At 35.6% G+C, this 72,089-nt stretch overlaps 1 protein-coding gene across 1 annotated transcript; it reads left to right on the forward strand.

The window, feature by feature from the left end:
- Positions 1–11,949: 11,949 nt before the first annotated feature.
- On the forward strand, positions 11,950–56,461 carry LOC131070426 (aspartic proteinase nepenthesin-1). Its single transcript, XM_058005945.2, has 12 exons — positions 11,950–12,439; positions 13,956–14,076; positions 20,720–21,150; positions 21,274–21,430; positions 24,601–24,683; positions 24,806–24,902; positions 25,110–25,182; positions 25,640–25,864; positions 46,522–46,649; positions 46,809–46,910; positions 47,102–47,199; positions 55,989–56,461. The coding sequence occupies exons 1-12, from the start codon at positions 12,213–12,215 to the stop codon at positions 56,158–56,160; spliced, it is 1,914 nt and encodes a 637-aa protein (XP_057861928.2). The 5' UTR covers positions 11,950–12,212; the 3' UTR covers positions 56,161–56,461.
- Positions 56,462–72,089: the final 15,628 nt, after the last annotated feature.

Consider the following 72,089-nt stretch of genomic DNA (forward strand, 5'->3'; position numbering starts at 1 on the left):
ATGATCATGGCGGCCAAGGCCATGTGAACATGGATTTTCTTTGATTTGGATGGGTTTTATTATGCATTGTTCATGGATACCTAACCCTTTGCCTTGACAGTGCATTGCTTGACAAATCCTCTTGCCAATGGAATAGTTGCTCTTTGGGAAGAAATACATGAGTCCATTCTAAGAGGCTACAAAGTGGAAGGAATTATAGGTTCTTGGAGGAAACTAGATTGGATAAAGATGGATTAACCAATTCGATATGTGTATGCTTATGAGTGTGTTGGATCAAGTTGATGAGATCTTGAGGAGGATTAAGATCATGAGTGGGGTTGTGGGGATGCTTGAAAGAGGTCATGATATGAAAAGGAGGGGGTTATTTGATATTGATATGGAAGGGGATCATGTGATAGAGTGGAAGGAGTGTTTTGATCTTCATTTAGAGAGAAACTTATAGTAGCATTATTTGGAGCAAGGGATTGGCATAGTTTGATATGTCTAGCGGAAATAAGGAAAGATGGAGGTTTGACATGGATATCAAGGAGTGCATGGATGAATTCTAGGAGTGGTGCACATGGATGAGAAAAAGGATTTTAGATATTTATGGATGGAGGATTTTATGTATTTAAAATATTGGAGGAATTTGGTGGATATGGGAGACGGAGGTGAGGGGATGAATTTGGATACATGACATGACAAGATTTCACAAACTTTATTTATGCGTGGAGGCTTAGTCTTCTTTACTAATAGTCCTTGGAGGCAATCATTGAAGATATGGAATGAAGTGGATATGTTAGATTGGGGTGATGTGAATTGTAAGGAGGTGGTAGATAAGCAAGTGGAATAAGAAGTAGAAATTTCAATAGATTTATGGATTGAGGATGAGTGTGTGGATCTTGAAAATGAGTTGGAGATGGGGATTTCATATGTGGATTGGTTGGGAGGAGAAATTTGGATAGGGGGATGGTTTCCATTGCAAAAGGAAGGGGATGGATGAGAAATAAGAGATGAATTAGAATTCATGGAGATGGGGAGGATGAAAGTTTGGTGCCACTACTGATGAGGTATTTAGCCATTGCATCTCTATCATCGTTGAAGTAGGAAGTAATTTAAGAGGTCATGAGAATTGAAAGTGTGAGTAATGGATGCATGGGTTTGAAGGTCGATGGATGATGAGAGATCTTCTTGATCAATGAGACTCCCATTATCATCCTAGGGATTATACACATCTTGGTCAAAAAGACCAACCTCATCATCATCGATGATTGGTGGGGAAGAGTAAAATGAATCCACAAGGTTGGATTGGATTAGGATGTAAGAAACGGGGATAAAAGACTTTGAATTGGATGGAGGATATATTAGATGGTTGAACATGGTTAAGAATTTATTGAAAAAAGGAAGGTTTGATTGAATGGTTCGATTGGTTGGTTAAAGATCAAATTTTAGATTTGAGTTAAGATGGCTAGAATGGATGAAGAGTAGGGGTGATTTGAGGAGTGAAATAGAATATGATTGATGTGTGATTAGAAGACGAAGGTTGATTAAATTTAGAATGAGATTTAGTATAACTTAGAGTAGATGACTAGGGATGGATGGGTAATTGATTAATATTTAGATTAAGTTTTACGTAAAGTTGAAATGGAATAAAGGTTTGATAAAGAGATGGTTTGAGGATAGAAGCTAGGGATGTTGGATTTGATTATGGGATAAAATTTAGAAGATGATATTTTAGAATTGATTGTTGGATGAGGATTGAGATTAAAAATAGGTGATAGATGAAATAATGACTGAGAAAGATAGATTTAGATGTTGGAGGAGGATGAAAATTGAGATGATGGATTGGAGATGGATTAAGGATTATAAGAATGAATATTTAAGGATAAATCTGAAAGGTGAAACTTGATTTAAAATTGAAAGATTATAGTTTGGATTAGGATATGGGTAAATAAAAGAATCTGAAGAAGAAGGTCATCAAAATGTAAAAGCACTAAAATATGAAAGTTTTTATCCACAAAAGCACTAATCTATGAAAGCATCGATTGGTGAAAGTGTCGAATAGCACCGAGAAAGTGCTAAATTGAAACGATGAAGGGGAAATTTGGATTTTAGATTGTTTCGATGGTTTTATTTTGGGATGGAGGGATTTGTTTGAGGATATTTTGATTGATGAGGCAATAGATTAGAAAAATGGATGAGGTATTTAGAGGGAAAGATTGGATGATTGATTTTTATGTGCGAAAGTTTTTCTTCAAAGAGGTGGTTAAATTACATGACTTGTATAAGAATGTTATGGATGATAAAGAGATGATATAATTTGCAATATACTTTGGACAAAGTTGCATAATTTAACCAGTACATGATCTAGAATTTATGTGTGGTATAGTATGACTCAACAAATCAACACAAATATTCTCGAGAATCCTAATTTGTATTTATTGAGGACAATAAATCTTGGGAGGAGAGGATTTCTCACATCCCCTTCACTTAATTTGTATAAAATATTAGTCCATTTCTATTTTTCTTTAGACTGATATATTTGATTAGGTGGAATATTTATATATATTTTTGTAAGTAACCCCAATTTTCCATCTATAATTTAAATATATTTTATTTCATGAAGATTTAATTATTATATAGTATTTTGAATTTGAATTGAAGTAATTTGTTTAAAAACCGAGGTTACATTGGTAATGAAATGAATCATTTTCTAATGACCCTCATTTTAGAGGAATGATTTTTAAATTTAAGAGAAGTTATAGGATATGGTACCATATTTTTTGTTTTTCAAAAAAGGAATGGAACACAAGGAAGAGAGGAATTATACCATAAGGGAATTCGTAAATCCAAGGGTAACCATTCTTTGTTGTACATAAAACATTGATAGAGTGGAAGAATTTAACCTCAACAACATCTTTGACAAAAAGCTAGCGAACAAGGTAAGTTCTCCATGAACTTTTGTATAACTAATGTTATTATGATCTCTCAATTATTGGGATCATATTTTATGTCCAAGAATCCTATTTGAGACAATCTTCTCTTATGTTTTCTTTATTAGGAACCTCTTTATTTGTGTAAGATCCATGATCAATAAAGTTCATGCATAGAAAAAATAGTTGCTAGTATGTACAATATTATTTTAGAGGATACTCATTGTCAAGAATTTAACCCCTCTTTTATAAAATCCTTAAATATTGATAACTTTTTGATTTGGAAGGTGGGTTCATCCTTTGACTCCTTGATAACATTGTCATTGTGTTTAGCCAAAATGTTTCCTTAGCGAGATAATGCTTGTAATACATTATTAGACACCTACCTAGCTTAAATGATAGAGATGAGGATATATAGGTATACAACCTTCTCATATTTTTATCTATTCCTTTCTATGTTTTTCTTGCACTGGCACTATGTAGTTATAAGCCTCATGTCTTGCATACACATCATAATTTTTATATAATTTTCTTCTAAGTGTTCACTATGTTTTGTTGTTCCATTGTTTAATCTAATCCTTTCAAACGAATGGGAATCATCGTTAGTTTCGAGTGCAAGTTAATAGTGTTTTTGCAACCTTGGATTGACATATAGATTTTGGGAAGACGTTGATTATTGTAACCAGTCTATGTCTAGGAAGAATGTAAATTGAATTATAGTCCTTATTCTTCAGCTTTAACCAATATAGTCTTTGATAGATTCGTAGTAGATATTTACTCCTTATTTGGAATGTGCATTTGAGTGACTACATATAACTATAGAGTGGAATAATTTAACCTCAACAACATATTTGACAAAAATCTAGCATACAAGGTAAGTTCTCCATGAACTTTTGTATAACTAATGTTACTATGAACTCCCAATTATTGGGATCACATTTTATGTCCAAGAGTCCTATTTGAGAATCTCCTCTTATGTTTTCTTTATTAGGAACCTCTTTATTTGTATAAGATCCATGATCAATAAAGTTCATGCATAGAAAAAATAGTTGCTAGTATGTATGATATTATTTTAGAGGACACTCATTGTCAAGAATTTAACACCTCTTTTATAAAATCCTTAAATATTAATAACTTTGTGATTTGGAAGGTGGGTTCATCCTTTGACTCCTCGATAACATTGTCACTGTGTTTAGCCAAAATGTTTCCTTAGCGAGATAATGCTTGTAATACATTATTAGACACCCACCTAGCTTAAATGCTAGAGATGATGACATATAGGTATACAACCTTCCCATATTGTTATCTATTCCTTTCTATGATTTTATTTCACTATAACTATGTAGTTATAAGCCTCATGTCTTGCATACACATCATAAATTTTATATAATTTTTCCAAGTGTTCACCATGTTTTATTGTTCCATTGTTTAATCCAATCCTTTCAAATGAATGGGAATCATTGTTAGTTTCTAGTGCAAGTTAATTGTGTTTTAGCAACCTTGGATTGACATATAGATTTTAGGAAGATGTTGATTACTATAATCACTCTATGTCTAGGAAGAATGTAAATTGAAATTTAGTCCTTATTCTTCATCTTTAACCAATATAGTCTTTGATAGATTTGTAGTAAATATTTCCTCCTTATTTGGAAAGTGCATTTGAGTGACTATATATATCTATTTAACATAATGACAAAAATAACATACAACATTTAATTCTATAATCAATACCTTGCAAACTTAAATAATATTCTCACACACACGAGCACACACACGCACACGCACACGCATATGCACACGCACACTCAAAGACAAATTTTGCTATAATACATATTACTTTTGAACTTGAGAAAGAACAAAGCCATGCATCAATGTTAATACTTATTATTATTAAAATAAGACACATTATAGAGATCTTAAGGAACAATGTTGAGAATCATAATGAATGTTAAAAGGAACACAAGGTTAAATAAGTATTGAGTTTACCTAAATGCATTGATATCGAAATAGGGAATCTTCCTTGGATCGACACAATATAAAATTGAAAATAGTAGTATTTTGTACAATGAGTTATAAATATGCTTCAACATAACAAAGTACTAAAAAAGGAATAGTAAATTGATTTAGAATTCTTTGCAAAGCATAATTGTCATTTGAGATAAAAATAATAATTGAAAGGCCATTTTTATTAATATAGTACACTATAATGATCTTGGGAATTGGAATGGTCCCTTATTTTATGAAATGGGTTGGTATCGAGTCAAAGAATCATATTATCCTCTTATAATTGTTTTTAGTATATATGCTATTTAGTCTCATAGAATTGTCTTTAAAGAAAAAACTAAGATGAGCTTGTGTTCAAAATGGGAAGCCTTATGTTTATGAAGTATAACTTTAATATTTTTTGTTGTTTACAAAGTATGAAAGAATAAGCAGGTTTTATGGAAAGTATACAAGTTAAAATTTAAATATTAGAAAGAGATATCAATAAGAATATAGATTATACCTACGAAGATCAGTCTTGACCTTAAACATATTAATGAATATTATTGTCCTACATTCCTTCCCCCTCAAGCCAAAATGGTGGAAGCGATATGTGGATGAAACAAATATGTGTTGGCCCCATGGCCTTGATAAGTTGGAAAACTTCCATGATCAACTCAACAACATTGCTCCATGCATTTCCTTCACCGAGGAGCTTGAATATGAGCACCAACTTCCTTTTCTTGACGTCTTGCTCATCAAGAAATCGGATGGCTCCCTTAGCCGTTGGGTGTATTGCAAGGTTACCCATACCGACCTTTACCTTTATTCTTCTTTCGACCACCACTCAAGCCAAAAGTTAGGGATCCTCAATTTGTGACGAGGATAACCTAAACCTTGAGCTTTTGCATCTTTAGAAGGTCTTCAAATTTAAGGTTATTCCAACAACAAAATCTCTAGAGCTTTCAACCAAGCTAAATCTTGGTCCCTCTCCAACTCTAACCCCCTCCCTCCCTTCATCTCGCCATGTAGATCCCTTCCCTATATTGAAGGAATCTCCCACAAGCTCAACAAGATCCTTCATAAGAAAGGCCTTCGTTGTGCATTCAAGCCCCTCATCATTGTGAAAAATATTACTCCCTCACTCAAAGACCCTAGGAACATCCTTTCAAAAGCGGGAGTCTACAATATTGTGTGCTCGTGTGGGTTGCCTTATATAGGTGAAACGGGTTGCTCCTTCAATGCTTAAATCAAGCAAACACGGTGTTGATATTAAACATGATCAAGTTTCAAAGTCTGTGCTGGTTGATCAATGCTCATCTACCAAGCACCACATTTGCTTGTAAAACATGCAAATCTTATCTACTAAAGATAATTTCTTCAAACACAAACTCAAGGAAGCCATTGCCATCAATAATCATCATTTCAACCATGACTGAGATAATGGGTGGGGTCTTAGTCTTTCCTAGAAGCCTTTTCTTTCTAACCTTAAAGACTGACGTTGCTCCCCCAATCCTTGACTTGTCATCCCTTAGTTCTTGTGTGTGGGCGTCTTCCTTTCTCTCTTGCTCTCTTGCCACTCCCCTTGTCTCTTTCCTTTCCTTTCTTTTCTTTCTCTAGAGAAAGTTATTTGATGTTTTGCTTGCTCCTATTTTTGTGTTATTTAGTTCTTCCCCTAATCTTCTCCCCACTTTGAACTTGCTATGTCTTTTGTTCTTCTTCGTTGGGGTTAGTCTCTCTTTGCGTTTTTTTTCCCCTTTATCCTTGCTCTTTCTTTTGGTTTTCACTTGGTTTAGTCCTCTTCCTTTTTAGTTTTCTTTCAAGTTTATTTTGTTCTTATTTTTTCTTTGTTTCTTCTTTTCCCTTTTTCTTTTTATTCTTTAGCTATTTGCTTGCTTGTTTTATTTTTCTCCTTGGCTTTTGTTTGGTTTATTTCCTCTTATTTATTTATTTATATTTTTTTGCACTTTTGTTTTTTACTCTTTAGTTTTCGTAGTGTCTTTATTTTTGAGTATTAATATTAGCTCTTGCTTATTAATACTCATAAGTATTAATATTCACTTATGTATATTGATATATCAATATATTCATATATTAATAAATATTCTAGTGAATATTAATGCTTAGGAGTATAGATACAAGCTAATATTAATGCTTAGGAGTATTAGTATTGGTGAGAGTCAAGTGTATAATTTAATATATTAATAGAGTCTTTTCTTATTGTCAATTCCTTTTTTAGTGTTTTTAGGACCTTAATCCATTGAATTCAATTCCCCCTTTTATCTATTTTACCTTATGTCTTAATTTTGGAAAGTTCCTTTCCTATTTTATTTTAATATTTTATGTTTCTTTTGACTTTTTGTGCTTCCTTTTCATTTCTTTTTTCTTTTGTTTATTGGGGTTTCCCCTTGACTTTGAACTTTGTGTCAACTCTCCTCCCCCTCTTCTTTTTAACCCATGTCTTATTTGTAACTAGTCATTTTACTCCCAACTCTCTATCATCCTAACAATGGATCACAAAGTGTGATCTGAAATGTTGATGTAAAAAACTTACAAACAATCTAATCTAGAAAACTCAGCTTGTTAATGTATAAATATTTAAGTACATTTTTTGTTATCTTATTTGTAAGTATGAGAATGATGTTGTTATACATAAAATCTTAACATTTCATTTTAGGAAGTAAAGTCTATCAACTGAGATATTGTAGGATAGAAGAACCTTCATTAGGTCATGAAGTGATTAAATAAAGTCACACACTCTTTCTTTAAGGGCATTAGTTCCTAGTGAATAAATAGAATAATCTTAGTATGAAAAACATAGGGTTATTTCGAGAGAATTTAACGTGCATAGTTGATCAAATTTTCAAGTAATACAAAATTATCATTTCATGTAAAACCCTATTTTTTGTTTTATACATTTTTGTAAGGAGCTACTCAAGTTAGAATTATCTCCTATATATATTTAATATGTATTGTCGAGATATACAAAACATATGCTTTTCTTGGATCAACAAATGAAGTAAATCTTATGATAGGGAATTAAAGATGAAATATTGTGGCTTTTATTCAAAATGATTGAAGATTGATCAATAAATTGAATAAGTAGCATAACTTAAGTATTTGGATGTATTTTACGAGGTGTTGGTTATCATTTGTCTTTTATCATATCATGTTGACATGTTCTTAAACGAGTCTTGACTAATTGATATGAATATCATTTATAATAACTATGATTTCAAAGTTGTTTTTAGTTCTTCATAAGTAGGCAAGTGGATATGAATAGATCAATGCACTTGAATGATCTTGTATGTATTTGTATGTTCTTATTTACTTCTATAATCACCAATGTGTTCATGTATGCCTTTATATGGTCATGTATGCTTTCACATTCTTTATATGCAGTGTTGTTTTTTCAATGTGTATTATTTGTGCCTTAGATGAGTGCCGAATATGGAGTAAAGAGAAGACTAGGTTTTCAGAGAAGGTAGTCTTTGCTTTAACTTATTTGTTGATAGTCGGGTCAAAAAGGTGTTTTGGCCAAAGATGATTTGATCTCTTAGTAAACGCTTTCTATTTGAATCATTGTGTTTCACAATCTTTTCCATATCATGATATGGTTACATTGGCATCTTAAAATATAGATATATCTTGCTGCATCTGATTCCATTACTCCTGCTAGTTTTGGATTTCTAGGCATCCTCGTGCAAAATCAGGTATTCTTAATGTTAAGAAAAATTATAGGGAAGCACAGTGCTTTGCAACTTGGTGAAAAAATGTTCTAACATTGTTCTCGCCTGTGGTGTGCTCAAGGGAGATAAATGTCGAGTGTTCTTGTTAAGATTATCATCAAATCTGTACTCATGTACTCACTATATTCGAACTAATGGTCTCTTATAAAGTAAATAGTTTCCTTATGTTTTGCTCAATCTTTGGGCTTATGAACTTAGACGTTATGTTGAAATGCAATTCCATGTATCAATTCAAATATACTTGAGCAAGTTGTTTTAAATGATTGTATATTTGATCATGTGACTTTAATATATGATTGATAATGTGTATTTTATGTATTATGTTAATTCAAATATTATGGAGGTTTCTACAATTTTCAAGAATCATGGACATGATATTTAATTAGAAATAATTAAATATTAAATATTATATTTATTGGCATAAGGAGGGGTCATGAATTTTAGATAAGATGCTTTTGTAACTTCTAGGAGCTATTTTAAAAAGATTTATGATAGGTCGTGCTTGCAACTAACAATTGTAAGTGATGTATCAATTTGGTATGCAAGTTGAGTGAGATTAATTCACATATATTTTTATTTAATATTTTCCTTTCAAAATAAGATGTTGAGGTTTGAAGTTTTTTAATATAGTGTTTGCAACTTTTATCTAGGAACCATTTTACTATTTTATTCAATTTCATTGTATGAGCAATTTTTTTTATACAATTTCTTTAGTAGATGAAAACTCATAAAAGATTGTGATGTGTGGACAAAAAACCATGGGTTACAAACATCAAACAATGAAACCCTTTGATTAAATAGGGAATTATTATCTAGGGAGTGCAATGGAGGTTTAAGGATTGATGTAGTTCAACTAGTTTTCGTGTGGTTTGTTTGTGTGTAGGTTTAGATCTGCAGGTTGCATTTCTAGTTTGTTGTCAGTGTTGTTGTGTTAGAACATAATGTTATTAGGGGTCACATCCTAATAACATTTATATATAATGTTCTAATATAAGTCCATTAAACCTTATATATTATATGCTTTATAAGCATATCCCATTCATAAATAATCTAATATTTATTAAATTATAATTATTTCAAATGTGATATGCTTATAAAGCATATAATATATAAGGTTTAATAGCCTTATATTAGAATATTATATATAAATGTTATTAGGATGTGACCCCTAATAACATTATGTTCTACCATGTTGCTATTATGTGGGAACTTTTTTCTCGTTCCAACATTATATATGAGTTCTATTTGCTATAGCTTTCATTTTTGCTTCATGGACAAAGTTTGACAATGCATTGTTCAAATACTTGATATGTATTTCACCTGATTTGTGTAAAAAAAATTGTTTATGTTTTACATCTTAGATTACCATATTTGTTGTTGTTTTGGCTATTTTCATATAATATATATAAGCTAGAGTTCATATTTTCATGTGAAATTGATTGTTTCATCTGTAAATTGGCGTTTTGATTAAAATCTAGTAAATTTTTGATATATAATAACATAATGTCGTATCATTACTAATATTCTTTGTTATTTTATAGTATTTTAAGCATACATAATATTTCCTTTCTTTGTTTGTTAAAATTGCCAATTCTGAGATCAATCAATCTAGGGAAAAACTAGATGTTTTAAAAGATAGATTTCTAGATTTGATTGTTGGTTGCAAATATATTTTTTGGATATTACATTAACTTGAATCGACAATGCAAGTGGGGCTATCAATACATTTATGTTGTGGTTTTTATTATATAAATATGTTCACTTTGCCATGTGTTGTAACATTGGGGTTTCTTAGGAGAACTTGTCTTGCTTCCTTTGAAAAGTTTCATGAGTTGCTAGATTAAATATATCTCGTAACAACATATGACACACGTTTGATGAGATCTATTTTTTTTAAGATTGTGTCAACTCATAATTGGTGAAACCAAGAGATATTGAGGATGCCCATAAGTGTTGCAAGACACCCTTAGTAGTTGAAATCGAATACAAGATGGATCCGCTACATTTATTAAAGGATTCACTATAGTAATCACTAATAAATTTGAATATTATCATACTAATTCATATAGTATAAACAATAATATGTTTTGAAATCATTCATTAACTCAAAAGTAGTACTTTCATTTAATTCACATAGTTGTTCAATAATGACAAAATGCTACAAATTAACTAAATGAAATGTGTTTGTTTATACCCACACTAAACATAGTTCTTATTTTTATCTAAAAAAAATTAAATTGTATAGAAATAACAATAAGCTCAAGATCTTATTAGCCCCCAATCATTCATGTCTATCTAAATAAGATTATTGTAGGAAATACAATAAATGTAAGGTCAAGATCCTTTTTCATACGTTACAAATATAGATTTAGTGTCACATAATAAGGTTCCATGTCACAATTATATATTTATTATAAATTGTATGGTCAAAATTTGTTTAATGCTAATTCTTTTAATTTCCATCATAGATGTATGCATTTTATCTACCGCTCCTCATTAAGAAAACGCTTTATTTATTGAAAGTTATTATATTGATAAGTGTTTTCTTAATGAGGAGCGGTAGATAAAATGCATACATCTATGATGTAGATTAAAAGAATTACCATTAAACAAATTTTGATCATACAATTTACAATAAAATGGTTCTTGAATAAATAAAAATGAAATAGTTCTTTATTAAAATAAAATACCTATACTCATAACCAATAAAATAAATTTTAAGTAAATAAAATTATTTAATTCTTATATTTTTCAACTCAAAATTAATATTTTCCAATATTTTTAAATAAATCTATTAAAAATGTTTATATATTAATTAAAATAGTATATTATAATGACATTTGGAATATTTTGGAAGAATAATCTCTTTGTTATATGAGACAATGGGAGCTAGCCCCAAGATAGCAATTTACATTTAAAAAACATAATAAATCATAACAATAATTTAAAAATTAAACTTCTATTAAAAATGTTTTTATATTATTTAAAATAGTATATTATAATGACATTTGAAATATTTTGGAAAAATAATCTCTTTGTTATATGAGACAATGGGAGCTAGCCCCAAGATAGCAATTTACAATATAACAATGGGAGCTAGCCCCAAGATAGCAATTTACATTTAAAAAAACATAGTAAATTATAACAATAAATTAAAAATTAAATTATTAGGACATTAAAAAATAATTTTTTTATTTTACAATATTTCCAATAAAGTACTATGCAACTACGTGGGACTTGTTTAGGGCACGAAATAATGCTTGCAAACGGTTGAGAGTTGTTACAAATTGTAGGATTATCTATGTACTACGTTAGAAAGTGGCACATGTGAGAGTTTTAAATTTAATATAACGCCGATGCTTAACTGCTTCAAAGAGAATCATGCGAGCAGAGAAAAAGTCAATAGGGGAAGGAGAGGAAGAATAGGAAGTTGCAGGGCAGGCGTCACTTTCTGGCCCTGTTAATCAACAATTCTGTTACGTGAAGTAACAGAAAAGGTTTCTCTCACTAGTTGGTAACAGGCCTAGAAAGATCGAAGATGAAGTGAGGATCGGAAGAAATATTGGCAATGGCGATGTGCTGGGAGGGCCTACTCGTAGCCACTGCAATTTTGCTATTTGTGAGTGATTGCAGTTGCCTCAATATAAATGTGGAAAATGGATCGGCTGCTATGGTTCTTCCGCTCATATTGTCACCGCCGAGGGCAAATTCCTCCGTCATTCGTCGTCTCGCTGCTGGAAAACCTGAGTTGCCCAGCGCTCGAATGAAGCTTTATGATGATCTGCTCACTAACGGGTACGATCGTCCTTTTTAGCGGATTTCTTCTGCTTTTCGACCTCAAAACCTTTTTTTTTACGTACAGAATAAGGCAAACATTCGATTTTTGTCATTTTGTTCGTTGTTGCTTCATTCTGTGTCTAGGATTTTAACTTGCAACGACTTTTTAACAATTTTTTGTAAAAAATGATGCGTTTTAAGAGTAGCGGTCAATTTTCGGAAATCGTGGTAGATTATAATATTTTGGTTGGTGAATGAGGGTTTACTGGTGTCTTGCTCTGGTATAAGGATTAGATTTGATAGTTGATCCTGTCTGTCAGGTAAAATTTTCATCTAGTATCCGGTCAACGTTGCCCTTCGAATTCTAGAGTGGCCTATGGTTAAAGGAGGAAACATCATAGAGTAAATAGAGTCGTCTTCGGAAATGTATATCCTTAGGAAGGAACCATCAAGAGTAGATAGGTTTGTTCAAAGAATGAATTAAGTACGGCCATTTGGCCATCAAATTTATTAAATCCTTGGTCTGCGCGATCACATAAGTTGCACTTTTTGACTGATGATTGGGGTTCTACTCCTGACAATCAGTTGTGGTTCCACCCTCAAATTAGAAGTTAATGATTCCTCTTGAGCATCGACGTCATCCCCAAACATGATGTCATCCAATTGAACTCCTCTTGCTTTTGATTTTGCTGCATCCTCCTCAATTTGCTCTCAAAATCAACAGTATTGCCTTTTGTAAACATCAGGTCCTCATCTTGGATAGTCTAGTTGCTATATGGATTAATGGCATCCAATTCAATTGTGTCATGTCTCTTAACTTTTTTCGAGAGAAGATAAATGTTGTATTACACGAAGATGAGGATTGAGATGCTTTTGTGTCAAGTGCATTGCATCAACCAAACTCTAATTGCGCCTACTTCTAGAAGCGCTACAAGGTTGAATCTTCCTCCCTGTAAGATTAACAAAATTGTGATCAATATCAAACTTCATGACTTTTTTTAAGGCCTTTGTTTTGTCCATATTGTTCGTTCTATCACATAAGTCATTGGCATAGAAGATTTTGATGTGGCTACGCTCGTCGTAGATAACCAAATCCCATTGGAATTCAACTAAATGGCCGAGGCTCAAATTTGTTTAGATATCCTATGCACATCTGCTCCTTTTTTTTGGGAAAATGCAAGAATTCTGAGTCTCTTATGTGACCTAATTGACTCATATCTATCCGTTGTAATCTTGATATTGTTCATTTCCAATTTGTTTCTTTTAGTGATTTGACATAGCATTTTCGTTCTTCGATATACTCTAATGAGATATATAAACTTGATATGTATTAATTATTTTCCTTCTTAGACAGTTTTGAGTGTCCCTTGCTGTTGATTAATGTCATTATTTTTTCAAATTGTGGTAGTTTTACTACAGTTCATATTTATTTTTTCTAGCAGGTTCTTACATATAAATTTATTTTTAATTGTCCATGATTTCTGAATTTCATTATTTGAATTGTTAATTAATTTTTTTTATGAAATAACTACAGGTACTATACAACAAGACTGCGAATTGGAACACCTCCACAAGAATTTGCGCTGATAGTGGATTCAGGCAGTACTGTTACATATGTTCCCTGTTCAACCTGTACACAATGTGGCAACCACCAGGCAAGTATATGTTGAGCACACATGATTGAACTGAAATTTGCCTGGTTTTGATAGCTGTTAGACTAACCTGCTTTTTATTGTGGGTTTGGTTTGACCCCATAGTTACTTGGACCACAAGGATGGTTAAATTTGCGCCATTTTTTCAAGAAAATTACACCATTTTTTCAAAAATAAGGATATAGGTGTTTTAGGAAATAATGAACTATAAAATAAATAATATAGGTATTATATATTCCAAGGATATAAAATTATGACAAGAATTAGAAATGAAAATTCAAAAAATTGAATAATTTACGAACTTTCAACAATATATGTTGATTAAGTAAAAATTTGGAAGAAAATGTGTAAGTTTTACATCAATGTCTGGAATCACACTCTGCGATCTATCATCTGGATGAGAAAAATAATATTAGAATTGCAGTTATAGCTCGATAAATAGTGCTTGTGATGCCAAGGCAAGGTCAACCAGAGAAACATGGAAATCTAAAAATTAAGGTACAGTTGTAGATAATAATGGATAAAAAGATTGTCTAGAAAGGATGATAATGCAAAAATTTAATTTATCAAAAAGCTGCAGGAAAGAAGCCTAAACCGAAAAGCTGCTAGTAGGATAGGCTTGAAATAAGAATAAATAGATGCCTGAGGGAACAAGTAATCAGGAAAGCAGAGATCCTCAGAAGTTTAAGACTTATAAGTCCTAGCTGATTACTACAAAAATTAACAGAAAAGAAGCTCAAGAGTATTCAGAAAAAAAGCTCAAAAGAATATTTACAAAGCAGTAAACCACATTATTGTTCTATTTTATGTTTTAGTGCATTCATGTCATTTGATTGGTTGCATCGAGTAGGTCAAACCCTACCCATCATCTCTGTGAATTATTATGATTGCTTCTGAATTCATTGTGTGTATCTCTTCAGCTGATATTTCAAATCACACTCTGTGATGGATGACTGAGTGTGATATGAACCGTCAAGTAAAAAAATATACACAGTGAATCCAGTAGCAATCTTAATAATTTCTCTTGCAATATTTTTTTTTTTCTTCTTTCCTTAGGACTTTGGTGGCTGATAACTAAGTACATAGCATGAAGGGGTGGGAGATGACAAAAAACAAGTTGATTCAAGAGCTCTCAAACAAGACCGAATCAGAAGCCCTTAGTCTCCACAAGGTTCCTAGAAAATAATTCTATATCATAGTGTTAGATAACATACCTGCAAATGTCCTAAATAATTATTCCTCTTTTGCTTCATTATATGTGACAGTTCATTTTACATATATTGGCAGCAATGGGTGAATAATTTTTAAGGGAAAATTATAAAGAATTTCTTCATGTATTTTTCATAGTTACATGAAAATTACAAATGCGAATATTCCCTGAATATGTGAAGGGAGTCATCAATTTAGCCTTAGAATTCCCTTTAGTATTTAAATTTAATGTTGAATATGACTGTTGTTTCTAGACGTGTTTACCAAAGTGTTTGTTTGTGGAAAGTGCATAGGTTGTGCTCGCTGTTTAAATTTGTGAGATGGTCTTCTGGATTCAACTGCATGGTAGTTTTCATATCTAACGGTTTGAGCCTCATCAATGTTCTCTTCATCAAGGAAGAAGCCATTGGAGCCTCATCAGTGGAGGACAATAAGAGAACACGTTATCTATCTAGGATAATTATTTCAATTAAATGTATAATTTTTAAAATTCAATAGATTGACCACTAAATGGTATTCAAAAATAGCTGTTTCCTTTTATGGGGCTGCTTGAAACTTGATTCTTGGGCCTGGCCCAATTTGCATGACATTGAGGTGTGATTACATTCTGTCCACATTTTGTTTTGGTGAATAGTCTGCTCATTATTTGTGTGATAATATATAGATCAATTTCTTAAAAAAATCAATAAATTGAGGGTTAAAATTTTAAGATTGACTGAATATCAACTCAGTTTCCATACATCATTTGTATTGAAGTTCCTGCAATGGTTTTCTATTTCAATGGCTTCTCTAATCTTTCTATCGATCAAATGATTTTCAAGCATAAAACTTCTGTATTTCCTATGTTGATTGTGTGATTGGTTTTCTTGTAAGATTTTCATGGGCTCCCTTTCAGATTTTGTATGTTCTACATCTGCACGATGGTCTTTGATTCTAGTATAAAGTGAGTGTCCTCTTTCTCCAATTATGTATTCACCATTTTTGTTCATCAAATTCACTATGCCTTTGGGGTTCCTAAACTTAGTCCTAAGGATGTTGCATGGTTTAAAACAACTTTCTATGTTAATAATCCCAGTCATGTTCTTGATGTAAGGTAGGAAAGTTATTTTGTCGTTCTCCTTTGATTTGTTTGTTATGTGTGGACCTTTTTGTTGCTTTACATAAGGGTTTCTTTATTGCCTAGCTTGATAGACATTTTTTTTAAAAGACTTTTCCAAATGTTTATCTTTTGTTCGATTTAAGATGATCTACATCTGATATTCTTATTGCTTCATGGCTTTGGTAGATGGCGTGTTGAGTAGTCTTTGTGAGCCATCTTCATTCCCAATATTAGCACATTTAGAAAAGGGAGCAATAAGCCTTCTTTGGCTTCGATTGTGAAATTGATAATGTTTGGATCTATGTTACACCAAGTTATTGAGATGAGATAGTAGGGGATGTTATTTGGAGAAAGATTTTTTGGATGCCATTTTAAGGGACAATAGGGGATGACCATTACAAAAATAGGGAAATTTTAAATATTCATATGATAACATTGATAAGGCATTCATCATATACATTATAGATTCATAATACGTAACATTCGAGTTGAATTGATAGTTCACAGGAGAGTCGACAAGCAAATTAACAAAATTTAATTGCTTTCATTATCAATGTGCATATATATTATATAAAATAAAAAATATGCTGCTAGCCCTAATCAAAATCTGCTAACATTGCATCAAGATTTGATTATAAGTTTGAGTGACTGCCACATTGAAGGGCTACCTCATCCAATCAAACCCCAACCAATCCCTTTGTGTGGCTCCGCATCTTTAGGATCAACATCCCATTGTAAAATTGGAGTTTGACAAGCTTGAAGTCATAAGGCACTATGCACAACCACCAACTTTTGCACTCATCTAGAGTTAATCCTATTCCTCTTGATAGAGTGGATGAAGTTATATGAGAACTAGTTATTCTCTACAAGAGAGTAACTGACAACTTGTAAAAGGAGGTGAATGGAAAGCATCCTTAATGCTGGTTTGTTGTCATGCCCCTATTAAACATACTGTTGGCCATTTTATTTGCTGGCTGACCTTAAATATAACCCTAGGTGACATAATTTATGGGAAATTCAAAAGACCGACCAAGAGATTCAATAATAAATATTAGAAATTATTTAATAGGGCCAACCTGATTAAGAAGAGGTCAACGACTACTTAGTTGCATTATTTGTCAAGGCCGACTAGTGCTAAGAATATAATTATTTACCATCATTTAAGGCTTTCAAAAGTGGGCCATCAACAAGGAAGAAATGTGTCCCTTGATAAAGGCTATAATGCTAGTGAAAAGATGTGGCTTTCACCCACTAAAATGTAGATATAATAAGGGGAATCATTTCATTGTAGAGGGCATCTGGGGATCTGATCAAACAATAAAAATCTGGAATTAGAAAACAGCAGACTGATAATCCAGCAGGGAATAAGGACTAATCAGGTCTGATTATGAATATATTACAGAAGAAATTAGTCTATAATATTTATCAAGCAGATCAATCAATCAAGGAAAACAATTTAAAACAGCAATCAATGCTCAGAAAGAGCAGATAAGTTCAGGAGATATCAGCGATCAGGCAATGAAGGAGATCAGGTAATCGAACCATCAAGCAGTCATCTCAAGAAACATCAATCCTTATACAAAGAACAACAATTTGGATCTTATATAAGGATCTATCAAGGGAGAGAAAGACAAGTCGATATTAAGGAAAAATTCTGAAATCAGTAATGACATAGCAGAAAACCATGATTATCATTCTGAGTGGAATTATCGTTTAGGGCAAAAATCAGAAATGTCCCAAAATGGAGATATAACATTTATCCTTGCCATGCCATGCCTACCATCAAATAGGATTGGTTTGATCTAATGTATCTCTATCTATCTTTGCCTTTGGTCTGTTGAATTTTATATTGCAAAGATTAGTAAAGGCAAGCCACCATGTGTGAAGTAAAGTTGTTCATTAACCCTTCCTTCACCTCTTCATCATCACAAGGATGCAGCCTTCATGTCTTTGGTGCATACCATTTGAGATTTAGAGCACAAGCTGCCATATGAAGTGGGGTGTTTATATTGTTCCACCACTGCATCACAATGGGCTTGATACATTGCTCATAGAATCCTGAAGTAGGATCCCTATTACAAATTGCTAGCTCCATTTGCCCACACATGTTGTCAATTGTCTCATAAATCTTTTCAAGTCTAGGAAAGTTCATATTAGCATATCTAATGACATCTAAAATAGGTGAGATGAAGGAGCAAACATATTTACAAATGATAGTTTCAAAATGATAAGATTCAAATGCCAAAGTGCGAATGCTAATACAAAAATGAGTTGACTTCTCAAGATTTTTTATGGCCTCATCTTGGGGAATTTTGGCAAAAAGAGAGGCTACGTTGGAACTAAGAGGATTTTTTGCTCATCTAATTTTGAATCTTTTATCTTGTTTATGAAAGCAGTGGAGTATTTGATACTCAATGAAGTTTTTGCTCTGACTGGTCCAAGTTTCTTTGCTAGACAACTAGCTAAACTGTTTGTGAATGGATTTGGTCATATTTACAATGGGTCTCAAAGGTACACGATGTTTACGAACTTTAGGAAACCCATATATTCTTGACATAATGGGGGCTGTAGGTTTTAAAACCTACGTATTGCTCAATGATGACTCATCTGTAATTTTGTTCATTTTTCTTATCATTTTATATGGTGGGTTCTTATGCACCTTCATAGCTGCAGTTATTGGCAGATGACTTTTCATCTTCTCTATATGGCCTTCAAAGTTAAAAACTATGTAGCATATTCCTTTTTGTCCTTTATGTTAATGACTAGTGAGTTGTTTTTTTAATTTTTTTTTTGGTGGTATTCTGCCCTTGTGTTTTTAAGTAATGTCAAGGTGACCTCTATGAATTTTTTATTATCGTACAGAGCTTTGAGTACTAAGTTCTTTTCCTTGGTGATGCTGCTCTTTGGTGCATTGGCCTTTCACATGAATGTAGAGCAGTCTTAGTTGATTTAATTGGAAGATTTTGTATGATACTTTCAATACTAACAATTGAGAGTACCATGTGGAAGATATTTCTCGATGTTAAGTCCATTATTGAGGCTTCAAATATTGGATAAGAAACGTACCATGCAATTAAATCCAGAAAATCATTTCACAAGATCTAATTTTTTTTGAACTCTTCTTCTACTATTTGATGAAGTGTCTGACAGCCCAGAGAAGGAACATCATTGTATAAGGAGATCTTTCCATTGATTGAAAGATAGAAATCACATGAATGCTTTGTTTTATTCCAACCTCATATTGGTTGTTGTTGGCTTGCCGGCTAGTTTCAAGATTGCATATGAAAACTTTTTACGTAGGGGCCTTTATTTTCTTATTTACTTTCACAATCATTGATGTTTTGGGCTTGTCTATAATTTTTGGTTATACGTCACCAATAATTGTGTTCTTTATAGTTATAAAAATTTTAAAAACCAAGGATGAATTAAACCCAGACCAACTTGAGCATGACAATTGCAAATATGACTAATACAAAGTGCTACATTAAGTGCTATGTTCAGTTACATAAAAGGCAGAAGAAGCCACAATATGGAGAGCACTTATGAATATTTATACCAAAAATGGTATTCAGCAAGGGAGATGAAGTGGGGACCATTGGAGAAGAATTTGGAGTTTCATACTAAATCATTGACTTCTTAAAGACGTGTTGCATGTTTTATGCTAATCATTTGTATTTTTATTAGAAGCGGTTAGATTTCTTGCATTCAAATTATCATTTTTTTAGTTCTATCACAGAATCTGTATATGCTTGTTATTTTCCATAACATTTTACCTTACCACAAGGATTTTGGGTAGCTTCAATCAGGACTTGACCAAAGGTCATTTGATCTTTTGCTTTGCTTGATAATTTTTAAGAACGTCTAGTTATATCTTATGCTTGAGAAGTGTGAGATCATCTTGGATTCAATCTTCTCTTAGAGATTCATATAAAGGTGAACTTACATATGATTTGTGTTTCCATTTGGTAAGGTACATGTCATGTATGGAGAGATTGCTTGCTAACTATATTGTTTTAAGGGATTATTAATACGTGTACAGCGACTTGCATGCTATTATCATAAAATGCAAGTCATTGTCATGGATCATCGTTTTTCTTTTGTAGTTAGATTAGGGCAAATTGTTAGAAGTGGATATATTTTCTTGTAATTTAATTTAGACAAGAAAATATTTATCTGTGGATAACTTATTTAATTTATAAGCATCATCACCTCTTTGTTTCCTTCCCATGAATTAAAATATTCATGCATTCAATTGTTTTTTCTGCCCTTCAAAATAATTATATGATTATGGTTGTCAGATCTAGAAATAAATTATTTTCTTACTTTATGTCTGTTCAGGATCCAAGATTTCAACCAGACTTATCAAGCACCTACCAGCCTGTAAAATGTGGAATTGATTGTAGTAATTGTGATATAGAGAAAAACCAATGCAAGTATGAAAGACAATATGCAGAGATGAGCAGTAGCAGCGGTGTACTTGGAGAGGATATTGTGTCTTTTGGTGATGAAAGTGCACTTAAGCCCCAGCGTGCAGTGTTTGGCTGTGAAAATTCAGAGACTGGCGACATATATCATCAACATGCAGATGGAATCATGGGTCTTGGCAGGGGAACACTTAGTGTCATGGATCAACTTGTTCAAACTGGTGTTATAGCTAATTCCTTTTCTTTATGCTATGGTGGTATGGGCATAGGTGGAGGTGCTATGATTTTGGGTGCAATTCCTCCTCCACCAGAAATGGTGTTCACAAAATCAAATCCAAATCGGAGGTATGCAGTTTCTTTCTCTTTCATTAGAAAATCAAATCATAGAATAGATTCCCCTTTTTTGAAAAATATAATGTGTATATGACACATCTGACACGTCTTTTGTTAGTGGGGGGATGTGAACAGTCCATATTACAATATTCAGTTGAAGGGAATGCGAGTTGCTGGCACTTCTCTACCCCTGAATCCTCAAGTGTTTGATGGTAAATATGGAACTGTAGTCGACAGTGGAACAACATATGCATACCTTCCAGAAGCAGCATTTGTAGCCTTTAGAGATGCTGTAAGTTGAAAGATCTTTAAATGCCTAAGTTAAGAGCAGTTACTGTTTAAAATTTATCCTTATACTGGCCCTTTGTAACTATTTTACTCATTTTGTTAATGATAATATGAAATAGCTGGAATGAATTTTATTATGTTGAAAGTATTATATTATATAATGGACTTAGAAAGACAATAAAGTTTCCATTAGTTAATTTCTATATCAATTGAGGAATATGTTAGTTGGATTAAATCTTAAGTTTGTGAAAATCTTAAAGAAACTCTGCAAAGTTTACTTTTCTTCTTGACCTGCCTGTGCAGCTATCTTTTGATGGCAATTGTACTGTACACCACTAATAAAATCAGTCTGAATGCTATGTATGTTTGGATGTTAATGCGATTTTCATTTGTGCTATTTAAATGAATTAAGCATTTGATTCTAAGTTGAAATAGAAATAACTCCGCCTTATCATTTTAATTGCATGAGAATCTAACACTAAAAGGTGGTTCCATAAAAAATTGAGGTAATCACTTTTTATCCGCAATGCAACTGATTCCTGGGATGTTTGGGAATTAGAAATGAGATGTTCAAGCACCGAACAAACATTTGAAGACATCAATGCTACATGGCAACTCACAACAGAAGACAAGAATATAGACTAAACAAATCCAAATCTGCATCAGCACCTTGAAGGACATAAATCAATCACATCAAGTTGATCAGGAGACCCTCAGGTAGTGTTCCATCTGTTGGGAGTTGGGAAGAATGAACAGCAGGATGGATTTGCCAGCTCTTGAATTCATCACAATACAAATGTCACACATGGCAGGTCTTTCAATAATGTAATTTGAAGGAAATTTAGCAGAATAGATTTTCCTTAAAATTTCAATCGAGGATTACCATATGAAATTTTGCAGAATAGACTTGCCTTAAAGAATCTGTCCTGGATTACCATACGATTCACAAACTTGGGCAATAGGGAACAAGTATTACAATCAGCTGCTATGCTCCCCCAAGATTGGTGGATGGGGATGGTAGGGGATGGTGGGACGTGTTTCCGGGATGGGGTACCTTTTGGCTATTTCTTAGGGGATGGCAAGGGATGGCTGCTAAAAAATTGGAAATTTTTAAAAAATATAGAGAAAATTTCAAATATTCATATCATGACATTGATAAAGCATTCATCATAGACATTATAGAAGCTTAATATATAATATTAGACTTGAATTGAGATTTCACATGAGAATTGACAAACAAATTAACAAAATCTAAATGTTTCATTGTCAATGTGCATATATATTATATAAGAATTATAATAAAATGCCCAAAGGCTGTAAGTTTCAACTATAAAACGACAAAAACATAGAAAAACAAATGAAAGCGAGCTCTTGTGCTATCTATACCATTTGAAACACTAAAATGAACTCGTTTTACCTTATTATTTTGAAGGCCCATATGATACCGATTGCTGATTTTATTATTTTAATATTGAACAGTGAATATATATCATGACATTCGAGTTTGACAAGTTGACATTGAAGTAGTATTTTTTTTATTCTTATGGTGGTTTTGTTGATTATATGATACTATGTGGTATTTTTTAACTTATTACTGTTCTTAGCCTGCAATACACATTTATTATTATTATTTTTTTTTAATACAGATGAACGCAAACACCATTAATTTTCTATTCAAACCCAAACCAATAACTTGGGTCATTATTATTCAGGAAATGTCAAGTGTTATACATATTGTGTTCTGGAATAGAATGAAATCAGACAGAGACTGTTACAATAACTATTCATATTCACATAAGAACTGGGTCATAGATCCCAGAATTCTAAGTAATGACGAAGACCATAGTATCTGATTTATAGTTGTACTTAGCACTTGAGCTAGGCAGTACTCTTTTCCATTTAAATTTGAATCTTCAGGGCAAATTTTGTAAGAGATAAAGTGAGCTGATGCTCTCAAGAGGAGCCACTCGACCTAATCTTGTCCAAAATGAAAACACACATCTAAGAAACTAAATCTACGGCAATAAAAATCCACTCTTTATATAATATCCTTGTCCTCTCAGTGAAACAAATTATTAATTGGCGTAGATCTGTTGTATCTTTATAAATCATTCATGATCTGTAAGGTGGGTTGTAATATTTGGATTCTTTTTGTTCTTGCGCTGAAAATAGATTGCTATTTAACATTTTGGATTGATATTGACTGAACAATTATTAGCCATTATTATTGTTTGAAGCTACAGACTTTATACTCCATCAATCTGCTAAGCTATCATACATGGGTTATATCAAACTTTAATTAAAATTTAAGACAACTTTTTTTATTTCGAAAAGTCAACTTAAAATATGCTAGGATACGGAATGGCTAGCTGTCCCTGGACATCCCCTGCACATTCAGGTACATTTCGGAAATGTTCCCTTTTTTTGTATTGAAAGGGGACTGGGAGGGGAGGTTTCCTAGGTGTCCCTGAGTCCCCAACATGTCCCCTGCAGGACATGGGGGTACCAGGTCAGGGGACGTGTCCCTGGGGAGCACTGGTTGTTTACCATCTGCAGTTAGGCATTTCAATGTCAACCCAATACTGATTTGTTGCTATTGGCAAATAAAACTTTATCTTTCTATTTCGTATGGATTCCATATGGTAGTTCTAGATAGAGTTTGGTAGCATTGGAGGTTGTATGATTCAAAATGATATAGAAAATGGTGTGTGATTCTTGTAGGAGCTTTACTTGTCGAGCCATGTTGGATACCTCTTTAAGGGATTCAAATAGAGTTAACTACTTGAACTAATATGGAAAACATGATCATTGCATGAACATGAGAAGTATTTGGCTTGTCACAATGATCTTAAGTTACTTCATTATTAAAATACTGTTACAAACAATGCTTATCATCATGGTTGCTTCCTGACTTTCCTGTGGAGAAGAATGATTTGCCAGTTAACAGCAATGAATATTTGCAGCTATGTGTAAACCAGAAATCATAGTTTTATATGTACTGAATATATCTTATATTTATTGTTTAAGGAACATAGGGTGGAATGAGATGTGTTTTCATTTAACTCTTGATTAGTTTTGCTTTCAGAACTGGTACATGCTAGTTATATCTTCAAAATCTGTTTTGTTTCATGACTAATCTAAAATGAAAAACACTAATTTTTTAGTCATGTTCAGGTGATAAAACATCTTGGTTCATTGAAGCGAATTGATGGTCCAGATCCAACATATCATGACATTTGCTTTTCGGGTGCTGGAAGGTGACACATTTCATGTACTAGATGGTAGTTTGAATGGTTGGAATAATTAAATTAACAGGAAAGCTACAGGGGTTTTACTTTCTGTATTTCAACTGATATGATGTTTACAACTATTTTACCAGTGACATTTCCCAGCTCAACAGGAAGTTTCCACGTGTTGATTTAGTATTTGAAAAAGGACAAATGGTTTCATTGGCTCCTGAGAATTACTTGTTCCAGGTAAGATAGTCAATTGCTTACCCTTCGTGTACTATTTCTAAATATATTTTATTCATGGTGCAATTATTGTTTATTTTGTTTGTGGATTCATTTGTTTGAAAAGTTAGTTATTCCATGCGAACTATTTAATTGCTTACCATTTGGTTTTGGAACCTTGTACTTGATCTGTTTATCCCTGTATATGATGCTGATTGTCTTGCTTGACAGCATTCTAAGGTCCATGGTGCATACTGCTTGGGGATTTTCCAAAATGGAAAAGATCCTACAACCTTACTTGGTGGTAAGTTGCTTGATAACACACACATAATGAGTGTGAATTAGTTTTTGCGGTTACATGAATGAATAAGATTAACCATATCACTAGGGAACATTGCACAAAATTTTTGGGTGGGCCATTCTTGTTGTACATAATAACATTTTTCATTCCTTAAGCATAAAATGTTTTCTAATGCATTATTTGAGTTTACTAGAATTGGATATATTTATCCTATTCATGCATTTTAGAAGTTAACCAATTACCAGTGATTTTATCATTAATGTTATGATAGATGCTGATGCAATGGAAATGGATGAGTACCATGGATAATTTATTGAGCTATCTGACATCATTACTGATTCATGTCATATCTAATGAATTTTTATTACAGCTTTATGAGAATAAGTTATAAATGTAACATATAAAAAAAATTAATGCTTTTGACTGAGTTAATAATAGTTTATTGTGCTTTTTGTGACAGGCATTCTCGTCCGCAACATGCTAGTGACATATGATCGGAGCCATGAAAGGATAGGATTTTGGAAGACAAATTGTTCAGAATTGTGGCAGAGATTGCAGTCGCCCACTGCACCTCCTCTGCCCGCTGCACCTCCTTTGCCTGGAACACCAAATTCCCAAGACAAAAATGTAAGTGTTAGTGGGCCTATTTTGCCGCCTGCTCCAGCCCCATCAGAGCCTAACCCAGGTATGCAGCTATTTTTATCAAATATCATGTCATGTTCTAATAAAAACATTTTTCTTCATAACAAGTCCACTGGATACTACTGAATTAGTTGTATACAACCTGTTTGACATTTGTGTCATTGAGACAATTGCTTTCATCTTTATTGGTAATATTGTTGCCTCTTGCTAACAAACGTAAGTAAATATTGATCAAATTAAATATTATTTGAATAATCTTATCAAACTTCTTTGTATGGATAGCACTTTTATACTAAAATGTACAAAACCAAATTTACTTTTTTTTTTTGATTGGTAAATATGTCTTTATATTGATTATCAAAAGGATTTACATATTATGTTCAAGTCTGGAGTTCCATCAAAAACAGCCAACATTCTGCAATTCTAGATCTAGAAGCCCGTTTATTACATATTCTAACTATCAAAATGGGCTTTAGTTCTCTATAGGTAACATTATCATATAAACAGAAATTAACAAAAAAGAACCCGTTCACTGCTCACTGCTCCACAACGCGCTTCCTGTGGTCCTCAACTACCTTTACACATGCCACTTCATTGGAGGCCACACCCTGGGTTTGCACATTTGAGGAAGAGCCTTCCAAAGGATGTCGACGTCGCTATGAACTGATAGAACCAATCGGCCTACCTCACTTTCTCTTGGGGACAATGGACACCTCCTCCTGTTCCTGGTTGGCTTCTTTTGGAAACCACTTTGCGAATTCTTCCCTCACCAATTCGGCCTCCCTGGCTTTCAAAAACTCCTTTACCCCTTGCAGCGCACCTAACTTCCTTATTTCCATTAGCACTCCAGAACAGGAAAGGTCGGAGAGGTGGTATGAATTCCCCAACGTGGAGCCAATCTCCACCTGGACATACAAAGTCTTCACCTTGCTGCGCCATCCCTATGAGATTCGCCAACCCCCAACACCAATCTTTCACGCATGAATGCATCAACCAAAGTATCGACTCCTTCGATTCTAACTCAAGACACCAAGCTAAGAAAAGCGAGGCGATGTCAATGTTAGTTCGATATCGATATTCAGCTTTCAGGTATTTGTCACCCAAAACGTTTTTCACCCTTGTCAGGAAGGTCACCTCTGAGAATTTGAAAACATGGGACAAGTGCTCATCCGAGATTCATCCCCAGAAAGCCACCATAGGTTTAGTGGTCTGGAGAGAGAAGTTAGCCTGCATCGTGACAGTTTCGAGCACTCACCAAAAGAGAAGCTTCACTAGCACACCTTCAATCCTTAGTGCCAAATTTACAATGACAACTATCTGTCCACCTCAGAAATTAAATCCCTTGCTTATCTGTCCCAATGCAATGCAATAAATTCATCTGGGGCAACTCCCACTCCATCTTCGCGATGAGTGTACTAAATATCTGTTGGAAATAGAAACGTGCTTTTTTGCGTGTAAGAAATCTGCATCCAAGCAATCCTATTGCAGGGAAATCATACCCGCCAAACACCCCCACATTCAATTCTCCTTGGCTGCTCTTCCACTTGCCACCACCTCAGCTAGTCCGTTTGTACCATGGTCTCCATTTTGGTTTTGAAATCCCCCCCCCGATGTCCTTTTGCATGATGAAATGGACCTCTCTCATCCCAAGCAAGCTTGAGGCCGTGCAAGTATGCCAAGCGATAAATGCATACCACTTGAGAGAACAATCACCTTTAATAAATTCGACCAAAAACGGTTAACATCTGCTCCCATAACGAATAATTACTTTACATTCAAATTCAAATTCTTAATCTAGTCATCCACATCCTACGATATGTCAGAGTTTATCAAGATCATTCAACCTCGCCAACTTGGAGGGAAAATGGCAAGTTGGCCCGAGAGTCGGCTTCCATATTACCCTCCCTAAGCACATGAGAAACTTTAAATTTACTGAAGTTAGATAACAGTCATTTAATAACCTGGATGATATTATCAATTTTCTTGTTTTCAGCATAGCCTTTTTTTATTGCATTCACCATGATCTGTGAGTCTCCTTCCAAATGGAGATTGTCCACATTCAACCTTCTAGCCATACTAATAGCCAGGAAGGCAGCCTGCGCTTCTGCTTCATTGTTGGTGCCCCAACCTAACCTTTGACTACAACAAGCTGTAGTACGTCCCTTGCAATCTTTTGCCACACAACCTGCACCCGTTGGTCCTGGGTTCCTTCTTGCCGCACCATCGAAGTTTACTTTGATCCAGTCTTGTTTTGGCGGAGTCCATTTTGTAATCTTGCTTTCAGTGTGCAAAGGATAAACCCTTTTAGGCCCATTAACAGGTGTAATATCCCCTTTCTAAAATAGGATTTAATATTAATAATAAATTTAATTATAATAAAAATAAAAATATAATTTAAATCAAAATATAACATAATTAAAATATGAATTGTCAAAGGACACGAAATAGAGATTTCTAAATTTCATCGTATGTATGAACTTATATAGTTAGTTTTAAGGACATATTGCCCCCCCCCCAAAAAACACACACATGTTGTCGGGAATAATCATTATGTTATGTTGTCGTCGGTAATTGTGGGTTACGATAGTCAGTTAGTCTTCCCGAAGGGCAGTTGGACGCGACGGTTGGTCGCACCCCTTCGGGTATTATATATTGCATACCTTTCCTTCGAAGTAGAATCATGATAGTTGTATCTGGGTGTGATGTTATGAGCACTTGATGTACATGGACTGTTGAATTAATACAGGGACTGGTTCTTTAATATATTCCCGTTATGTTCTGTGCATTTACTTTCTGCATTTAATCGTTTACCTGTATGTGGCAAACATCTGGTGCCGTTGCCTAGACATACTCGGGAAAGGAAGGAGCGGATGGCGTACGAACACGATGGGCCTACTCGTTGGTGAGATTAACCCAGAGGCCGATGACGCACAAACGGAACTCTACGATGGAGAGGACACTGCAATGAGGGAATTTTCAATCCTGCTTCAGGCGGCCATCGAGACCTACGTTCGAAGAGAGGCCACAAAGGCTGAAATCCCAACAAGTGTCATGTGGACCGCACTGGAAGTTAGCCTCGTAGCGAATCCATTGATGAACCACCTCCCTCGGTTGCTTGCACAGGCATCACTGGCACAACCAACTCGCTTGGAGGAGATTGCCCATGAGGAGCGACCCCAACAGGTCCTCCAACAGTACGAAGAAAACAGTCGTCGTTGGGAAGCGGAGCGTGATGGCAAGAGGCCAAGGGGAAAGTGAACCCTGAACTTCCAGGAGGAATAAAGAACATTCTATATTATAATAATGGTGTCGTACTATTGACACAAATTGTATCCAATCGGATGAATTAATAAAGAAGTGTTCTATTTTTATGTGTTGTTGCTATTTATGAAGATGTCCGGGAATTAATGCCCAACTTGTTAAATAAGGACAGAAATAAGAAGGCACAAAGTGAGGAGTGGGAGGCCGCATAGAGGGCCTTGATTCTGGAACAACAAGTAGAACGTAGACGGAGGCTGAGGCAACTTGCTGAAGGACGACCTGCCGAAGGGTTGCCCGAAGGGAACCAAGGAGGTGTCACGGGGGGTGTAGAAGCCGAAGGAGATTTCTACGCGTCCCCAGAACAACGTAGGGTGAGAAGCCACAAAGAGTTTTTGGAGGAAACTAGGCTACGAAGAAATTTGGTCGAAGAGACACGGGATCAGTTCAGGAACTTATCCCTTACGCCGCGCACGGAGGACCATCGAAGGGAGCGAACAGAGGACGAGGGTGAGAACGGAGGAGAGGGCAATAGTATGACCGTTGGTATAGAGGAGGCACAGACACACGACAGACAGGACCCCCTCTTGGGACCCATCACACCAAGCACGCGGGTACAAAACACCGTACCCCCATTCACTCAAACAGGAAACACCACCGGCACGGGAGGGAGTGGCGCGGGTGCATGACAGAAACAACCACCTCTGGGGACACGACCTGTTGTTTGTAACTAGGTAAGATGGGTTCGGATTGCCTTAAGGCAACATCCGAACCCATATAGGACTAGGTCCTAAAGGGGTAACGTGCCCCCAAGTTAAGGTCAGGCCCTTTAAACCCTCACGCCACCCTAAAATACACCACGCCTCAATAAATAAACTGGCGCCAAAAGGAGGAAGGCCGACTTGGATTTAATAAAGGTTAAGACACATATAAATAAAGTCAACTTGCAAATAAATCATTCACTTAATCTCTCATGCAATTAGCGAAATAGCTCTGCAATTGAAGGTGTGAAATAAAGGAGAGGATTGTGCGAACTTGTTCAAAGAGATAGAAGTCATTTGGTATTCCTTGATGAAGACTTGGTGTATTTAGAAGGGCAAATCTGATATGATAAAAGGAATCAGATCTGAAGAGTCAAGCTAAGTATTGTATTGATGCAATTAAGATTGAATGCATAATCTGACCTGTGGGTCTTTAGTGCTGGGTTTTTCCTCCTTGGAGGTTTTCCCAGGGTATTTGTGTTGTTCTCTTGCTCTCTTGTTTTCATTCTTGCATCTACTTGATTATGGTTTACTTAATGCTAGCAAATAATTAAATGTTAGAAATCTGATTACTGAACTAGGTCACAAATTTAACACGACCCCCATCAATGGCCAATAGGCAGAAGCTGCCCAAATTCATCGGCGACGGGAAGGAGGATCCCGTGAGGCACTGTAGAACCTGCGAAACCATATGGACGGCCAATGGTGTCACGAACCAGGACGAATGGACGATGCAATTTCCAGTGACATTATGGGGAGTTGCCATCAATTGGTACTCAAATATTGATAAAACTGTAGTGGCCACATGGGACACGTTGCGGAAAGCCTTCGAGAAGGAGTTCCGCCTACTCCAGGATGATAATGAAATAGTGGCAGAGATATATAGTACAAAACAAGGACAAAAGGAATCAGTTCGTGCCTACGGAAGGCACCTGAAGGAGCTAATTGGGAAAATGGAGAGTCAGCCGGTCGACGAACTCAAGAAGAGGTGGTTCGTAGAAGGCCTAAAACCCAGTTTGAAGAAGAAAATGAAGATAGTCCCTCCTTCGTCATACGATGATGCATAGAATAGGGCTATGGACTTAGAAAGTGAATACAAAACATCCAAGAAAAAGGGAAAGTCCTCCGAGGAAAATGACTCTTCCTCTGATGAGAGTGGTAACGAGGGGTCGAAAAAGAAAGTGACGACCCTGCAGAGGGATATGGAGCGTATGATGAGGGAATTTAAAGCGATGAAAGGTTCTACTAGCCGGAGCGAAGGAGTCGTGTGGTGCACGGAGTGCAAGGAGGAAGGACATACAAAGGGTACATGCCCGAAGAAGGCCTTTTGCGAAATTTGCCAAGTAATGGGACACTCCATCAAGGAGTGCCCATACAATATGAAGACCCGAAATACACAAGTGCTGTTCACTGAGTAGGCCACAACATTTGCACCAGTGGGTACGGCCCAACAAACCAACACGACGACATCATTTGGAGGTTACCGGGACAACAGACGCGGCGGTGGAAGGAATAACAACGACAATAACAATACCTGAAGCCGTGTCTAGTATGATGCCAAGGGCCGACCAATTATCCAATGTAGGGCTTGCAATCAGTGGGGTACTTCTCTCGGGATTGCACGAAGGAAGCCACCCCTCAACACCTCTGCCGCTGGTGTGGGCTAGGCGACCATGAGGATGCAAATTGCCGGAAGCCAGGAGTAAACCTTTTGAACATTGAATCCACGAAGGCAGAAGTGTTGGCAATCACAAGGGCATAGGCCAAAAAGGCCACATACCCCGATCCTCGCATGGAGACCGAGAGAGTGCGGGAAGCAAGGGTCGAGATCATAAAGGAAATGGCCGCACAAGGACAAAGTAGCCACAAGGCCACAAGGCCGTCACGGACGAAGGGAGAAGAGAGAATCCTACGACAAATATTGCAAATAGAGGTACCCGTGAAGATTGAAGACCTCCTTGAAACCATGCCGCAGTTGAAAACGACTATCTTAAACTCCGTACCCACACAAGCTAAAACAACGGATGCCAACCGACAGTGGTAGAAATGGGCATCCTGGGAACTACCTTGACGGACACCATTGTGGACAGAGGGTCAGGAGTAAATGTGCTCCGAGAAGAGACATGGGAAAAACTGGGAAAGCCTACGTTGTGGCCCCCCACGTTCAACCTGCTAGGGGCAGATCAACACGGGATTAAACTTGTCGGTACCCTCATGGGCCAGCGGGTGATGATTGGCACGCAGCCATTCGTGCTAGATTTGGTAGTGATTCCACTGAAGTAGAAAGGGTACGATGCCATTCTCGAGCGTGGGTGGCTCATTGCAGCAAAGGCGAACCATAACTGGAAGCAGAATACGCTTTCCTTGGAAAGCGCGGGGAGGAAGTACGTGATTGATCTTCATACGCAGATGGTGAGCGAGGAGTTGGCATCCTCCTCCGAGTTGGAATTTGAGGGAGACCAGTTGGGTGAGGATGAGGATGGACGCCGTATGGAGCCCAGTGACGAAGGGGTATTAGAATTGGAAGCATGCTCGGGGGATGATGAGGACTCCATGAATGGCCTCTTCCACTGGCAGATGGAGGATTACGAAATGTTCCATAGCTACAGGCTCGAAGTAGAGGAACCAGAGCAAGTAACAGAGGAGGTGTACCTGCCGGAATACAGAGAATATTGGAAGGGAGATGCCCGTGTGAGTGACACCACCGCACACCAGTTCCCGAAGGAAGAACCCATCAGGTATCAAGAGGTAAAATTGAAGGAGACAAACCTCGGTGACGTAGATAATCCCAAGATCATTCGTGTCGACAACGATTGGAACCCTGTGTGCAAGGCCGCAGCCTTCAAAATCTTTATTCTTCTTCTTCTTATGTATGGGAAGTAGACCGTGGTTCCTGTAGAATTTATGGTTCCAGGTCTTCGGATGGCCATTGAAAATAGACTTGCCATCAATGGGTCCAAATCGAAACCCTACCACGAGAAGTGCTCAGGGGACCCGAGAGGCACGAGACCAAAGCGGGAGACTCTCGGGCGAGGCAAACCGAGAAGAATGAAGGGCGATTCCAGAGGCACGGGACCCGAGCCGAAGACTCTCTGGACTATTAGATTAGGAAATTTAAAAAAAAAAAGAGATTAAAATAAAAAAAATCGGTGGCCACAGTGGAACCACCATCGGGCGGGGGGGCCACCGCCAGTGACCACCTTGCGGTTGTTGTCCACCGCGGATAGGCCCCGACAAATCTATTATACTAGCCGGCGAGATAGAAAATAGAACTGCCCACGCCCCAGCCAAAGACACAATCGTGAGGGAAAAAGAAATTGCAGCAGAAGGGAGTAAAGGAAACCCGACGCCATAGGGAAGAAGAAGATTTTGCCGTAGGAAAAGCACCAAAGAGAGATACAAAGTTGCCAAAGGAGAGTAATTAACAAAGGAGCAAATAAAAACGCTAGCCGAAGGGGGTCTTGGAAGCCGAAGGGGTATATTACCGAAGGGTGCTGGATAGAGGCGGACTTGACAGAAAGATTTCAATTGCCATCGGCTGAAAGATGTCGTATGTAATTCGAAGGGAAACAATTTAGTGCCGAAGGAAGAAATCGCGAATTGAACCTACCCGCAGGGAGGTAATAAAATATTTTTTTGAAAGTGGTGGTGGGACCATCGTGTGGTGGAACTACCGTACGGTGGACCATCGTCGACGGAGGTCACCGGCCTCTGAGGGCGAAACTTGGCGGGTATTCATCCACCGTACGACCACTACCATACACCCAGTACGACCGGACAACATCCACCGTACAACCTTCCCAGCCACTGTACGAGAGACCAATCACCGTACGACACCAAGCCTTTGGGTGACCCTAGTCACCGTACGGCTCAGCCACCGTACGGGTTCACTCCACCGTACGACATACCACTCCACTGTACAACAGATAACCTCTGTATGGGCTCGGGACATTACAGACCGTAGGCCTAAAGGAGCACGACGACGACGGCGGCGGCTTAAAAAAAGGGTGAAAGGAAAAATACCACGACATGACAGGGATAAACAGTGGTGATGGCACATGAAAAGTAAAATGCGCCGACATTCAAACAAGCATGCATTTAATTTATAAAAAAAAAACGACAACCAGATTGAAAAATCATTTGATGGAGTCTGGAGCCAGAACATTGAAAAAATTAGAGTGGAGAAGAAGGTTTTTGGCATCTTAAAATATCACAAAAATGATGTGCGCCATGGACTTTTGTGTGGTTCAGAAGGTTGTAAATTGGTGTTGGCGCACCTGGGGCGCTGCCCCCAGACCCCCAGTTTATTTTTGAGCTACAATACACTTTTGAGTTGGGCGAAGGCATCAGAGAAGTCATAGTAAGTGTTGGGGTTGTCCGTACTGTGAGAAAGAAGCTTGAAGCTAAGCATTGGCAGGAAGCCATAAGTCGTAGAGGGAGACGGATTTGGAGGTTGCGAACAAACAGAGTTTGACGGAAGATATAACAAGAACGCAAAGTCGTACGACACTAGGGAGTTATTCAGTTCAGTTATCAACCTTTGGGGAGTGTGATGGAGGATTTGAGGTGTCTCCTAGCCTTTGTGCCAGAGGGTTGTGGCCACTTCCAGGTACGTTTTGAGGAACTCGGAGTATGTCTTGGCTAGACGTGAGGTTGCCTTGGTGGATGCACAGAGGGCTCGGGAGGAGCTGACCACCAGATTGGAGGGAGTAGTAGCGTGAGACTTAGCTCAACGTACCCAGGAGTTGGATGCCGAGAGGGCAGTGCGGGTGGCTATCAAGGACAAATTGGCTAGGGAGACAGTATCATTTGAGTAGCAGTTGGTGGAGGCTGAGACTGAAAAGCGTGTTTTGTAGACAAGTTTGGTTTAGGCACAGGAGGACTGTGATGTCAAGGAAAAAAAAGAACTCCTCGCGGAAGCAATAATGGTGAAATCCGCACTTGAGCATTAGATGGTAGCATAAAAGGGTTTTTAGGCGAGGACACAGTAGGTGTACGATCTGTGCGCACGACTGACACCAGCATCATCATCAGCCCTACCACCTGCTGCTTCAGGGACGCCCCCTCAGCCCCCTTCTTCTTCTATACCTTGATTCTGTTTAGTGTATGAACCTCATCTCTATTTTGTATTAAGTCGTCCAGAGACGACTTCTTTTCTTGGGGGGGATGATGTTGTCGGGAATAATCATTATGTTATGTTGTCGTTGGTAATTGTGGGTTACGGCAGTCAGTTAGTCTTCCCGAAGGGTGTTGGACGCGACAGTTGGTTGCACCCCTTCGGGTATTATATATTGCATACATTTCCTTCGAAGTAGAATCATGATAGTCGTATCTGGGTGTGATGTTATGAGCACTTGATGTACATGGACAGTTGAATTAATACAGGGACTGGTTTTTTAATAGATTCCTGTTATGTTCTGTGCATTTACTTTCTGCATTTAATCGTTTACCCGTATGTGGCAAACAACACACACAAATATATATATATATATATATATATATATGTGCTGCTGGTAAAGTTGCTTCTGCAGAAATTATATTATATTCGATGACATTTACCAAGTGAACAATATATTACTTCAACATTATTCATTTGAGAACATTATATCCAATCGCTGCAGAGTGGTATCAATTGGTATAGGAGACAATGCCTGACACAGTTTCTGACACAAGAAAGTTGTCTAGCTTCTCCTCTAAACTGCCATACATGATACATGAAGCCTTATCAGCATTTAACTGGAGTTCAATTAATATATCGCTGGGAGTGGTTAATCAAAATCAAAAGGCAGCGATCAATCAAAATGGGCAAATAGCAGTCAAGACGTAAACAACGATAATGGCTAGTCGAACAAATAACAATTAAGTACTCTAAAAGGCTGCGATTCTAGGGTTGATGTAACACAGTTTAATTAAGAAAATATATTAAGTATGATGACTAATTCAGATATAAGTTACAAATAATAAGTACTTTATTATATCCAAAAGCTAAGTCACCAGGTTTGAATTTGAATTCGAGTTCGGCAACCATAAAATTCGAATGAAATTCGGCAAGGGTAAAAATTTGGAAAAAAAATTTGACATTAAATTCACCTTTTATAATTTTATTTTTTAAAATTTAAGTAATATATTCACAAACTTATAATTTATATATACTAAAGTCTAAAAAAATATAATATTAAGTTGATAAGTTTAAAAATTTATTCTGGATATTTAAATATGTTTAATTATTAAATATTAAAATTAAAAAAAATAAACAAGTAAAGTAAAATAATATATTGAATGTTAATATAAATATAAATAATATTAATTTTTTAATGAACGTAAATTATTAAAATATAAAATATATGTTTTAAAAAATTTTAAACTATAGAAATGCTTTAAAACAATTATATGTAAAAAAAGTTAAGAAGTCACGACGGAGGGCCATTACGACTTCGAGCAGACTGCAATGGAAGTGTTGTCCGCCAAGGAGAACGAATACGCAGCAGGGTTCGTGGCCGTGGTGGCCAACGAGAGCACTGTGACTTAGCACAAATTTGCAGGTTTCCATTTAATGCCATGTGATCCTTTACAGAAATCAGGTGGTTGTTTCTCTATTCTTGTGCGACAAAGAAATATGTTCTGCCCAAGCTGTGAGCAAGAGGAGTTCCGTTCTTAAAAAAACCTGATAAAAAGTATTCCGTATGAATTTTTGTGAGGAATTCTAACGAATTTTATACATTTTTTAAATGTTCACTGAATTTCGAACTTAAACCATGAAGTTTGGTAAACCCGGTGACTAAGTCCAAAAGGTGTGATTTAAAGTGAAAGAGTTGTGACTCTCCCATCATGAAGGGATAAAAAGGGGAGAGATTCATTTGTAGGGGGAACCACTAATCAGATCAGATTAGATCAGAACTGTTATTAAGTTACAGACAGTAACATCTTTGTTCTTGGTGACATGCATGGGGATTTTCCTGATATGTATGCTTAATATATGAAGCCTGATAATGTTCTTATGCAGAATTTAATAGTAATATTAATATGGACTGCAATATGAATGACAGTCATACTTAATTTCATATATGTTCATAATACATGAGAAGTTAGTATACTTATAGTCTAATTCTTGTTACTACTGTCAGTATTTGAAAAGGTGGGAATGAGATGTTCCAAAGAGGGGCAGTCTAAATCCAAGCAATAGGTTAAGTCCCAAGATAGGGTGGGGATCAGCGACCCATAAGACTTGAGGGTATAGACCCAAGAGAGGTAAGGGCTTGGATCTGCAAACTTTGAGGGAACCTATTGTAGTTGGTCTCTAAGGGCTTTGGTAACACACATATCCTCCTTCTTCCTTAAAATTGAAATAGTAACAAAGGTTGGTACTTGCATTAAGAGTTATGGAAGACAAACTTAATTATCTTAAATGGTTGATAAACAATTCACTTATTAATAATAAATTAATTGAACTATGAATAGCACAGATTTGATTCATGTTAAACACATTTGTCTCCTAATCAATTTAGTTTAAGTTATAAGTATATTGAGATAGATTAATTATGTTAATCAAGTAGGGGACATTACAACAGGCCAAACCAAATTTACTTTTTAATTATATTGTATATTTGCTTTTTGGATTTCCAACTCTCAAGCCATAATTTAAATTTGTCCTGTTCTACTTATTCAATTAAATGCCCAAATATTGGTATCCTTTAAGATAATATCAGTTAAGTTTTCTAACAATTAGCATCAGGATGTCATAGCTTCTCGAGGCTTGCTATTGATGTATTCACCACCTTAACCCTCTATAGACAACCTGCTGTCTTCCTTACTGATAATTTCAAATACATCTGGAAAATAGGAATTACACTTTGAAAATATAATTACTGCTGCTCCAATCTGTTCATATATAATGGGTCAACATTACTGAGATCTTTTAAATTGAAAGTCTCTAAAGTGATTTGGTCCACATAGTTAAGTTGGCCCACACAAGTTGTCTTTGAAGTTCACTAGCATGATAAATGTTGGTGCTATTTTAACTGTTGGGCATACAGAGTTACTACTGAGGCTTAAGGGTTTACACATGGGTTAACCATTGGTATATTAGTGTATGAGGTGGGTTAGGTAAGTATTTTGAGACAGCGTAAGTCACAACTGCTATAAATGAGGACTTATTGATATCATCTTTGGTGATATAATATACCGTCTTAGGCTTAGAGAGGGAAAATGTGGCTAAATGTGATGAGGAGTTGCTCTATATTTTTTAGCATCTTTTTAGTTAGGATATTAGGTTATATAATTTATTATCGATTCAAAAATATCTTAAAGCTAGATTATTTCTATAATACCCCCTTATTTCTGTTTTTTTTGCATTGTTGTTGACACTAATCTTCTGGGTGTGTATCAAATTGGTCAGAGTGGAAATCTGATGATACTGGTGGAGCTCGGTTGGTGAAGAGGAGTTATTTGGCACTTTCAGATGTTATTTCTGGCTTCTGATGTGGTCTCCAAGATTCTTGGAGGGAGAGTCTAATATTAGTAACTCACTTGGTCAGGTCCGGTTATCATCATTTGTCATCGGTATCACTCTGGAGCAGTCAGTTTTTGAGTCCGATTCATTTTGACCATTGTCGCTACTTGGGTGTAATTATGAGCTATATTTAATTAATTTTAGTAAAGTTTCCCTTTTAATTAAAATAACTTAGCAGGGACCTCAGTATCATAGCTCGTTGGAAAGAGGACAAAAAGTTTTAAATATTGGTACGTTGATAATAGACTTCAGGTGCCGGAATTGTTTTAAAAATAAAGTAAATCACTTTTCAGAGTTAAAAGGCTTATTAAATTAATAAAGTGATTTTAAAAGGGAATTGTGAGGAAAGTTATTGAGAAAGGTTATAATAAGGGGTTTGAGAGCCCATTTGGAGGACACAGATTATGCAGATTTTATGTTATTTGTTTCTGGTCAAACCCTTGGGGTTTTGGGAATCAAACTTGGTTCAAAACAACCTTCCAGAGGATGGAAACCTTATTGGAGAAGAATAAGCTCGGTGGTGAAAGATCCACCTTGGTTATTGTAATGTAGCTCATTTGGAGTTGCAGCTTGAGCATAAAGTTAACAGGTTTGATAAGATTGGTTGAAGATTTCAGGTAAAGATTTGTATCGAAGCTTTTTAATGAAGATTTAGAGATTTGAGTTAAATCAAAGTTTTGGGTCAAGCCATGTGAGTTGATTGGTTTAAGAGTGCTCATAACTTTTCGATTATCACTGTCCTAAAGGAATCAAATAAGAACATGAATAAGGCAAAATCTGATTTTTAAAGTCAGTGCTAGAAGACAAAAAGTAAATGAGGACGAATTGATGGGATTTGCAGCAGACTTAGTGTTTGGATGCCATGAGTTTATGAAAGGAGGCAGGGGCGCTAGGTGTTGATATTGAGGGAGCCGTATCATTTGATTAAGTTTACTACCTGGTTGATAAGCAAAGCCCAGGTTGGATGCAGCAAGTTTGGCAGTTGAGGGCCTTCCTTGAAGGAATTGGCATACTGAAGTGATTTGAATATGTGTGTAGGTGTGTCTGTGTAAAGTGTGTGAGAAGTGACGGGGAGAATAGCAAAGGTGTGAGTCTTTTCCTTGAGCTGTGGAGTTGTGGGATTCCTGGTTCTATCAGCTTGCTGATTCATGTTTGCACTGTCACTAATAACTATACTGGCTTGAGTGTTAAACTTTCCTCTGCTGAAAGCTGAGCTTTGTAATGGTTCTACTTGTATCAAATTTATACAATAGCACCCCTATTGATTAAACGGTCAGGAGTTTATTATTTTACTATTCTGAAATCTGTTCTATCCTGAGAGTTAATGTGATGAAAGGTGTGCATTTCTTAATGAAAGTTTTGCCATTACTGTTATGTTTCTATACAGTAAGCGCAAACATCATCTTCTGGGTTAAAACCTTTCAAACCAACAAACAATTCAGACCAGCAAAATTGGGTTTCAAAACAGCAGTACAGTGATCTTAATTCCTTTCCAAAATGTAAGGCCATTTAGAGGGAAAAAAATTGTTTGCAAATCAGGGTAGATATTACAATCTCCCCTTGAAATGATCATTTTCCAGGGGTCATATTTTGTTTGCTGATGCTTGAAACCTTTATTGTGATATGTAATGACAAACTTATGATTTGCTCCAGAAAAACTTATGAGAGGGACTATTGGAACAAAAAGAGAAGGGGTGACAAGTCGGCTCCAGAAAATCTTCAAAACAGAGTTTCTTGTTGGTGAATGATATTAGTCTTCACAAAAGGGATAATGGAATGAAGGGATAATGGAATGAAAGCTGAAGGATAACGGTGAACTTAGAGAAAATGTAGCCAACTTAATTGTACATAAATTGGAGGCTGAACAAAAATCACTGTGGAAGAATTTGGATAAGGTTGTAAACCTGAGCAGGGCAACTATTAAGAATTGTGCAGGGAGCTTGAATATGCTCCAGGGAGGGTTGAAGGCCAAGCCAGAGCCAGCAAGAAATCCAAAGTACAAGAGAAAGGCAAGATGAAGGGGAAAAAGAATACATAATCGGAACTAAGAGGATTACGTAGTTCCAAGGTTGAGGAGTGGGAGGCCATAAATGCAATGAGCATCTTGGGCTCTCGTTAGTTTGGACTTCTGCTGTTTATTTGCTGTTACCTGATGTTAAGCTATCTGTTACTGTTGTTGGTTTAAGCCCAATTTCTCTTTGTTGTTTGTTTCTGCTCTTGACTCTTAATGCTTCTATTTAACTTTGTTTCTGTATAAGGTTGGGAAGCTTTCAACCCCTTTTTCTAACCTTACTAAAAAAAGACGAACTTAAGATTTGCTCTAAGTCATTCCATTTTATGCAGAGTAGCCAGATACACCCATCCCTAGGCGTGCCATGTTGGCTACCATACCACGCATGCCCAAAAACACTAATTTTTCAGGCGTGTCGGATAGTGTGTGATTTGGCTTATAAAAAGTCTGACGTGAACCTTTCTAAACTTAATTTAAAAATCTTCATTTGTGCAATTTTATTTTATTTTTCTATTTTATTGACCCGTTTTTTTGGGTCTTCTTCCAGTGCAACTATAATATTTTTTTGGATGATTTTTTTAGGCATTATGAATGAGGTGGCTATTCAAGTTGTTTTTAATGAAGATAGCTTTAAGATTGTTGGAGGAATGTTAATGTCAGCAAAGAGAGTTCACCTTGGAAGATTGCTTAAATTAGAACCTAGTAGCATTTAGTGATGAATGTGATTCTTCCATGGTTCCTGAAGTAAAAAATCATAAATTACTTGTAGAAAAGACTATTGTGGCATGAAAGAATGGGTCGCATTGCTGAGATAGGTTTCTTAATTTTTGCAAATGAAGCATACTTTTGAAGGTCTTCTAATTGATTTGTATTTCTATGAGCATTGTGTTTATGGCAAACAACATAGGGTTAAATTTTCAATTGGTAATGCTAGAGCTTAGGGGATTTTGGATTTGACACATATTGATGGTTTTGGACTTGTTAACGTTCCTTCACTTATAAAATCCCATTTCTATATTATCTTAATAGACAACCTTTTAAATAAAAAACATGGCTTTAACTTTTTTAATAAAAAATGTGGCTTTAAGTTTTTTAATAAAAAAACGTGGTTTTTCTCTATTAAACATAAATCTGAAGTTTTAAGTAGGTTCAAGGAGTTTAAGGCTCTTGTTGAATAGGAAATAGAGAGGAAAGTAAAAGTCCTGAGAACAGTTAATGTTTGAGAATTTTGCTTAACAGAATTCAAACAATTTTGTAAACACATTAGGACTCCTTGGAGTTATAGGGAGGATGAGCATGACGTTGATGGAGAGGGCTTGAGTATGCTTAGTGGTGTTAGTTTAGAGCAAAAAATTGAAAGAAGCCTTATCTTACTCATCCTAGAATCTTTGATTGTGATAGGTTTATGCATGTAACTAAGGAGAAAAGATCCAAGCAAGATTGTAAAGCAGAAAAAAATATTTTTAGTGGATGCTGTGAAACTATGAAAGAGTAAAGAGCTTTGGAATCTAGTGACATAGAGGACACTTTATAGTCACAATGTGATTTTCAGAGAAATAAATGATTCTCTAAAACTAAAGCAACCAAAGGAAGAAAAGAAAAAGAAGATACACTTTGAGGCCAAAGAAGAGCAAATTGAATTTGAAGGGGTTGGTGGACAAGTTGGAAAGAATTTGTAAGACAATTCAAAAGAAGGGTCTTATATTCCTTTCTTGAGAAGCTCTACAAGGGAAACCAAAAAACTATGAAGGAGGCTTTTGCATAAACAACTTGTGAAAAAAGAACCATGGATGAGGAGATGGTAGCCTTGGATAAGATCGAGACTTGGGGATTTGGTGAATTTAGCTTATAGAAACCTGTTGGCTCTAAATAGATGTTCAAAAATATATATGGTCTAGAAGGAAAGAGCAAGGTCTTTCCCAAATCGAGAGAATTGATTTTGGTGATATATTTTTGCTACTTTGCTGAGTTGAATCCTATTAGATTCCTATTGTTTGTTGCCTTTTCTTTTGAGCTTGAGGTAGAACAAGTGGATATTAAATCAACATTTTATATGGGGTGAGAAATTGAATGTTGTTGTTAAGGGAAATAAATTTTTTGGTTTCTAAATTGAAGAGGACTCTTTGTGGTCTAAAACAATCAACTAGGATGTGGTACCGAAAGTTTGATACATATGTTTTCATCATTGTTTTGTATGTTGGCGATATGTTGTTCATTGGAAATAATAAGGATATGATAAAAATTAACTAAAAATCCAATTTTTGTTACAATTTGACTTGAAAGATTTCGGGGCTGCAAAATTTGTTTTAGGCATAGAGATTAGAAGATATCAGGTAACAAAAAATTTGCTTGAGTCAAATGTTCATTCTAGTTTGTAGAGATTCAAGATGCATTATTATAAATCTACGAATTCTTGTTCTTGTTAGTACAAAGTTGTCATTGGAACAATGCCCTAAAGGCTAAAACATACGAGGATGTTGAGGACGTGTGTGATGTTTCATATGCAAATATAGTCGGGAGCCTTACATAGGTTTGTACAAAATTATATATTGCACAAGCAGTGTAAATCTTGAATAGTTATATGTCTAATTTAGGTAAAGAACATTTGATTGTAGTGAAGAGGGTCTTCAATGGCCACAAATATTATGTGGCACTTTAGACTACTCTTCTTGCTAGCATGGGAACCTAAAACGAGCATGATAGTGGGATATACATTGCTTTGCCAACGTAGATTGGGTTAGTAATGTGGATAGAAAGAGGTCCACCAATGGTTATGTTTTTTTTTTCTTGTTTGATAGCGTGGTTAGTTGGATGAGCAAAAGGCAAGCAATTGTTGATCTTTCAACTATAAAAAATTGAGCACATGGCAAAATAATTACGCTTGCTAGTTCTAGAAGTTGTGTGCGAATGTTGGCTTCTACATAAGATTGTAAGGATAGATGTTGATAGTTAATGAGTGCTATTAGTTTGGCCAAGAATCCTACATTTCATTTTTGGGCAAAGCACATAGATGTATATTATCATTATGCTCATGACATGGTGGGGGAGAAGAGAGTGTTCATGGAAAAAGGTGAGACCTTGGAGAATGGTGTATATTTTTTAACCAAGCCTATGATACTTTGAAGTTTTTTTGGTGTAGAAGAGCCATGAGCATTTATGCTTCTAACTGCCAGTTCATGTTTGTTTTTGGCATGCCTCCTTGTGCAATGTATACGAGAAGTGGAAGGTTGTTGGAGAAGATGTTGTATACTTTGCGTAATAACATTTTAACATTGTTGATTAATTCTGGCTTGTTTGAAATGGGACACCATGCTTTGGATAAGACAATGTTGGATCATTTTGGTATGTTGTGTGACATTGGAACGATAAGCATATTGGGGTTTTTCAAAATTAAGGGACGAGCTCCGAGACGAAAGCTGAAAGGTAACACTTGGGTGCTTGGGTCACCTAGGACAAAGAGGACTACATGAGACACCTTGGAATGCGGAATGACTCTATGGAGTGTGATGAGTCACATGGGGCAACATGATATGGTGGACTCATGGTTTTATAAACCATTGTTGGTTTCTTGTGTCTCTCTAGGCTATATATTATTATGAGTGCTTGGGTTAGTGGTGTAGTGTGCGATTTTGGTGGTAAGGAAACGTTGCTAGAAATTAGCCATAAGTTAGAAGACATTAATACAGCACAGACAAAATTCTCTTTGTATTGTATCACTTTGTTATATGCTGAGTTGTCTTGTGTTTTCTTTTTCAAAGGATTTCCTAGGCCATATATGGTGTTTTTTTAGATCGGTAATTGGGTTTTATGCTTTTGACTGGATTTTTGAACCAGTGGGATCACATTGGGGGATCCCATCCCCGTGGTTACATTTCCGAGGTATTAACACTTCCTAGATTTGACTCATGCGGAGTTAACCATATTTCTTTCCGATCTCATACACCACCCTTGTCACTCCTGCTGCACCGAAGCCTGCCATCGCTTCCATGCACTCTCTCTCCAATCCTCTTCTTTCGCTGCCCCTTGTCTCTCTGCACGGTCTCCCTTCTGTCTTCCGCTGCCCCTTATCTCTCCACTACTCCCACTTCACCTCCGTCTGCAGGCGCCAAACACCTTCCGTCTACCGGCCCTCTCATTCGTCACTGTTGGATCTCTGACACCTTGTCAGACCTGGGCCATGTCAGCTGCAGCATGAGGCATTAACACCTCGATGTCTACCTTGGGGGAATTGCCAGCGCAATGTCCATCGCACTCCATCAACCCTGCATACACCAAACTGGGATGGGAATCGAACACAGAACTGCCCTATCAACAGGGCTCGTGACCACCGTGACGCTGCGGGGTGAACCCCTAGGCTAGATATGGTGTTATGTGTGTGCATGCTTTGTTATATTGCTGATTTATTGATGGTCTGTTGCTAATTATAACTATCTAACATTCCTTGTGCATTTAGATTATCAATCTTTTCTTAGCATAATACAGATCTTGCTGCTGCATTGGTGCAGAGTCTATATCAATAATAACTTTATTAATTCTAAATAGTTGGTTAGGATCAGTTCTGAATATTCAACAGATTATTAGAAATGTGATGTTTACTCCTATTGTATTTACTATTAACTATTAAGTGACAAACAAATAAAATAATTTGTTTTTCTTATTGATCTCTAGGAGCTTCCCATTATTTTTTATCTTTATTTCTCTATGCCAGTATTCACTTGAGCTTGTATCAAAGAAAGAGATCTTATGCTTGATTTTCACAGCTAAACAGTTGTTATCATATGCTTTTATCTCAACTTTTCTTTGCCTGCTTGACTTTTGGGTGTAGTCCTGGTTAGGTCCTGGTGGTAGGTTTCAATTATAATTGTAATGTTTCTAATTGCCACACCACAGTTTCTTAAAACATACAATTACTTTTGTTATTAAGTCATACCCATTTTAACAATACTTACAATATACATGATGTCACTTTCTACATGATTCCTCAATATGTTTGCAATTTAAACAATAACCGGCAGTCATTTTGATAGAATGGGTTTTGTATTGGTTCAGGATATAGCAGATCTAGCCTTGTAAATTACAATCCAAAGTTCAAACAGACTACAGTTCTATAGGAATTATGAAATTTAAAGTTTATACTAACAGTTTAAAATGCTCTTCTAAAGCAAAATCATGATAAAAGTGAGAACACAATAAGAGTGCATATGTTTATATATTACTTAATAGCCTAGAAGCCATTATATATAACAGAACCATATAAGTGGTTCATAAAACTGTAAAAAACTCAAAACAAAAACAATTTGTGAAAAAGGTTGAAAATGAGGGATTCTTTTCAAACATGTACAAATGTATAGAATTTTTTCAGTAAATATAGAAACTATTTTGATTTTTAGGCAGTTAAGTTAAAAATAGAAGTTGATTATGGTCATGGAGAGAGGGAGATCCTTAACTAGGATGGTAGCGGCTTTCTGAACAGATGCATCTTTTGGGAGACACGGTTCGCCCAACTTCCTATAAGTGGTATCAGAGTGGGTTGCAGGTTCGAATCCCCTCGGCTGATGCGGAGGGGGAGATTGTTGGTATGTGTCCAGCATGTCTCCTTGGGATTCGTGACATGGTTTAACAGCCTCTTGTGAGATCCTGAATTGGGATGGTAGTGGTTTCTTGAACAGATGCATCTTTTAGGAGAAATGGACAGCTTAACTTCCTATAAGATCCTTCACAGTGAGTACGTCAAAACAGGATAAAATGTGGAGCAAATCAATGGGTTTCAAGATCTGCCCTATAGACTTCGTTCTTGTAGTCATTGGGCTTTTTACAAAAAATTCTAACTGAAAAAACTCTTGAATTCATGTTTCCTATCCTTGGAAACCTCAGTTGGTCTCTGCACTGCCAATTTACATAATTGCTTATGAAAGAGATAAGTCAAAGCATTACAATGGTTTAATTGGCAGACTTCTGTTTCCACTAGTCTTAGGGAGCTCATTCTTAACAGGTGTGCCAAGCCATATCAGTCTCTGTAGTTAAATATATTATGTGATCTGATCTTTAGTTCCTCTGCATGCGCCACTCCAATGCATATTTTTAAAATTTAAAATATTTGTGTGCATGTATGTATGTCTGCTTGGAGAGGGGAGGTTGATGCCTTGCTTTTGATAACACAGGTCAGAATCAGGAGATTGGAGGATTGGAATTATTTATGTCTATGACTACAGGCTCTAAAGACTTCATATTGGTTTTACCTAAATTCAAGGAGGATATGGCACGGGAGCTGGAAATTGCTAGTTATCAGGTAAATCATGAACTCTATAAAAAAAAATACATTGAAGAGTACGTTTCCAACCATCAAAAGCTTTCTCGACATTTTAATATCTTAAGATTTAATTTTGTATTTCATGTTTCAAATTGTAGAGAAATGTATTAATTTTCATTGGCAAATTTATCAAATCAGGTTCATATACTGAATTTCAGCAGTGAGGGGGATGGAGTTAAAATCAGATGGACTGTTTCACCTGCTGATTCTAGTAATCAGATATCAAATGATACTGCTAAGGTTAATAATACTGAAATCTCTCTGTTTTCAAATACTTTAGTGACTGATATGGATGATTTTACTGTTGATCAAGATTATTCATTTGTGTTTAAAAAATTGGTTATATAAGGTGCTGAACAAGTTTGTCTTATTTTTATTTTGGAAAAACTTTGATTTTTGTTTGTTAACTGCTGATTATTTAATCTCTGCAGAGAATCATTTCCCTTTTGACTGAACACAAGGTTCACCTTCGTGATGCGTTCGGAACTTACAATTTATTAAGCTGGAAAGTTTTGCCTCCTTCAGAAAGGTATGCAATTGTTGTGTGTTGATAACAAATATACAATTCTCACCTGTTTCTTGAGATGGTTTGTTTTGTTTGATCCCTCAGTTCTATAATAGCTTTCTATCCTTCTAAGCTATTCATAATGTTAATGAATGAAATGATAGTTGTTGCAAGCTATCAAAAAATTACATTTTATAAACTTGTGTGCATAGTTTCTTATGATCAGTGCTTTCAGGACCTGGTCAGGATTTTGTAGGATGCATTTTGAGCTAAGTTACCGGTTTGGGTTTGGGGACATGAACCCAGTTCGTGGGTTCGGGCCAAATTTTTTTGCCCTTTGGGTTCATAGGTCGGGTTCATTCGCATATATATATATATGCAAAAATATAAAGAAATATACAAAATTATAAAACTAAATACATTTAATATTATGCTACGACATCATTGATCAATGTCAAATGCCAATTGATATTTCAATAAAATCATATGCCATATAATATATATCAATGTATCATAGATTCATATATGTACAGGTTCATGATTCAAGTGAAAATCATTACAATTACAAATTGACAATAAAAAATAATAATTGTCTTCTATCTTCATCAATCATTAAAAGGATCTAGATAAGATCATCATCATTTGCTCCAAGTTCAAATTCAAAATCATTTGAACCCAAAGCAGTGCCACTCCCACTAGGTGCATTAGGTAGGTATCTCGTCACCATCATCCATAGTGACTTTAGCCAAATTATCAATAGTTGCATCCATGTTGGTACACTCAGGGGTTACATTCCAATGCTTCATTGACCCATCCTTGTATTGTTGTTCCTTATGTGTTAGAAGACGCAAATTGGAATGAATATAAACCAAGTCATCTACTCTTTTTGAAGCCAACCGGTTATGCTTCACTGAGTGGATAAAGGAGTATGTACTCCAATTTCATTCAGCAGTAGAAGAAGTTGCAACCTGTTGAAATTGGAGAGAAAACCAACAAAACTTAAAATTGAAAAATGCAAAATAAATTAAAGAACGTTAAATGCTAAGGTCTACAATACAAATGTTAAAAATAAAAAGTAAAAAAAGTTGTGATAGAATCTTGATTGCAAAAGGTTGGAGGAACATATATTCTTGACCATGGAGGTACCACCATGTAGTACCATCCATTTTGGATTGGTCATTAAAGGCACAAGGACTATGACTTCTTCCTGAGATAAACAAACTATACTCTCTCCTAACACTTTCCACCACTTCAGGATTTGTGAAGTCTATCAAATGCTCATTTGTACCTAGTAGCAATTTCAAAATCTCTATATGGTGGAGTTCTCCCTAGCAAAGAAAGTATTTCATTGCTATAGTATATGGGACACAATGCATCTGCAAGGAGTTGCAATGGTGTGGTCATCTTGTTCCAACGATGAAGAATGATTTTTTCCACCCTTTTGGAAAATACTTCTCCGGTGACATTCTCTTTTTTTGCTATTATGACTTTGATTTTGATTTGTATCAATATACTTGATCATAATCATGATAGGCTCTGTGAAATTCAAGGCATGCCACACAATCCCACCAATTGTCATCCAGGATCAATGATTTAACCTCTTGGGCCCTTTTTAAATTGGATTGCTTCCAAACACCCCATTGGTTACTAATAACCATGGCATTCAATGCTTGTTTCACCTTCAAAAGTCGTCTCATCACTATTGTATGTGATGCAAATCCGGTCTCAACAGCTTAGGTTCATGTAAAAATATGTCAATAACACATTAAAAAATATTATATACACATTAAACATGGCATAAATAAAATTAAATAGATAAATTAAATTTACCTTAAGCATTTCCAACTTCGAGAAACTCTTGAAAATGGCTTACATATGGTGGTTTGTCACAAATATTTGGATCTCCTCACCTTCTTGGTTTATTTCCTTCACCCACTCTATTTCAGTGCCAATTTCTTGCATCAACCAAAGCACTTGCAGCCCTACAAACCTTTGCATTGTCTATAATGACTTGGACAACATTTTCATATGACCCACCATATGTATGGAATCAAAGAGGTTTTCGAAATAAACTCTGCATCTTTGAGTTGCTCCTCACAATCAACTGTCCTCAAAATCATTGCCCCTTTGGGGGACACTGCAATAACATTTATTAATGGACGGTTTTTGCAATATTCTCTATTAGAAACAATAGAAACTTCCGATTCAACCCTAGAATCTCTAATCTGTTGGAGTGATGTCTCTACAAAATTCTTCTCTCTTGCAAATAAGGTGGTGCACACTTTTTCATACCTAGGACTTCTGAAACCAAAAGGTGCGTTATTGATTGCCTTCACCATCTCTAGCCAATATGGTGATCTCACCAAGTTGAAAGGAAGACCATTAGCATAGATGCAAACGTGCAATTTTTTGCTCTGCAATATCTCTTGCTTCCATTTAAAATGCTTTGTCCAATGGGCCTCTTTTGCGGGAATGATTGGGATTTTCTACGTCATCTTGCATAGAGGGTATCCCCAAGAAAGGATGACAGGAGGTCTTTTCTGGTAGTATATGATATTTAGGTAAAGTCATTGGTGTTTTGCTTGCAGATGGATTAGCTCTTAGTTTTTCTCTTGCTATAGCTTGATCAGCTTCTTGTTCTCTAATGGATCCTAGACAACCCTTGCTCATTTGGCCTTACATACATTTTAATCCCTTTCCCAGCAGGGCCACTAAAGTGACATCTCAGTCGATAATACGAGCACCTATAATTGGTTTTACAAAAAATTACAATTCCATTCATATCCCTCACCTCTGGGAAGTTGTTGAAGCATTGTAATATAATTCCATAAAGGAGATCCTCTATCAACTTTATATTTTTGGTTTTGAGTATTGTAATCCCCACCCACTGAACTTTTGTTTTTTTTGCTATTATAAGAAATTAAACATTTTTAAATTAGAAAAAATTAAAAAAAATGCAAAATACACTATGTAAAAGCTAATGAAAGTATGAAAAAACATTATAAAAAATAGTAGAACTTGTTTATCTTTTTCTAAAAATTAGGAAAAAAAAACTTGAAAAATATTCTTCAAAAACTTAATTTTTTTATCAAAAGATCAAAGAATAGGGTTAAATGCTTACTTTAGATGCTTGAATCTCCTTTGTGCGAGCTCTCCTCCTTCCTCAAGTGCTCCACGAACAATTTCCTTTGAAAATAATCACCTGGCCTTCAAAATGCCAAAATGAAAGCAAGAGAGAATGAATGAGCAAATGACCATGTTTCATGTTTAAAAGATGTTATAGGGGGGTGGATTAGGTTTTTTTTTTTTGAAATCCAGGCAAAAAAGCATTTTATAATGTTTTTAAAGTCACTTTTAAGTGACTTATTGGCAGCGCACTTGGGTTCGCTTGGGTTTGCCCGGGTGCACACCCGGACCCACGCAGACCTTGTCCGGACACGGGCCTCCGTACTTGCAATCCTGGTATCTTAGATTTTGAGTCCTTTAAATGGCATGTTAGTTTGTAATGATCCATTTTCAATCCTTTACGGTTCCCATAAATTTCATGATTTGTGCTTTTGCCCCACCCTATACTTTGAACCAAAAGTTGCTAATGATACATTATATTGGAGAATTGAGGAGGTTAGATGGTATAATGTTGTCGCAAGAAAGCATTGTTTGACAGTGGCAAAAAGTGGTGAGTATTTGGGAAAATTGTCAATCTAAACTTTGGTATATGATGATCCCATGCTTTAAAACTAAAACATATTTTAAGCGAGACATGAATTGATTGTTCTAAGATCAAAATTCAACAGTTTAAGCCTGTGTTCTGGATGGGAGGTGAATTGGGCTGTTTTAAGCTTGTGTTCTAGTTGGAAAATGAATTGGTTGTTTCAACTTGAGAACTTTAAAGATTAGTGTTCATTTTATAACCTTTTTTTTTAGTCTATAATATAGGATAAGAAAACACAAATGTTTTGTTTTAATATACTAGATTTGATAGACAGGATGGACTATCTCTAATATAACAAAATCTGAAATCTAGATATGACTTATAAGAAAAATGTAAAGGGAATGATTCAATTTGATTACTAAAGGTGAATGGGTGCTCTAGGAACCTTTAGATCCAGTTCTCTCGTAGATGTTTCATTATTAAGGAATTGCATTTGAGTTTTCTATTGTAACATCCGACCCTTCACTTTTCTAGTTTCTGTGAATAAAATTTGTTTATCAATCTTTGAACAAGAAATTCCATTTCCCTTGTCATGTAAAATAAATATTAAAACACTGCAATATATTTTTGCAAGTTTAATGTTCTTTTTATTTGCAGTGGCAGGTGTTTATTTTGATCCTTTAGTAGTAGGAACTCATGGTCGCTCCTTAAATGTCAGCTTTTAATGATGTGACTTTATGTTCTAGCAATTCCACATGTTTTCCCAAGAACGTTTCTTCAAATTTGGTCATATTTAATTAATTTATAAATTTAGAATTGAGGTTGTACCACCATTGTTTCTCCCAATATTTAAAATAAAAAGCTATCAAACAATTTGGAAGTGTATAAGTTTTGTTGGTACATATTTTACCAAAATTTTGCATGTCTTACCCATAAAGTAAGTGCGATGTCCCCCAAACTGAATTTCATCAAATGTAGTTGCTACTGAGAAAGCTGTATTATCTTTATAAAATATTAACAGCCAATATAACAAAGACAAAATATTTGCTATGTCCCTCTCATAATGTAAATATAAGGGGATATAATCTACTACGTTACATAAAGAACAGATGATAGTAATAGCTCTTACCCATATGCAAGAAGACAAACTCCTGCAAAGAGAATTAACATCAGTCAAGAAGAATACAATCTATATTTGAAAATACGATATTACTAACATTGGATAAGTCATTAAGTTTATTGATTTTTAGGAGAGAGTAGTTTTGAATATATAGTTACTATGAATTAATAGCAGTCCGTTGACATCTCAGGGGTATTGTTAGTATCTGTGGCGGCGATACCATACTTGGTATATTATGGTCAAACAAGGAAGACTGAATACAATAATGTTTGAATCGGTATCTTAGTACCGATGTTTGATTTATTACATTTGTTTAAAGGAGCATATCCACGGAACGATAAGAGAAGAAATAATGTAGGAAGTAATCACAAGGGGATGACATAGTGTTTAATTGTTAATCATTATCTCAATAATGCAAAGGTAGAGGAAGTTATCGAGATAGCGAATATAAGAAACTAGTCATCATTATTATTAAGTTACTTGATACCGGCGGATTATTAATTAATTAGTTATCCAATATGGAAAGGTGCGATTAACATACGAAAAGAAGCCTTAATGAATAGATGTATCTTTTGGATACACAACAAGATATAAAGACATTTGAACCATTGAAGGAGAGAGGATAGAAATGGATTACTAATTATTTTCAATCCATTGGGATTGGTACCATGAGCCTCTACCTTCTCAGTCACAAGTTGGTTTCCAGAACATAATTCTACATCACATACAGCACTACTGGTTGCAAGCAATGGGATTGCTATAGGGGTTATTATTTTACCAGTAATCGCATGATTCAGATGTCAAGTCAGTTTAAGCAATTCGTATTCAATTTAGTCGCATAAGCTTATCACCCCATTGAACTAGCAAGGAACATATTAGGTACAGCAGAGTTAATCTTAACATTAATTACACTAGGTACGGGTATACGAGACAAGATCCTCTAGCTTACATTTAAGTGTTGAATCAGAATCAACAATAATATTGGTACTTATGGCATCATATTGTAAGTAATATCAACAGCAACTATATTGCATTTAGCAATATCATATACCAAACACAGCATGATTTACAATTATCTTAGGAGGTGAGCTTGTTATAAAGGAAGCAATACCACGTGGGGAGTCTTTCTTTTGACAGAGATATCAGAAAGGAGGAAAAGGGATTTCAGAAGAAAACTCAGGTTTATTAGTACTAGATTAAGCTTGCCAAGTGTTTTGTGGGCTCCACACAATAAATATTCTTATTCCTATAATAAATGAATTCTCACTCAGTGTTTGCAGCAAAAATTTGATGAATCAGTCCTTTTTGGCCTCATAAATAGTTGAATTCAAAGTTCTCCCTGCATATCAGACCTTTGTATTCCTCCAACCTGCTGTTGCACTGGTGAAGTACCATAAATTCCAACGTCATCTTCTTACGGGCATGGCTCACCCTATATGCAATATCAGCAATTCCCTCAATGCAACCTGTATGATACTAGAAAGTGAATGGATAGTGTTTGAAAACAAATAAATACTAGCTGTAAACATTTGCAAGCAATAAAATGGAACAACAAGCTCAGTAGAATAAATCTTCTTACAAATTTATTCTTGCCTGCAAACTGAAATAAACTTGTTACTTGCAACTCCTCGAACTTGTAAAATCATGACAATCTAGCTCAAATATCGCCACAAATGTTTAGCATTCAACAAAACTTCACACAAACAACATAGGGCACAAATTGTTCGACTCAATGGTGATCTCTGGGTGAAATCACTCAATTAGCTTGGTGGGTTTTCATCCATTAAATTGATTGCTCAAAGGGTTTTTGTCCTTTGGTTGAAGAATGAACTAAGTACAATCTCTCTGAACTAGGGATTGTAATTGAAATTCAAGAATGAGGAAATGTCTCCTCACAAACTCCTTTTATAACCACTTTAGATCTTTCCATAATTTATCATAAAGTGACTTTTATTTAGTAATTTATTTTGTAAACCCTTAAGTCACTCGTTTCTGGGATGTGGGGACTTGGGGGAAACTCCCCTCGCTGCACCTTTGCCACTGTTGGGATGCTGCCGAGACGTCGGGGATGGTGGGATGTCCTGGGGACTTCCAGGAGCCCCCTGACCGTCTTGGAGACTCCCAGGAGTATCCTGTTGCCCCCAATTAGGAACTCAAACCCTAAACAAAAAAAGATCAAAATTTTGTGAAGATTGCTCAAAAAGAAAGTGACTATTTTGATACCTTTAAAAGTGAAGCCACACCAGCATTGATTTGCAGATGATGTTGCAGCTGCATGAGGAAGTTGAAGTAACTCTTTGCCTTTTTCTTTGCAGCTTCTCACCACAGATCATGGTGTAATTTTCACTGCAGATCATGATGTTGCTAATAACTTAATAAGTTATTGTTGAGCCCTTTCAATTCTGGCTATAATGTTCTATCTGAAGATTGTTGCCTCATTCTTGTATTCTGTACCACCTCTACTCATCAACAATCTTTTTTATCTGCAATATTGAGATTTATTAATTATTCCTCTGTTTATGCCTTTTCAGTGCTTTTGCCTTCTTATTTAAGATATTCTTCACCTAGAAAAAGCCTATCAGGAAGAGAACTCTTTGAATGGGTTGTGGACGTCTAAAATAATTATATACCTATATTACATAATGTGGTTTGGTACAAGACAGTATACCCAGGTAAACAAAAGTTTGCTGGATAATGAATGAAACTTCAAACGAGGGATGCATGTACTGATTTTGGCATGTGATAGCCTCTTCAACAATTCTCTTTCTAAAACACAGTGAACTCCTTAAAAGATTATCTCTTTGTTAAATCTGTCATAGTTTGCTTCAAAACTTTTTAATTATGCTGGATCTTTTATTATCTTGATTCTTAACAGTGGATTCTGTGTTGTAATCGAGTAGACAGCAGGCAACAGAACACACCTCTTTGTGAAATTATATGTGAAATGAGTTGATATATGCCTCCAGTTTCTTTGTAACTTGTCAAAGTCATTCATTACAATATTTATGGTTTACCATCTATTTTGAGGATATGATAAATGCAAACCTCTATTGCTTTTAACCTAAGTTACCGGATTCTTCTAGTTTAGCTCGGGTCCTAGTACTGGTACTGTTCAGGTACTGGTACAGTTTGGGTTCTTCCTAGGTACGTCTTGGATTCTTCCTGGGTACTTGGGTTCTCTATGGGTCTTTCTATGAAGAACCCACAGAGAACCCAGACATCCAGAAGTACCAAGGGCCGTACCCAAGCATGGTTTCATAAACTAAAACCTCAGTTTCACTCCCACAACTTTGTGACAGCATTTTTATCAGAATATGCCATCAGGCAAGCAATTAAATATCATTTCAGTTGCTTTTGTGAGCTACACACATGAACACAGGGTTAGTAAACTTTTTATCAGCAATACTGAGATTGATTTCAGTTGATTTACATTATGCATTCGTAGCAGCTGTTTGCTTATGTTTTGTGAAATCACTTTCCTTGTGTTGTTAATGATTTGGCATTCTGTCAAATGTTTGAAAAATGAAATTAAACCAGCTTCTACACTTGACACCTGCATCCGTATCCATACCCGTACCCGAATCGGTAACTTAGCTTTTAACATATAACTGGTCAAATTTGCCATATACTTCTAGATCATTAATGTGCCAAACTTGAATTTTGGATTTTTAGAGTTGGAAATTAACTCCTTTGCAGATTTCTGAATGCAATACACAATGCCTAAATTATCCAGACATTACACTTATTGGCTAATTGCTATTTCTTGTGAAAATGAATGAATTGTTTTATACTCCACTCTACCTTTTGTGCAAGTACTGGTTGGGACGATCTGCATTGTTGCCAGACCATCATAACAAATGTTAATTTTATGCAATGTATACTTCTATAGAAGTCATTTTTTTATCATCCAGTGTAACTGCTTTAGAGCATGCTTGAGGTTTCAAACCCAGGCTGACAATGCTTGAACAATTGTTGTATGTGTTTGTCTCAATCACTTTTGCTTCTATGCCTCTCAACTATTTTTTATTGTGGCTGTAACAGATCATGGCTTCAAAGGCATGGACTAGCATTATTGGGTGGTTCCATAGGTGTTACACTAATTGCCTCATCCTCGGTAATTTACTGGTATTGGTGGAGACAGAAACAAGAAGTGTTTGGAAACTATAAGACTGTAGATGCCATAAATCAAGAAGAAGAGCTTCAACAACTTTGATTTGTATAATATCTTACAAGCTCCCTTTTATATGGAGTTATCGGATATCTTCATCATGTTCTGTATGATAAAAGGAGGTCACAATTACCAGAGGATTTGTAAAATTTTATTGTTAGTTGACACATTCATTTTCGCTAAGCATTCCCTTTCCTTTCTACTTGTAACAGACTTCGTAATTTTGTAGTTTTGGTTTATATCGGATTAGGCCATGGCAATATACTGCTTTACTCTGCAATGCACTCGTTCAATTCTAGCAACAGTCATACAAAATTTCTCTCAATAAGATTGATCTTCTGGTAAAGTTGTTCTCAGTATTACTATCATGACTTTTGAAGGTTGATGTAATTAATTACTTTAGGGAGGTAGCATCAGTCAGGTAGATTTTTGGGTCAATCCTAGTTCTGTGATGAGTTGAGGTTTTCTTATACTTTTTGCAAGGTAAACATAGCAGGCTTTCATTTATTGCATCGTCAATTGAAATAGTACGACTGTTAAATTGTGTTAATAATTTTAGCCATGTTTTCTTCACATCTTTTATTTTTTTTGTTTTTCCATGACATGTTATATGGGCACATCATTGCCCTTCACCACCCCCCGTTTGAGCTTTGTTTTCTACATGAATAACTTTCTAAATATAAGGTATATGGCACTATAATATAGGTATAATGCAGACATAGCCTGTTATCTTAATGCCTGACTGCTAACAAAAAAATTGCACACTATGGAATAGATATGCTCTATATGTGAAATTCTAGTGTGAGAAAGAAATAAAAACACAAAGGTCATATTCAGAGTCCAAGATTCTTTATCATTTAAGCTAGACAATATTCGTGCTATATTTGATTGTGAAAATCCAAGAGAAAATCTGCTACAAAAAATATAGGTCAGAGCTTTTCCACATCAGCCAAGGATTGCCTAAAACCTCTTTTTTATAATCCAACAGGAACATCAGCTTAAAAAATTATGTGAACGGTTTTATATATTGAAAATTGTGCTTACTAACACATGCCAAATAAACCTCTACAAATTTGCTACAGGTGTATTCTTTTTCCAACAAGGAAACTAACAACTAAAAAACAATTACAAAGTAGATGGACGCTATTTGACTTGCATATCTAGTAGCATCATCTATGAATGAAACGATGTATAGATTTTTATCTACGCATGGACATGACATAGGCCTACACAAGTGTGTGTGAATCAACTCCGATGGATTACTTGACTTCCATTTTTTGCTTGAGGGAAATTTCTTTTCTATGATGCTTGCCAAGTATGCAAGCCTTGAATGCCTTTTTGTTCTCTTCATGTACCTTTGGAAGACCACGCACCATATTCATTTGATAGAAAACATGCTAACTCCAAATTTAGATGTTCAAATCGTGCATGCTATAACCAACTTGCATCTTCAATTGTGGCCAAGCAGGTTCTTGTATTTAACAAGTTTAATTTTGATGGAAGTATTCTATTCTTAAAGTATTTACCAATCAGTTTGCTGCCCTGATTCTTATCATATATAAAATATCTCCCATTGTCAAAAACAAGCTCGAAGCTTCTTTTTATGAGCTGTCCTATGCTCATCAAATTATGCTATGTTTGGAGCAAGATAAACATCACAAGTATCACCTTCACCTTGTTTTTAGGTAAATTTCTCTCACATAGTTGCACTCAACTCTTAAGCATTTCATCTAGTTTCAATAAAACATTTTTATAACTTGTCATGTGATTTGAACAAAGGGAATCAATAAACCACTGATTCTTACCAGATTCTAAATTTCCATTGCATGAGTATGAATAGATTGGTTGACTACTGTCATGCTCTACTTGATAAACTTTGTTGTCATAGATTGGTTGACTACTGTCATGCGCTACTTGATAAACTTTGTTTGTCTTGATTCCCTTTAGTCTTGACAGCTAAAATTATGCAATTTTTCTTCATATGAGCTTGCTTTTTGCAATTGTAACATATGCTCTTCTTGTTCTATCCTTTGGTGCTATCTTGCTCCTTCCCCTTTTGGTTAGAGCTTGCCATCTGTTTTCTTCTTTGAGAATTCAAAATGTTTATTTTGGAGTCAAGGGTTTGATCTATGCTATCTGTGTAGCATTTCATCTTGTCTTCATGAGACGAGTGAATCTACAAGCTCTTCTACCTTAAAGGTTGCCATTTCCTTGCGTTCTTCAAGAGACCACAATATGAAGCCATTTGGGAGTCAACACACTCAATATCTTATTCACAATCATAGTATCCTCCACAATTTCTCAATACACTTCTAATGCACACCATCATGAAATTTGACACAAGAATCACCAATACCCTAACCTTCCATTATCATTTCTCAAAATTCATTTAGAAGTCTGAAGTATTGTTGTTCTTACCTTCTCTGCCCCTTCATAGGATGTTTTGAAGCATGTGCTTTTTAGTAGCTTTCTGACGGTATATGCTTGGATTGATTGCACTTTGTATGTGCTGGTTAGCAAATTTGCCACTTAACTCTGTTTTCTCACGCACAAACAAAAGGCAATTGAAACCATTAGTTGAGTCAGGTGTAATGATATTTTACACCTCTGCTTATTTTACAAGGTGTAGCTATCTTCTAATGAAACATAATAAATGAAAACTATGCATGCTTTTAATACAAAAGTAGGGGAAAGGCAAAGCTTTTATTCAAAAAGCTTAACAAGGGAAAAACCAAAAAAACAACTAAATTTAGAACAATATAGAATACAAAATTTTTATACCGAAAAATCAAATTGCAACAACCTCTAATTTAATGACTATCATGATATCCATTCAAAGATGAATTATTCACAACATATGTTCAAATGTAAAACTTCTAATCGCTTCTGAAAACATTTTGAAACTCTTTGAATAGAAATACAGTCCACATAAAAAGAATACACCATAAGATCATCGTAAGTCAAAGTTTACAATTCTTCGGAATCAATTCAGATAATTTTGATTAATCACTCCTTCAATAATGGTATTACATGCTCTCTCCTCCTTCCCCATTCCTATTTATAGCTAGGTTTTAATAACTATCATTAGAGGTAACGACTTTTTGAGGATAGCCATTACAAAGATAGTTCAACAAGACTTCAAGAAAAATGACTTTAGTAGAGCCATGTCGCATTCTTCCTGAATTTCTGGGGGGACATGTGTCTTTCTCATTGACATTCTTCACACCATCAAGATCATATTCTATTCTTGGTGGTATCAAAAGGACCAAAATTTCAAGCATAATACTCAATTAATTAGAAGAATTTTAAAATACTAGAATTCAACAAGTGAGTTTATACAAGCTTAGAGGGGATACATTGCACAAGACCACATGAGGAATATTCAGGGCCTTCAAGATAACCTACTTGAAAGGGTCACCCTAAAGAGGTGAGGGAATTGATTTAACTTGTCTCTTTTCTTCTTTGCAACCTCCTTCACGATGCGGAAAACATAGTGCTCTTGTTGTTGCATGTTCGGGACGAAAAATAAGTTAGAAAGATGGTGACCATTTTCAAGGATTAAGACATTAAATGTGTTTAATTTTGGCGGCTAAGATACTACAACTTCTCTTAAAAATTGTGCTAACACGCTTCTCATGTCATCTATCATCTATTGGTCATGAATGAACTGAATTGGTTGATGTCATGAAAAGACAGTGCCTCAAGAGACAAAAATGCCGAGTCGTGTGGTCGACAAAATGTTGAGCTGCTAAACCAAGCTAGTGAGGAATAATAGGTTCCAAAATTTTCCAATAAGAATTCATACATCATGAAGATCGATAATGTTTTAGGTCGAATGGTTGGGGATTTCTTGAACTTGCGATCCCAAAGGAAAGGTTCGAGGACATGTTAGCCTGCCGACTAGGTACAAAGGTTCGATGAAAGCCTGACTGTAAACAAGACTTGGCAGTGCTAAGTGGATGTGTCGGGCCGAAGAGTGATATATGAAATTGGATTTTAGGCTTAAGGCAAGAAAAATGAAAACTTTAGAAATTGGGGCAACAATATGTAAAAGAAAACTTCTATATTTCCTTTCTCTTTTTCCTTCAACAATCTGTATTGTTATTGTAAAAGAGCACTGATTAGTAGGAGCGTCATAACTGGTTACCGTGTTCTAAACACTTTGCACACCAGAATCCTCTTCAACTTGTCTCTCCAATATTCATAATTTTCTTGTTTTAAGACTAGAATATTTGAGGATGCACCATTAAGGGCCAAGAGAACAATCTTAATGGCCTAGAGATTCTCTTAATTTTTTTTTCAAATTTATTGTTAAACAAGATTTTTATACCCAAGGATGATTCTTCCATCTCTAGATGTTGAGTTTGGAAACTTAAAAAACCTTGAGCTTTGATATCACATGAGATTTTGGCGTGAAAAAGAAATAAAAATAGAAAGCTCAAATTCAAGAGTTTTAATATCAAATACGTAAATTTAGATCCCGATAATATGGATTGTCCAACTATATATTAGTTGTTTGTCAGGTCTAAATTGTGTATTGTCAAGGAAAACAATATGGTTTAGTTGGATTGATCATCTCTTGTCTTTTTTATTTATTTATAATAATTTCATGTGTAAATAAAGATATACTTTACCCCTATATTTGGTAAGCATTCTCATCTATATTGTTGATTCATGCATTCATTTTATTAGATAAATGAGTAACTATTATTGCCATTGTCCTAAAAGAAATTGGGTTGGTTTTGAGGGATTCATGCCCTTGGACCCCAATAAAGGTGGGAAGAGACAATAAGCATAGAAAATCATAAAGATATATTCTATTGTTGCTTTCTAATGTGGTTGTTTGAAAAGAGTTAAGTAGTTATCTAAATCTAATGTAAACGTGCTAAATGATCAAATGCTAGTATTGTGCATATTTCTATACTTTCCTCAATATTTATACATCGAATACAATTTATAAAAAAATGGTAATCAACTGGTACAATTTATAAAGAACCATTTTTTAGGCATGATTGCTAAGTTGAAAAAGTGTTAACTCTGCAAGAGTTTGTGGAATAAAACTTGCCTTGCTACATTAAATCAAACAAAAGAATCCTAGAGAGATGTTCTAGTGACATGTTATGTTTAGACATTATAACCCACATTTTCAAATTTCAAAGGAGCATGATTTAGTTTATGATTTTATTCGTTTTTTTAAAAACATCTCAAGTAGCAAGACGTTGGATATAGTGTAGCAAGATTTATGTGACATTTTGGAATCAAAAACTATATTTAATTTCATGTTTTTGAAGGAATTTCAAAGGTCAAGTTGAGGGAAATGAAAGAGCAGATTCAGGTGCCTCATAATGGTTACAATCTCTATAAAATGTAGCATTTAATCATGTCAAAAGGTAGTAGTCAACAACAACAAGGTTGGAAAAAAAACTGTAGGTTGCTCTAGAGAATTGCATAAGAAAGAGTCTAAAAAATTACCTCACTAAGAGTAGTAGTATAGAATAAGAGGGAAAAATTGGCATGTGTGTTGTAGGCATTCAGGGTAGTCATGGGAGTTGTAAGATGAAGAAAAAATCATATTTCAAAAGAGGAGTGCAACCAAGAAATTTGAAGGCATGTGGTTTGAAGATTTGAGAGTATGAGGTGCCTAGAAACATTGAAAATTTTCTAAATTTTATCTCTTGTTGGAGTCCTCCATATATGTAATTGTTCTTGAATTATTTTGTAATAAAAGATATGTTTCAAACTTTGTTTCAAATATGTTTACGTGGGTGGGATGATATATAAAGGCTCCAAGATTGGGTAGTTTGATAGGACCCCCTCAATCTTGATTGTATCATCAGTCCATTAGTTTTTGTATTACATTAAATTTTCAAGTCTATAAAAAATTACATCAAATATTAAGTTGTGGGTTTAATTGATAGAGAGGTTTTTCTTTTTCTAAGACTTCATTGTTTAGGTGTGAACCAATCCTATTATTGAATAATGTTTATTTGTTGGATGGGAAAATCAATACTTTACCATTTCTTCGAAATTTAATACACATAAAAACAATCAAAACTTCTAGGAGCAAAAGGAATAGGCTTGGAAAAAATAGTTTCACAACCATTCATTGTTTTTGCCACTATGAACTTCACTCTAAATCAAATCTATTTTAAGTTTTTCCTTTATTTCTCAAGAGTAATAAGAAGGAACCATAAAAATAGTAAATGACCTTATTAAGGTAACATATATGGAAGAAGATATAATCACCAAGAAAACACAACAATAGTTGTAACTTGTTTGCCATACTAATTATTTCATTTTTGAAGAATTAATATTTATGAAGAGTGAAATCCTCAATTCGCTACAATACTGAGTTATACTGTTGAGGTATAGAATTTTAAAGTTAAGAAGGTCCAAATTAAATTAATCTAACCTAGGAGAGAATACATCCTTTGATTAGCGAAACCAACAATAATTCCAATATTACCAATTACTAGAGAAAGATGATTGCATACACATAATTGTTCATGTAAATTAGAATCTATCCATTCAAACAATTCAATTGAAATTTGAAAGAATTAAAAATCCATTGTTGAACCAAAGAGTAGATAGGAAAATAAATAAAACCTCATCCTTCTATTAAAGTATATCACACATATATACTAAGTCTTGGAAAGTCTCCTTAGCCAACTACCTCAGATCCAGATAAGGGAATCCTAATTTCCACAAGTTTGAGTTCTTGTGGGTATCAAGAGAGGTGTAAATTAAATACGTACCCCATATCATCTCAATTATTCACATATGTGCATATCATTCCATTATTTCATCCCTAATAGTTAATCGCCTTACTCTTAAATTACCATACTATCATTAGATGCAATTTAAGAGGTTTTACAAACTGAGAGATAGGCTTTGCAACCTTAAGAGAGAGATGCATGTAGGACTATTTTGTAAGTTCTTTATTCCCTAACTTGCTAGCCCACATAGTTATGTTGAGGAAATATTTAATATTTTGTTCATGCATTTGCTAATATCAAAAATATAATGTCATCTATCTTCCTTCTTGCCCTTCATAAACTTTGCAATCATTATCAAGTGCATTTGATTTTTTTGTTTAGATAGCCAAATATGTTGAATGGATCACTTTCATCCAACTTCTTTACACTTCCTGTGAGATTTTGCTAAGATCAAGAGCTCAATGAAAAGTACAATAGAGAGACAAAATATTGATAGGAATAAACTGTATTCTATCAAGATGAAAATACTGATCAACTAGATCATCAATCGTTACATGCAATGAATATGAGCTTGCTTATATAGGCAAGGCTATATAGATATGTGAGCACACAAACAAACATGTGGCTTAATAAAAAACAAGGGTAGGTAGGAAATAGGTGTGGTAGGTAGGAGAAACAATAAAATATTCCACATGAGGTGGATCACCCACCAAAGGTAGAATTATCACTCCATAATAAGTGGATATGATAGAGTAGTAACAAGATCAACACCATAAAAGGTGAAAATTATCCTACACACACTATCCCAATGTGGCACAAACACCCAAGTGTCTCATACCCAAACTACTATGACATGCATGTACTTAAGTAAACTTAAGTAAGGTGTAATAATATCCATCATGAATAATTATTTACACCAACACCCCCCCTTAAGTGCAACTTAGGGGAATGCACTTAAGTCTACAATGCAACTAAGCAATGCAAGATGGGTCCCGACTACGTGGCCATGTTAGGTACCCATGTACAAATGCAAATGCATGCAAACCAATGCAAGAAAATCTCTCACAAAGCGGGGAAAGAGTGAAAAACCCAATGGGAAAAAACCCTCCCTCAAAAAGAGAGATGAAAACTAGATACAAAGAACTCTCATAGAAGTATGTGAGGAACCAAACCCCATGTGAGGAAAAAGTCCCCCCCCCATATGAGACAAGAAGAAGAGAGACTAGGAAGCCCCCCCTCAATGTAGAATCTGCACCAATGATAGAAGCTCGAAGATGAATGAAGAAATTGTTCCACGAACGTCGAACCACATTCATCCCCTTAGGAAGAAACAAAACCAAAGGTGCATCCATGAAGTTTCCCCAATCATGAAGGGAAGATGTAGGAAAAATACTCATGATGAATGGAATCTCTGAAAACTGCTCAAGTGTCCCCATGTCGATGCTGAAAGATACCCCCTCCAAAGGTGGTGAACTGCTCCCCACTGCTGAAAAAGGCACTCCAAGATCTAGTGGAGAAGAAAGTAGAACAAGTCCCAAAGACTCACATGTCTCCTCAAAGGATAAAGAGACTTCCTCAAACTGCTGTACAAAAGTATCCACAATCATGTCAACCTCTAAAGAATGATCATGTAGAGAATGCACAAGAGGGTTAGAGTGATCTCTCGCAACAATCGAAGAAGGATCATCTTCATTAAAGAGAAGACGAATGTCATCAATGATGTCTCCCAAATCTGCAATGTAGGACTCCACAAACAAACCTGCAATGTCTGTCAAGTAGGCATCCCAATCAACTGAAGATTGAAGACATGAAATATCCTGCTGCACTGAATCACAAGAAGGCAAAAATGTCGCACTAGCTGCATCATCAGGTGCAATAGGTGATGTGATATCAATAAGAGGAGATGAAATGCAAGGCTCAAGAATGGGGTCACATGTGAGAATCCCCAAGTTCAAGTACCCAAAGTTTTCCTCAAAATCTGAATCATCAACATAGGAAGAATCAACCTCATCAATAGGACCAAAATGTGAAAGAGTACAACCGAGATACATGATCAACCATCCCAGTCACAATGATAGCTCTACTCTCCAAGTCTCTAATGATAACTGAATTAGGTGTGAACTTGACAGTTTTCCTAGTTGCCCCATGTGTGATTTGATAGATGGAAAGAGGATTGTTTGTCAAATGGGCTACACACAACACATCATTGAAGGAGTTATCCCCAATGGCAATAGATCCTTTCCCAATCACATCCATGTATGTATGATTGCCCATCAAAATCTGTGGCATGGTGCAAGGCTCAAATGTAGAAAACATAGACTGCAAAGATGCCATATGATGAGAAGCCCTTAAATCTAGAAGCCATCTCCCTAAATCATGACTTGTAGTAGCACAAAGAGCTTGTCCCTTTCCTTTATCTGTCCCAAAAGAGTGATCCTTTCCTTTATCCTTTTCCTTGGAAGAAGAAGCCGATGTAGACATTTTAGAAGGTAGGTTGATTTTGTTCTTCTCAAGAAGATTCTTCAACTCATCAATATCCTTCTTGTAACAATGATGTTCATCATGTCCTGACTTCTTGCAGTATCCACAAAAACGATTGTCCTTATAGGATTTCCTCTTAGGTGAGAATGGTGAATCACCTTCTTGTGGAGAGGAAGATTGTGATCCATCTTGTTGTGGTTTTGACTTAGATTGCTTTTGATTCTTGCCTTTTCCTTGATTGCTTTGATTCCCTTTGTTAGCCACCAAAGCTTGTGACTTTGAAGATTTGAGAATCCCCATCTTGGTCAACCTAGATTGCTCAAGTATTAACATCTCTGTGAATGAATCAAATGAGGGAGAAGTGTATAAGGAACTTTGAGCTAACCTATGGGTGTGAAAGCTAGATACTCTGAAGGAAGCTTGTCCAACAAGTTATAAACCAATTGAGCATCCTTTTTGTCAATTCCACAATCCTTTAGCTTTGCTCTTAGCTCAATTGATTTTGTGACATAATCTTGGATTGTATCAAAATCCTTGGGATCCAAATTTGTGAGTTCGCTATCAAGCTTGTAACCCTTAATCTCATCAACTTGACCATGCAACTTCTCAAAAATATCCCAAGCCTCTTTAATTGTTGTACACTTCTCAATGTGAAAAATGAGGTCATTTGATACATACTTTCTAAGAGTTCCAAGTGCCATAACATTCTTAGTGAGCCATTCAATTTGAGCATTAGGATCAACCTTAGGATCAGGTGGTGCTGTAATAGTTCCATTTACATAATGAATGAGTCCTTTTTCCATTAGTTTACTCCAAGATTTAATCTTCCATGAAGCATAATTATGAGGAGTTAAAAGTGGAAATTTGGGAGAACCTATAGCACCAAAATGAAAAAACACAAGATAGAGAGAGACACAATCACACAAGACACCCCCCCAAATTACTCAAACAAGAACCCACCCCCCCCCCCCCAAAATGGTGATTTGTCACTTTATACTTAGTGCATATACAATGGGCCACTTGCATAACAAGGCAAAGTAGACTTCTGATTTCAATTTACAACTTCTCAAAATGAGATATAAGAGACTTCAACAAATACTGCTAGTGATCTAAACTGAGATCCAAGCAAAATACAAGTACCAAATAGGCCAAAAATGACCAAATACTAAAAATACAATTTCTACTCAAAATCACTACAAACTAATGGCAGATTATGAAATTAGACGAAAAATTATGCACTTTCAAAAAAAGGGCACCTGAAAAGGAGCTCGTATGACCCCAAATGAAGCCTTTGAAGTTGCAAAAACGAGGATTAAACATGTACAGTCATGAAGATCTGCAATTTCTGAAAAATTCGTCCATCAAAATCAGAAAATTCTTCCACCACTCTGAAGAGCACAAAATTCTAGCCCATTTCAAAAAACATTGCACCAAAAAAGGAGCAAAAATGAGCAAGATACAGCCTCCTGAAGTCGGACTGCGAAATAAAAAAAGTCAAATGAAGAGGGGGTCAAAATTTTCAAAATACTGCTGACATGATGCTGACGTTAGCAAATGACGAGCTTAAATTTGACGCCCGTTTGGCCGTCAAAATAAACATCGCACCCCATGCCCAGGGTGTATGACAGATGATGTCATCCGATACAGAAATGATGTCAGCAATCCCATTGGAAAAAGTATGGAATCCGGTGTGGCAGTCTGATTGGGCGTACGATGGCTAACGTGTTAGGGTGACTAGGCGCCACATAGATGTTGATTGGGTCACCAGAGGGTGGAGCGGGGGCAACTGTCGGAGGGTGGAGCAGTCAATGGCGGCCGGAGAAGCTGCGGCCAGAGCAGTGATGTCGCCGACGATCGGGGAGCGGGTAGTCAGAGGTTTGGACAAGGACCAATGGTCAACGACGATAGGATGGTCGGTGGGAGGAGCAGCCGGAGAGAGCCATCAGGAGGGTTGCTGGAGGGCCGGAGCAATGGCAGGCGGAAGGAGTCGGTCGGGAGGGTCGTCGAGGAGTCAAACATGCCGACGCGGGAGGACAACGGTGGTGCCGAGGAGTTGGAAGAGAGTACGGGGCCTGCAGGATGGACGACGACGCCCAACACAAAATACGGCCCTACACAAAGTAGCAGGCGAGACAAAGTACTTTGTTCTTGTTTTTAAGCATGTCATAAAATAATTGTTTGAAGTACTTTAATCAATCGTGATACTTTTTAATAGATATTTTACATTGTTAGTCTTGGGCCCTCTCATCATTTGTGAAACTTATTGTAATTTTATTATCACCTTATATTTATTTAATATTTCTAACTAGTAAAGCTAGGGCCACATAGAAAATGAGATCCCACTTGGGAGGAACCTTAAGATTTTTTGGATGCTACATTACACCTGATGATTGCATATGACATACAAAATATGTAGAGTATCCACATCATGGGAAATATGTAAGAACATCTATGACATTGTAAGATGCACAAGAGAATCTATAATTAATGTAAGAGAACTGTAAGAGGGGTAAGCTTCATAGTGGTCTAGGTACAATATCTTTCACCAACAAATTATGACATGCTTGATAGGAAGGAAGGAAGTTTGTTTCCATTTTTCCTTTGACTTGATTCTCTTGAATATGGCTGCAAAGAATATTATTAAGATTTTGTGTGACAAGATGAAAAGATTATATCAAACTAAGTCCTTAGTGAATAATTTTTTCTTGTAGAAGAGGTTGTATTTCTTGAGTATGTTACATGGAGATTAAGTTAGATATCATCTAAATGAATTCAACATTGTTACCAATTAGTTGGCTTTGGTTGATGTCAAGCTAGATAAGGAGGACCAATGAACCTATTGTTCTCATTGCTATATTTGTGGGACAACCCTGTGATGATGAACAATAGTATTGTCTCTAAGTTGAAGCTCGTTGAACTAGTTAGAGCCTTGTTGTTAAAAGAGTGAGAAAGAAAAAAATAAAATCCTTTAAGGTTCTGTAGAGCCATAAATTGTATCCTCATATAATTCACTCTCATTTTGGGCCCACTTTGGTGTTTCTCCCTTCATGCCCTTGAAGTTGATTGATTTTGGTCAAGACAGTGCCAAATATAGAGATTCAACACCTTTTTAGGCTCCCTGACCAAATTTCAACTCGGGAGGTTTGGACTAAGGTTCCTAGAGCCCTAGTCTCTTTGGACTATGGTTCTTAGTGCCATGGTCCAATCAAAAGGGGCCAAAATTTGAACCCTCTAATGGTAAAGAAAAGTTGAGCAGGAAAATGGTCTACAATCTTAACCTTTTCAAAATTTCAACGTTTTGTGAGGTGAGTATAAAATCAAGTCTTATACTATCATTTGAAATATCTCTTCATAGTAATTCAACTCCAATTGAGCAAGTATTCAACCATCTTCAAGGCAATGAAGGAGAGATTAAGCATTCAAGTTGGCATCCATGATCAAGTTTATGCATTTCATCCATCAGTGAAGTCATGCATGAACTCCCACCTAGCAACACTAACCTTTCATGAGGTTTCAAGGCAAGAAAATTAATAGCAAAGGTACAACCTTTCAATTTTGCACTTCCTTAAGGTTTTCCATCTCTTCCCTACAAGGGCAAGCTCTCTTTTTCATTATCATTTCTATAGGGGAGGTTAATTCCCACTTGGGGATTGACTTAGGCAAGCCGCTACATAGCTCAAAATATGTTTCCCCTTTTCTGTGTAGGTGATAGATTTGATTAGAGAGAGTGACATATCTAGAAAGTATAGACATATATACATAGTTTCAAAAGTCTGAAGTGTCTGACACTTTTTGGTTGAAATTTTGCGAGGAAGATCTATTGAGAATTCTAATATAGATTTCATGCACCTTAGGTGACAAAAAAACCCCTTAGATAATGACGCTTTTTGACATAGTCCAACAATTTCAGGCCTAGATTGCAAACATAGGTTCCTCTCTGTATCCCATTTATAGATCTCAGCTTCTCTTTTGATTTGCAGTCCCATAGCTTGCTATTTATGTCATTTTTTAAAATCAAAATTCCTAGTTCCTGCATCATTTATTCTTCTTTCTTATCCTATCATATAAAAAATCAAAAGAGAATAACCCACCATATTTCCCAACTCTCCCAAGGGTTTGAATTTGGGCCTATTGATTATTATTTAGTGTACATTGATGTGAATGGGTTTGATTCCTAGTTTGCATATTTAGACCAGTGGACCCCATTTCCTCAACACTACACACAATTTGGTGAACCTACCATAGCTTGCATAATTTGTGATATAGATGTTTAAATATGTTTAATTGCATATGATTTTAAAATTTAGAGACATTAATTCTTGAAATCTATCATTTCTATGACTCATGTTGCTTAAGTAATCATTTCATTCCTAAATGCATTGTTTAATCACTTGTTTCATTGCTTTAATTGCATATCAATTGTTAATTGTTTGCATTATCAGTTACAATTATATAAAAGGTATTGAGAGTATAGACCAATTTCATTAGCTTTGCTTGCCTTTTTCCTTGTGTATGAGTTTCATTAACACTTGTTCTAAATCCAATATTTGGATGAAAAAAGTTATAGACTCATGGTTTCCCATGGTTTAAACACTAAGGGTGTTGAGCTTGAGTTGGTTAACTTATTCTCTAGGATCTTGGGTGAATCCTCTTCTCTTAATCCAATGCCTTCCTTGCCTAAAATTATTGAGAATCCTTCCCTTCATGTTACTCATGATGAGGATGACCCTTTGGCTCAAGTGTCTATTGATAAATTGGGGAAGATTGACAAGCAATCGAAAGATCTTTCACAATTTTTGAGTGAAGAGCGCTTGGTTGGAGAGACAATCCCCTTGATTAAAGGTTTGAGGAGGCTGATTAAAAACGAGAGGCTGATTAAAAATGATGAACATGGTATGGATGTTTTACATAGTATATCACACATAGTGGATGAAAACACTATGAAGTTGGCTAGTTGTGCCAAATTTCTTGGAGATTCCACTCCTCCAAACCAAGTTGAGATTTCCATGCCTATTCCTACATGTCTACCTAATGTGTCTACAGGTTACCACTGCATAAAATGTTAATGCCACACATGTTAGTAGTGGGGGGAATCCTATTAATCAATATTCTCACATTCCACCTTCAACTAATCTCCCATTTGTTTCTCAACCATCTCCTCCTACCTACCACAATGTTCCTTCTACCTATCATACTACACCTTCAAATCCTCCATCACAATCCAACCTTTCTCATTCCAATTCATCCATTGAAGCCAGTATGAACCACTTGATTCAAAATGTTTCATCTTTATAAAAACAATTGGCTACTATAACCCAATAAAAATCCACTATTTTTTGCAGCTAGTCCACTTTCACTTGACATCATTCATGCTCCTCTTCCACAACACATCGAGGTTCCTCATTTGGAGAAATAGAAAGGACAAGGTGACCCCCACACTCATGTGAAAATATTTTCCACTTTATGTAGTGACTTCTACTATGAGCAAAGATTCCTTGCGAAATTCTCCTCTTGTTCCGTAAAAGATAAATCTTTGAAATGGTTTTGCTCCTTGCTTGGTTATTAAATTGGTACTTTTGAACAATTGGTTGATGTATTCATTCAAAACATTCAAAATAATATTGGGCCACACATTAATTTGATTGATTTAATGCATTGTAAACAAGGTGTTAAAGAAAATAAAAACTTCTATCCACACATTACTTATCTTTTGCCCGAAGGTGATATTCAAATGTTTTTCATTAATAGTTTTAAAAAGGATATCAATGATAAGCTTTTATTTTCTAAATTCACATGTTTCACACAATTTGTGCACAACACTTTATAATTATCAGCTTCATGTGAGTCAATATGAACCCTCTTCATCTTTGACTTTAGTTGATAGGAATGATGATGCTCTTCAAAAATTTCAAAAATCTAGAAAACAAAAAAGAACTTTTATCAAGATCAATGGAAATAATTCTTCTAATCATATTGATTCTCAAGTGGTATCCACAGCAACCCTTGTTGTAGCTCACGTTTTGTTCAAAATTAAAGAATCACAATTTCACTCCTATTTTTGAGTCTTTGCATGTCATCATGCTTCATTTGATTAATAATAATGTGTTGAAGCTTCCTCCTATCCACCTTATTGATAATTCCAAACCTTTGCCACCTTCTTTTCATTAAAAAGCCTTTTACTAATACCATTGTCAACTTGGGCATAATATGGAAAAATGTATGGATTTGAAACATGAAACCCAAGACCTTATTAGTTTTAATGCTAAAGTGGTGGATGGTTTGAATGATAAAGTAAATAAATCTATAGCACCTCCTAATCAAATTTTGCAAATCTAAACCAATCCTTTGCCTTCTCATTCTACCAATGTTGTTGAGCATAATGATTGAGGCTTTATAGCTATTGATGATATATGTAATGAAGCCAACAATGTTGTGAGCTTGATTGAGCAACCTAAGCCTAAGAGTGAACCTTGTATTACCTTTGACTTGAGAATTAGTGTAAAAGAACTTGATGAATAATTATACATTGTCGCAAAGATTAAATACAAACTTTCATGAGTAGTGCTTGTAGACACCTAAAATTGTCCCACGCTTGCGAACACTAATTTTACTAACTATTGATTATTTAATTATGTTGTCTTTAGTCTTCCAAATTGATATTTATTCCTCTAATTACATAATCAATTCATCATTAACCATTCTCTCTCTAATATTAATTAAATAATCTTATTATTTAATTAATTATGTTTATTAACTTTAATTAAACGATCTTAGCTG

The sequence above is a fragment of the Cryptomeria japonica genome, chromosome 3 (genome assembly GCF_030272615.1).
Source record: "Cryptomeria japonica chromosome 3, Sugi_1.0, whole genome shotgun sequence".
NCBI classification, from domain to species: Eukaryota; Viridiplantae; Streptophyta; class Pinopsida; order Cupressales; family Cupressaceae; genus Cryptomeria; species Cryptomeria japonica.

What these genes read in the sequence shown, in the direction of transcription:
- LOC131070426 (XM_058005945.2), top strand. Translation starts at nt 12,213, where the DNA reads ATGGCGATGTGCTGGGAGGGCCTACTCGTAGCCACTGCAATTTTGCTA. An exon ending in CTGAGAATTACTTGTTCCAG is followed by an intron (nt 24,903 to 25,109) that starts GTAAGATAGTCA and finishes CTTGCTTGACAG; the next exon opens with CATTCTAAGGTCCATGGTGC. An exon ending in TGGAAATTGCTAGTTATCAG is followed by an intron (nt 46,650 to 46,808) that starts GTAAATCATGAA and finishes TTATCAAATCAG; the next exon opens with GTTCATATACTGAATTTCAG.